The sequence below is a fragment of the Nicotiana sylvestris genome, chromosome 9 (assembly GCF_000393655.2).
Source record: "Nicotiana sylvestris chromosome 9, ASM39365v2, whole genome shotgun sequence".
Lineage (NCBI taxonomy): Eukaryota > Viridiplantae > Streptophyta > Magnoliopsida > Solanales > Solanaceae > Nicotiana > Nicotiana sylvestris.
The window spans coordinates 191520866-191592954 of record NC_091065.1 but is presented as its reverse complement, the minus strand read 5'-3'; the positions used below and the strand labels follow the sequence as shown (position 1 = coordinate 191592954).

The following is a 72089-nucleotide window of genomic DNA, read 5'->3' as shown; positions in this document are numbered from 1 at the left end:
AATCTTATTTGACCCCATATAGTAAAAGATTCATTCTTTTTTGAGACGGAGGAAGTATTAAATTCCAAACTCATAATTTCAAAAGTACGATAAAGACCAATCTTAAAGCTTGAATCTTTCATGTTTAAATGCTTCATCCATCTCTAATAAAATTATAACATCTTCATTATTCATTTAGGTAACACAGTCAGACCTCTCTATAACATCCCCATATAACAGTCATTCACTAAAGAGTCAAGTTTTCTCGGAACCGATTACTATGTTATATTATAATATATAATCTCTATAACAACACTTCACTATAACAATAAAAAACGATCGCAACAAATGGAGTTGTTATAGAGAAGTTTGACGGTAGAATATAAGCATGGGATTGTGACTTACTGTTATTTCAGAATTGTAGGAGAGAAAATGGTCACCCCAAATTGTTGAGGGAAAATCTGCCAAATGACGAGAGCTTGAAGAAAGATCCATTGCTCGATTCATTCTTCTTACTCTCTCTTTTCTTCTCCCTCCAAAAGAGGCATATGATGAGTGTATAACTCTGAGTTGAGAAGTATTGCATCTCCAAATATTCGACTGAAATTTCGCAAAGTGAGAACAGATTAATGGAGAAATTGATTGACTCATCTCTCTCTCTTTCTCTCGCCAAACGAGTTTTCTAGTTCCTTTACTTTAGAGTTTTGTAGCCCAAAAAAAAAAAAAAAGGCAGCCAAGCTTACAATGTTAGAATTTGCCACTACAACATTATGTATATATAGCTACAAATTCTTAGCTATATGTGGCTAATACCTAACAATAGCCACAAAAATTAAAATTTCATAGCTATTTACAAATTCATAAAAAAATTAGCTACAAAATTAAATCGACAAAGCTGATTTAGCATTTTTGCTATAATTGCTAACTGTCGTAGCAATATTACCCAAATAGCTACAAATTTATTGCTACAATAAAATTTCGTAGCTAATCGTATTTTTTTTGCCACGCATTTGAAATTACTGTAGCAATAACAACTTTATAGTCACAAAAATTACTTCTAACAAAATGTTATAGCTAAATAGATATTTTTGCCTCAAGTTATAAAAGCATGTAGCAATAATTGGATTAATAGATATAAAAAATTATTGCTACGACAATATTTTGTAGATAATTATGAGTTTTTGCCACACGTCAGAAATTACTGTAATAATATTAATCTTCTAGTCACAAAATATTACTCGATACAAAATATTGTAGTTGAATAGGTATTTTTGCTTCAATTATAAAAATTTGTGGCAAAAACTAACTTAATAGCTACAAACTTATTATGATACAATAAAATTTTGTAGCTAAATATAAGTATTGCATCTCCAAATATTACTGCGGTTATAACATGTTAGTCACAATAATGATTTGAAATAAATATTAAATTTAAAAGCTATTTTAAAATTCAAATTATATGAAATCGAGAACATCGTTGGCGTATTAGCTACAAGTATTTGTTATGATAGAATGACATAGCCACAAGATTCAGAGAGACAGTAAACTTCTGCAGTTAGTTATAATTTTTGTCATGTGCTTGAAGTTACCATATCAATATTATTTACCATAATAAATTAGTTGTTAAAAAATTTTCATAGTTAAATAAATATTTTGGCTTTGATTAAAAAATCAATATAAGATTTTGTTCAAAAATTAGAGAAGTTTTATGAAAATAAATTTTTAATATAAAAGTTAGATTTTTCCTACAATATAGAACAGTTAGTAAGTGCATTTGGCATCAATGCTTATCAATTAGCTTCTTGACTTATTAAGCTCATACTTTATTTTATGCATGTTTGGTCCTTTATTATTTTAAATAAGAATTTAACATAATTTATTATATTTATGCTCTTATTTTAAAATAAGTACTCATATAGAAAACTTTAACAGTTTGTAGAGATATGTATGTATGTGTGGTACTTAATTATTTTAAATAAGTACTTAAAGTAATTTCATATATCTAAGCGCTTATTTTTGAAATAAGTACTAATGTTCATATTAGTCTTTCAAAAACTAAGTTTTTCTAATAATATAAACTTAAGATTATAACATGGTTAATATTTAAGTCCATAACAAAATAACAATATTGCAATTCTTACAAAATAAGTATTGCTTTTAGGTTTGAATTATATTTATAAAGAACAATTGAATATATCTAATTAATGTATGAATAACTAATTATATAGAATTTATACAACTATAAGCTTGTATCCATTACATTGTATATATGATCAAGATGATAAAAAACAAAAGTCATATAAATTTGGTCCTTTAATTATCTAATAATTTATTAATTATCAGAAAACTCATTATCTATCAAAACAATTGAGAATTTAACATGGTTTGCATACTAGATTAGGTTTCACCTCTTTTGTGGCTATAAAATTTTATTTCAAAAAATAAGAATTTAATATGTTTGATATTAAAAGTATACGATTCAACTAACTAAAATATTATAATTGTATATTAAATAAATTATTACTTGTAAGTTTTAACATGATTTAACTAACTATGTGATCTACTTAATTAAATTTAAATGTTTGATTATCTCACATTTAAACAAATATGTTCATGTATGTAATTATATTGATAATTAATTATATTCAATATAAATAATCATAAAAAGCTATTCATGTTGATCCAATACAATTTTAATGACTTAATAGTTACAATAAACCTAAAGAAACATTAAAAATTAATAATTTAATAAAATTCAAATATGAGCATATGAAAAAAAATTATATCATATGACAATTTTTTCAGTATGACTTCACTTTAAGTTTATCGATATCTCTAGCCCTAGAATTTGAATTTTTAATACCCTATATATACAAAAATATTTGTTCTTTGAATCACTAAATGTTAAATTAGTTGATTATTATTATAAAATATTGCATATATTGTCTTAAAATTTTCAAGTAGTTCATTTTTCGACACCATACTTGGCTTAACTTCAATGCAAACTACTCAAATTGCATTCCAATTCAAATTCGAATATCATACCAGTTTGTTAGTAATAGTGATTTTTTTAAAACGCCACATAATGTAAATTTAAAAAAATATTTGAAGATATCCTTATCTTATAATCTATGTATTTGAGTTGAAAAAAAAAAATTGAAATCGATGAGATTAACTTTCAATTTTTTATATTCGACAAAGATGAAACATAAGAATAAATTTGTTGTCATCTTTTATTTCACGTTTTTAGATCTTTCTAACATTGTTTTCAATATTTATTTTCTTTTATCTTATTTTTTATCTCATTATTTCTGTTTTTACAAAAAAATAATTTATTTCACTATAAAAGGATGAGTTTTAATAAAAATTATCTACATATGAAATTTAATTATATATTTAGTCCTTGGTTGAAATTATTTCATATTTTCCTTTTGGCTTTATCTAATCAGCCTGAATATGTACTCACTAGACCATTTAAATTAAAAAATTGAATGATGTGTAGTTTATATATAACCATATCTAATATGTGTATAATTGCGTGTTGTCGGTATATCATCTATCTATATTAGTTATAAAAAGTGAACAATAAATATGGTCGGATATTATGTAAATATTCCATAAGATTTTGATTTTTTGAGTTTGTCCATAATATAACTTCTATTATAATAATTTTAAAACTCTCTACTAATGTTCAAAAATATTTTATCTTGTTATTATCTTTGAATTAAAGAAAGTAAAGAGATTTTTCGAAATAATTTGTTTACATTTTAAAAAAAAATATTTCACGTCATACCAATTTTTTCTTTATATATACTCTTTGTTACTTAAAAATCGCTATAGAAATTATCAATTAAAAACCAATTTATCTCTTGTTAAGTTTGAAAAGAAAAACCTTTCACATAATCTATTGATTCAAAACTAATATTCTTCAATGAAAAAAATATTATACCCTTGCAATATTGGCTTGACTATAGCTAAATGAAGGGGTTTCAGCTTGTACCCTTCAATTCCTTGAATGTGCTAAATCGAAATTAATGATAGCAATTGTATAGCCAAAGTTTTGTTATTTGTTTGATGTCCATTTATGCAAATTGACTCTTCAAACAAATATTATTCAAGAAAAAAAGCTTTCTTAAGTGGTGGTGCCTGGCCCCGAAGAAGATATCACTACCCACGTTAAGGGATACTTAAGTGTTTGCACTTATCCCTTTACGTTGGGTCCGTTGGACCCGGTGACCATCCAATTCTGCAAAAGGTACGAGGTGTGCCTTGGTTAGATCCACCCCTCATTCTGGAGGATAGTCATTCTCCTCCTATTCTTCGTGAGCAAGATTGACGGATGTTGTTGACCATTTGATATGCCTGTACAGTCCCTGATTCTTCCGGGGAAAGGGAGGGACTGATTAAGCTTGCGTGCTGGGTTTCTAAAGCCCCGTTCTCGAGCATCGATGAAGATCGAGACCAAGGTTGTCTAGACCGATTTGTTCGCGTGAGGAACTCGGAGCTGATCCCAGCTAAGGACATGCTGTTCCCCGAGGAGTGCAACACAAAACGTAAGTAAAGTTTCATTTTTCCAAGAATTTTATTTCTACTCTCTTTTCACCTTTCTAATCGATGCTCAGTGTCAATGTAGTTGTTGCTCAGGTTCCAGATGCAATTCTTCGACTCATGGAATGAGTTAAGGACATTGTTTCACAGAAACATATTCCAGGCCCGTTTGGCGCAAACTTTCGAAGGGCTGGTGAGAGGCCCGTTCTCACGGTGAGATTACTTTCTTGAGTGAGCAACACTTGGGTCCCCTTTATGCTGTTAAGTTCTTACTTTTTTTCCTTGCAGTCTTTCCAAGGTGTTGCTATGAGCCTCCATCCGGTGATGAGGACATACCCGCCGAGTCCCCAGCTCCGAGGAAGGGTTATGAGAAGAAAAGGAGGAGGGCCCCGAGTTTCTCAAGTTCGAAAAAGAAGAGAACAAAAAGAAGCCTGCTGCGAAAATCTAAGGGTAGTACCGGTGCTCGGGCACCCTCTTCGGACTCACTCCTTTCGCTGAGGGATGAGTCAGAAGAAGAATAATAACCTCCAAACTAGTAGCCTGTGTGAGGTCAGGGTTCGAGGTACGAGGGACCTCCGAGTTAGAGAGAGGTGGGGTCGATCTGCCTCGAGCCAGGGAGGTCAACGAGCAGATCGTAGCCGAGATAATACGGAGGCCAGGGTTGGGGCCTCTCGTGATGAGGGTGGAGCCTCGAAGGATGTACTCGGTGTGATAGACATCACCGAGTCACCTTTATTCACTGAGTCAATTATCAACGAGGCTCAAGCAGCGAAACCTCTCCCTAGCGAGGGGCCCCATGGGGTGGCAGACCCATTTCACAATTTTTTTGATGGTATAGACTCTACGAGGAATTAAAACACCACGAGACCGAGACCCGGGAGCTCATCGAGAAGAGGGATACATACAATCTTCTCAGTGAACAATATGAGGGGGAGGTCAAGAAACTCCAAGCTAAGTTGGAAGTGGCTCGGAAGGTGCCTGCTGACCTGGTCGTATAGTTAAGAATAGTCTTTGAGGATAGTGACGATGAGTCTGATACGATGGCTAATTGCCCAAATACGCAGGTCCAATAGAAGCTTGACCAGATCGGACAATTTCAAGCAGAGGTAGACGTGGTTAAAGCTGAGGCAGAAGAACGGAAAAAGAACATGGACCACCTGGCCTCAGAAAAAAAGACTACCCGAGCACAACTGGCTTCGTTGAGGTTCAGCTTCGAGGTTTAAAGGAGAAGTCCTTGGCACAGTCGGGGAGCTCCAGTCCCAGCTGAACTCCACCACCTCTGATCAGGAAAATCTATCCAAGGATCTCGAAACGGTCTAGTTAGAGGCCAAAGTTATTTAAGCTGATGCCGAGGAAATGGTGGTTGTTTATAAGGCCGATGTCGAGGCAGCTCGGGTCCGGGCAAAGGACATCATTGAGCACGCTAAGTGGTAGTCTCGAATAGGTTCCCTCGAGGAAATTCACGCTCGGGGATTCAACTTGTCAACTGATATCGAGAGCGCCAAAGAGCTCAAAGTTGAGGCCAAAAACTAGCCTATCCGGAAGACGACGAGGAGTCCAAAGATTTGGGCGAGTCCAAGGGCGGCGAAGATCTCGAAGGTGATGATGTTTCTCCCAATGAAGACTGGGCCACTTAGGTCTTTAAGTGTTTTCGTTTTATGTAATTTTGTTGAGGCCGTCTGGCCTTTGTAAAAAAAGGTTTTTGAGCTATTTGGCCCTTGTAAAAAGAAATTTTTGATTATGAATATAAGGCTTTTCCCTTCAACAGCTTTCGAATTTTCGATTTGCCCTATTTCCTTTTATTTTCAAAGATCTAAATGCATTAGCATGAAATAGATGGGGTTTGTTCAGGGACTCGAAGAAACTTTCCTTCAACTTTGTTTTGTTTTGAGGCATTGTGGGGGTTCGGCGTTACCAATAGTTTTTCCCCAAAGTACTTAGACTTTTTTAAGTCATAGTTTGCCGAGGGTAGCCTTTAGAACCGATTTAAAAATTTAAAGGCCTTGTTGTCTTTATGGTTCCTCGAATGTCTCCGAGCCATTTTAATTTGGCCGTGGCCCTATTAGTTCGAGTGTCAACCCGAATTATCCGGGCATGCCTAGGATAACAATCCCTGAGTGGGGATGGCCAGGCCTTTAAGATTCGGGTATTGCTTGATAGGTCTTTTGCCATCGAGCTCCGATAGCTTGGACAATCCGAGTTTGTTTTTGGACGGTAGTCCCCGAGTAGGAGTGGTTGTTCGAACTCGGATTAAGGTGGCCCTTGGGCTTGATACCTTTAGGGGATATGGTGTAGGAATTTCCTTGAGAAATGCAAGAAAATCTTTAAAAGGACAAAATATTTATCTGCAAGGGAAAGAATTCTTTTTATTCTTGTGTAAAATAGTTGTACATGCTTACATGCTTTGTGATAGGGCTCAAAAAATCTACATGGGTTCGTTTGACCTTTTGGCCCTTACAATAAATTTTACCTATAGAGACGCTTCCTTCACAAAGTTTCTTTCCTTGCTATAGTTGATATCCGAGGGTAATACCCCTCAGTATTCGAGGATTATCATAGAGAGAAGCCTCGGATACTATTGACGCGATCCTTAACATTGATTCATTACAGGCCTTTTATTCTAAGTTAGCACGATCCACTGTTGCTTCGTTAAAAACCTTGCCGGAAAATCTATTTGGGACAAAAATGGTTCAAGGGAAAAATAGTGCAACGCATGCTTTCAGACCTATAAATTTGTATCGCCCCTTGTTGGTTACCTGCAAATGTTAGTTCAAAAATAAGTAAAAAGGAAATGAATGGGGTCGTACCTTAGCAATAGTATCGCTTCAAGTGAGTTATGTTCCAGCGAGATTGGGGTGGCCCCGATACTATACTTTGACCGTTATTAGAGCTTCGGCACTGTAAACCAGTGAGAATGGGGTGGCCCCAGTACTGGACTTTGAGGTCGTGTAGTATGCCCATAGGACTTCGGGTAGGATTTCCTTCCATTTTCCTTTGGCGTCGGTTAAACTCTTTTTCAGGTTTTAGAGTATGGTTTTGTTAGTCGATTCTGCTTGTCCGTTCCCACTAGGGTGATAAGGCATCGACAAGATCCTTTTGATCTTATGGTCTTCGAGAAATTTGGTCATTTTGCTGTCGATAAATTGTTTCACGTTGTCACAAACGATTTCGGATAGCATTCTGAACCGACATATGATGTGGTCCCAAATGAAGTCGATGACTTCCTTCTCTTAAGCCTGGGCTTCAACCCACTTGGAAAAATGATCAGTCATAAACAATATAAATTGAGCCATACCGAGTGCCCATGGAAGAGGGCCAACGATGTCCATTCCCCATTTTATGAATGGCCATGGTGACAAGACTAAATGCAACAACTCCTTGGGTTGGTGAATCATCGGATCATGTCTTTGGCATTCATCATATTTTCGTACGAACTCCTTGGCATCTTTTTCCATATCGATCCAGTAATAGCCAACTCTGATTACCTTTTGAACCAATGATTTGGTGCCTGAATGATTTCCGTAGGTGCCCTCATGGACTTCACTCAGAATGTACTCGGTATCCCCTGGTCCCAAACATATTGCTAGTGGGCTATCAAACATTCTTCTGAACAATGTTCCATCTTCGGACAAGCTGAATCGGGTTGCCTTTGTGCGCAAGGTCCTCGATTCTTTTGGATCTGAGGGCAGTTTCCCAGTCTTCAAATACTCTACATATTTGTTTCTCCAATCCCAAATCAAGCTTGTAGAGTTTATTTCGGCGTGATCTTCTTCAACTACCGACCTCATGAGTTGTACGATTGTCCCTGAGTTGAGCTCGTCGTCTTCGACCTATATTTATATTTATATTTATGTTATTATAAAAGCATGAATGTAAGAACACTAAATATTGAACGACAAAAATCCTCAAAATATTACTCGACTTTTACACCCTTTGAAAGCTACATTAATTTTAAAAGGAATCATCCCTAAAGGATGAAATCGTAATATTAGTGATCGTGTAATACTAATTTTACTTGGACAATAACATTGAATAAAGAATCTGCATGTCCTAATTCTGATTTATTAGAAGAAAATGCACTAGAAGAGATAGCAGCCAAATCGGTTAAAACTATGTCCCACAGAGCAGTTAAATTAAAGTGACACAAAATTAAATGAAGATACACCGAGATATTGTTCACAAAGAAATAGTAGGCAAGATATGACAAAGTTGCACATCTCTATGCTACAAAAACAAATACTATCTAATTTAGCTAAATTGATCATCTTTGTAGGTTTAATCCGTGTTGAATCATTTTAAATTCAAGTACTATATACTACAATAATATTGATTTTTACTACTTAAAATATTATTGAACTTTATCCATGTAAATTACTTTACAATGGTTCTTTCTACTTGTATAGAAATATTTTAATATATTTAATTTATTGCTCATATAACTGTTTGATTGAGGTACAAACTAGCCCCTAAATAGACTAGTATATTAATCTATACTAATTAAATAGACTAGTTAATAGACACGGCTACCTGCAGGAGTTTGGCAGCTATTTAGGTACTAGTATACATATAAATTAAGTACACGTGCAACACGCATGTACATATAGATTAGGAAATTTTAATATCTATATCTATTTATACTATATTAAAAACACGAAGGCCCTTAGTAAAATGTCGTTTATCTTTTTTACCCCTTAAAAGTAGATTTCTCTTTGGACAAAATTGTAATTAATTTATTTTCCTAATATTTGTTATGTTAAAATCAACAAAAGTTTTGGTTATAAAAGTCTTCCTTATTTGAATTATGTAAAAACTCCTAATATTAAGGAATTTAGAACTGAGTAAGACTTTATTTAAATAATTATTTTCCTTATTTACTTCATGATTAATTTGTTTTCGTTAGGTTGATTTCGTTAGGTGTCTATAGTTATTTTTGATTTATTTTATGTTTAGTTTATATAAAGGTTGTAGCTTACATAAATCTGAAGAATTTAGAACTGAAGAATTTATGTATTTGTAAACGCACGACCTAATATCAAATTCAAGAAAAATTTCAAAAAGATAATCGATGATTGCATTATATTCTTTATATAATATTAAAATTTTTATAATTATTGATATGTGTACATGCGTAAAGCACGTAACTTAATTCTTTTTCGTATTTACACTTTTCTATCTATCTATCTATCTATCTATCTATCTATCTATCTATAACGACCCGACTTGTCGTTTCAAGAACTAGCGTCTCGTTCAACGGCTTAAGATCCCGAGGAGCTTCGTAATACGCATTATGACCCGCATGTATGGTCAAGTTTGGTTTTTCGTAAGATTCGAAATTAAAATTTAAAGAAAATAAAAATCTTATTTTTGAAGCAAATGGAAAGAATTGACCGAAGAGTTGACTTTTGAGCAAATGACCCCAAATTAGAATTTTAATGACGTCAATAGCTTCGTATGGTAATTTCGGACATAGACGTGTTCTAATTATATTATTTTATATGTGGAAGAGGTCTATTACCATTATGAATACCAATTGGATATGATAGCAAGTGTACGAGTATGATAGCAAGTGTACGAGGCGTACTGTAAGATATATGGGGTCTAAGGAAAGTTCTAAGTCTAAGCCAAGTTGGAAAATTATATAATAGACTAAAGTTGCAAATGAGTACGCGCAAGAGCTCCCTTTGGATGAGAATATCTACATGGATATAATGAGTTGTGTGATGAAAAACCTATCAAATTAAATATCTTTGAGTCTAGTTTCCAGAACATCAAACCGTTTGTCATTTGGAGGTGCATACAGAAAGTTATGACCATTTTACCTAAGTTGCAACCGCGGCAATTTTACCTGACCATTTGGAGGTGTAACCGCGGCAATTCAAGAGTTTTCTGCCTGTGAACGCGGAGGAACGCGGCAGGAGCGCGGTGGAGCACGTAAAATCCCTAAAATACCCCTAGGCAGTGTAAAAACCGACGGGGTCCGAGATTTCCTCCATTTTTGGTCATTCAAGCACGGATTTGGGCGATTCCAAAGGGGTTTTCCACGATTTTGACTTGGGTAAGTATTCTATATCCAAAAGTGATTACATTTTATGTCTATATCAATATTCATTGTTTATTTCGGATTTGGATGAAAGAAATTGTGGTTTTTATAAACCTTTTCAAAAATGAAAATCTAGGATTTGAAGCTCCATATGACATCGGAATTCAATAATTTTTATATGGTTGAACTCGTATCGGAATGGATTGTTGGATTTTATGAGTTTCGTCGGATTCTGATACGTGGGCCCCACGGGCAAATTTTGAGCTGAATTTCGGATTTTAATCCGGAAAGTTTGTAAATTCATATAGAATTAGTTCCTACGATTCGTGTTGAGTATTTTGAATTTTTTATGACTAGATTTGAGGATTTCGGGCACGAATTCGCGAGGCAAAAGCTTATCGGAAATTTTGAATTGGTTGCAAAGCGAGGTAAATGTTTGATCTAACCTTAGCTTGAGGGATTAGGAGTTGTGTCCTATTTGTTATATGTTATTTGTTGAGTACGACGTATAGACATGGTGACGAGTATCTATACGTTGGTGTCAAGCATGCCCGTGAGTCTTATACTTTGATTAATGTGACTCTGTTTCATATTGTATATGCTCTATATGATAATTTCTATTGAGGAATATGACTTGTGGAAGTATTATTATTAATTGAACATGGTAGAGCGTTGGCTCAAGTTGAGAATTTAGTTATGAAGTAAACGTGAGAAAGAGAAGAGAATCATTATATCATCTCCCTAGCTGGGATATTGTTGCTTTTGATGTTATCTCCCTTGCCGGGATGTTGATGTTATGTTTTGATATTTTACCCTTGTCGGGATTTGATTGTTGCACTATTGTTCCCTTGCCGAGATTTTATTGAGATTTCATTTATTTTCTTGCCCTTATTTCTTGTGATTGTTGCTTGGAGAGGAAGAGTGTTAAAGCACGAAGGGTGATGTCGTGTATGATTTCGTGAAGAAGAGTATAAAGCACGAAGAGTGATGCCGTGTATGATTTTGTGAGGAAGAGTGTAAAGCACGAAGGGTGATGTTGGTGCCGCACGATGTACCAGTCCGTGCATGTTGTATTGATTCTTATGGTGAGGACGAGAGTAAAAGTACGAAGGGTGATGCCGTGCATTTGTCCTTGATTTTCCCTGATTTTTGCTGATAATTGAGTTATGTTGTCCTTTACGTTTATTTACTGATTTTCTGTTGTTACTTGATTTTATTTCGAGGCTATAGATTCCCTTACCCTATTTGTCTTGTGATTGTTGTTTGGGTGAGGAAGAGCGTAAAACACGAAGAGTGATGTCGTTAATTGCTTTGGTGAGAGACTGTCAAAGCACGAAGGGTGATGTCGTGTATTGTTTTGGTGAGAGAGAGTAAAATCATGAAGGGTGATGTCGTGCACTTTCTACTGTTGTGTTTATTTGTTGTTATCAATTCAAGTGTTTGTACTGTTTGAATTCCTTTATTGTTGTGATCCTTCCTGTTAGAACCTATAGTGTTTGCAATATCTCACCGAATTTATATATATATATATATATATACATTCCAATACTTCAAACTTCAATAATTGTTACATCCTTAATTCAATTAGTTTCTCAATTATATCCTCTTAAACCATTTGAGGTTGTACTTTACTTAAAAAGGAATTTCTACTATGTTTTGATTTATTGATTTCTCGTATTAAAGGTAATGATTCATTCGATATTGTACTTTAATTGAAAAGGGTATTTTCTTTATCAAATGATTTCTAAAAATAACTTCATCATTTCTTGTTGATTTCCTAATTGAGTTGGAAGTTGTACTCTACTTTATGTTAAGTGAATGAGGCTCCTTGAACGTTCTTAATTGTATTGGATTATGGAACCTATGAACTGAGTAACATGAGAATATTGTTGTGCAATGTGAGACAGAAATTGGTGGGCACAAGGTGCCGGGGAAAATATTATGATTTTATTTAATGGCACGTGAGTTGTCCGTGCGGTTGTGATATAAATATGGGCACGCTGTGCCGTGAAAATATGAAAGTGGGTTGAGGCCTATATTATTTATGATTATGAAATGAGGCATCACATGGTGGCCTTTACTCGAAAGAATTATATTAGAAAGATGCCTATTTGAAAGAATTTTATTTGAAGGACTTGGTTAATTGATTGCACTTGTATTTATTATTTGTTGAGAAATATTTATGGTGTTCTTATTGCCTGTTTTTTTTATATCACTGGTTGATCATTGTTGCCATCATTGTTATCTGTTTTCTATTATTTTTGTACGCTATATTGCACAGGTTTATTTGGTAGTCTGGTCCTAGCCTCGTCACTAATTCACCGAGGTTAGGCTAGGCACTTACCAGCACATGGGGTCGGTTGTGCTGATACGGCACTTTGCACTCTTTTGTGCAGATCCCAGTGCTGTAGATTTCGGACCGCACTGAGATTGTTGTTTCTTGTTCATCAGGCGACCCGAGGTAGTCCTGCAGGCGTCCGCAGGCCTTGGCGTCTCCTTCTATCTAATATTCCTATTTATTTCATGTATTTCCAGAGACAGCGATGTATTTATTTTGTATAACTACTCTTAGAAAGGCTTATGACTTGTACTACCGGTTTTGGGAATTGTAATTTGTTCAGAGTAATTTAATTTAAAGTTCGTAAATACCCATATTATTACAGTATATGTTAGGCTTACCTAGTTTAGAGACTAGGTGTCATCACGACTTCTTTGGAGGGATTTTTGGGTCGTGACAAGTTGGTATCAAAGCTCTATGTTCATAGGTGCTACAATTCATAAGCAAGTTTAGTAGAGTCTTGCGGATCGGTACGGAGACGTTTGTACTTATCTTCGAGACACTACAGAACTATTAGGATAACCCCACTTCTTTCATTCTTTATCATGCGGTGTTTATTCAACTTGAAGCATATAACTTATGTTGTTTTACATCCACTCGTGTATGAAATTGCGCACTCGGTAATAACTATGCGCCAACGATTAATGGTACCACATAGGGGTTATAAGGGAGCCAGGATTGCTGAATCATTATTACCACGTATTGCCAAGATTGAAGATGCGGAATATTGAGAGATCACCTATAGGGGTGCAATGGGCCCTGGCGTCTGGTTGACTTATATGAGCTGTGAAGGTTAATATTACGGATTATCGGATGTTGTGACCTATGTCTTCATGCCAAGTGAGGGGAGTCCACTATCAACGATCAAATTGCGGGGTCATGTGTTATACCAATTTTGGCCTGAGATGTATTTATGTAGTATTGAAAGGTTTTCCAAAACTTTGATATGATAAAAGAGTGAGATTTGAATGGGATGATGATGAGACTTGAGATATTCATGTGTCCTTAATAATTTTACATTTCAGTACCGGCAGGGTCATGGAAACATATTAAGTATACTCGTAGTGCTTAAGTTAATCACAACACTCACATGGGGCAGTCATCTCTTAATGTACCAGTGGCATGGAATTTTCTGCAATGGTTATTTAAGTTATCCAGTACAGACTCAGTATGAGCAGTTGAACTGCAGATGGGTTGTTATGAATATGGTGATACTAGGAACATCCTGACAAATTGTCCTAGACTTGGGAGAAATCTATTCCATTAGAGCACACGTGCCACGTACTCCATTACAGTTACTACTGTACTTACACTACCAATTAGGGGTGGAGGAAAAGCGGGTAGATGGCGCCTAAGAGGTGGAGGTCCGACCCATTGATATATTTGCTATGGTATAGCTGAGGTTGCTACACCAGATAGTATCGTTACAAGTACGTTCTCGAGTTATTATAAAGTAACAATTTCCTTAACTTGATTCGGTTCTGAGTATCGAGGTAAGTCCTCCTAATATGCTCTAATCATGAGTGAGCTTTGTAACCGTAAACTTACTTATGTGAATACTTCTGTTGGGATATTATATAGAGATAGCTACGTCTATCATCATTAGTCACTAAAAATAGTTGTGCTGTGGGTTTTGATGTGATTTCAGGAAAATTGATTTAAATTGTGAATGTAATTCCCTATCGGTGTGAGTGTTCATTATATATTGTGATTTTGTTTGACGGAATTTATTTAGAAGAAAAAGAAAGGAAATGAAAATTTTCAGTTGCCACGATGTTCAAATACTTGTGATTCAGAGTTGAGGACGAGATCCTCGTATTTTTATATGATCTGAGATATTTAAACCAGCTACAAGTTGCGGTAGATGTTATATAAGGACGAGGTCCTTGTGGTGAAATTTTATGTGTTTAAATTCTCCCTTTGTGAAATTAAAATTTGTAATATAGTACTTATAGGGAGACATGCCTATGAGGCTTATTTGAAAATTTTTGTATGAATATCTCTATGCATAATTTGCCAAATTGTATTGTAATTATTGAGTTTTAGCCTACGAGGTGAGTGCCCAGGTGGCATTAATTGTCAATCTTTCATTTGGGTAAGTAATTATGAGGTTTTCATACCTTGTTGTGAGTAAAGTGGAGGCTCGAAACGAGACTTTGTACATGAGGTTAATTAGCGATGTTGTAATCGATTATGAACATCTATTAAGATCAGAAAAGTGGTTATAGTCAGACATATGATGCATTTCATGTCGAGATATCATTATGATAATACTGTGCTTGTAATGCAGAGATTAATGTTATTGATATATATATATATATATATATATATATATATATATATATATATATATATATATATATATATTCTGGTGCCTTGTTGGGATGTGGATGTGTTGATAGGAGTTGTTTTGGTGTTACTCTGACAGGGGAAACTCTGCCAAAATTTCTGAAAAAATTGAGAGTTAGAAAATATTTGGGACGTTGAGATGTGCGAAGAAAGAGATAAGTTACATTGTGTATGTGAGGATGAATGACCCTAAGTGGGGGAGAATGTAACATCCTGGGGAAATTTGAAGTATCTAAGCGCTATTAAAAGTTGATGTGTGTTGACACGAGACTAATACCGTGTGTTGATGTGAAAAATTGGACCATTTTGAAAACTTTTGGAGAGTAAGAAATTTGGTCTTAAAGTTACAAATATGGATAAAGGAAATAATCTCAATTGAGATGGTGTTGTCGGGCTTTTGTTGAATGCGGTAACATGAGATCAACCGAGAGTATACGTGTAAAAGTAAAATCATAAATTTGGCAACCTCGAAATAATTCTTAGTACGTTCGAGGACGAACATTTGTTTAAGAGGTGGAGAATGTAATGACCCGACCTGTCGTTTCAAGAATTAGCGTCTCGTTCAACAGCTTAAGACCTCGAGGAGCTTCGTAATACGTATTATGACCCGCATATATGATCAAGTTTGTTTTTTCGTAAGATTCGGAGTTAAAATTTAAAGAAAATCAAAATCTTATTTTTGAAGCAAATGGAAAGAGTTGACTTTTGAGCAAAAGACCCCAAATTAGAATTTTAATGACGTTAATAGCTTTGTATGGAGATTTCGGACTTAGACGTATTCTAATTATATTATTTTATGTTTGGAAGAGGTCTATTACCATTATGAATACCAATTGGATATGATAGCAAGTGTACGAGGCATACTATAAGATATATGGGGTCTAAGGAAAGTTCTAAATCTAAGCCAAGTTGGAAAATTACATAATAGACTAAAGTTGCAAATGAGTACGCGCAAGACCTCATTTTGGATGAGAATATATACATGGATATAATGAGTTGTGTGATGAACAACCTATCAAATTAAAGATCTTTGAGTCCAGTTTCCAGAACATCAAACTATTTGTCATTTGGAGGTGTATAAAGAAAGTTATGACCATTTTACCGGATATGTGTCATAAGCGCGCCCAGGCGCATGGTCGCGCTGCAACTGCCACAATTCAAGAATTTTCTCCCTGTGAGCGCGGTGGAACGCAGAAGGAGCGCGGTGGAGCACATAAAATCCCTAAAATACCCCTGGGCAGTGTCAAAACCGCAGGGGTCCGAGATTTCCTCCATTTTTGGTCATTCAAGCACGGATTTGGGCGATTCCAAAGGGGTTTTCCACGATTTCGACTTGGGTAAATATTCTATATCCGAAAGTGATTACATTTCATGAATCTATATCAATATTCATCGTTTATTTCGGATTTGGATGAAAGAAACTGTGGTTTTTGTAAACCTTTTCAAAAATGAAAATTTAGGATTTGAAGGTCCATTTGACATCGGAATTCGATAATTTTTGTATGGTTGAACTCATATCGGAATGGGTTGTCGGATTTTATGACTTTCGTTGTATTCAGATACGTGGGCCGCACGGGCAATTTTTGAGCTAAATTTTGAATTTTAATTTGGAAAATTTGTAAATTCATATAGAATTAGTTCCTACGATTCGTGTTGAGTATTTTGAATTGTTTATGACTAGATTTGAGGATTTCGGGCACGAATTCGCGAGGCAAAGGCTTATTGGAAATTTTGAATTGGTTGCAAAGCGAGGTAAGTGTTTGGTCTAACCTTAGCTTGAGGGATTAGGAATTGTGTCTTATTTGTTATGTGTTATTGGTTGAGTACGACATATAGGCATGGTGACGAGTATCTATACGTCGGTGTCAAGCATGCTCGTGAGTCTTATACTTTGATTAATGTGACTCCGTTTCATATTGTATATGCTCTATATAATAATTTTTATTGAGGAATATGACTTGTGGAAGTATTATTGTTAATTGAACATGGTTGAGCGTTGGCTCAAGTTGAGATTTGAATTGTTGAACATTGTAGAGCATTGGCTCCAGTTCAGAATTTAGTTGTGAAGTAAAAGTGAGAAAGAGAAGAGAATCATTGTATCATCTCCCTTTCTGGGATATTGTTGTTTTTGATGTTATCTCCCTTGCATGGATGTTGATGTTATTATTTTGATATTGTTTCCCTTGCTAGGATTTGATTGTTGCACTATTGTTCCCTTACTGGGATTTTACTGAGATTTCATTTATTTCCTTGACCTTATTTCTTTTGATTGTTGCTTGGGTGAGGAAGAGTGTTAAAGCACGAAGGGTGATGCCGTGTATGATTTTGTGAGGAAGAGTCTAAAGCATGAAGGGTGATACCGTGTCGCACGATGTACCATTCCGTGCCTATTGTATTGATTCTTATGGTGAGGAAGAGAGTAAAAGCACGAAGGGTGATGCCGTGCATTTGTCCTTGATTTTCCCTGATTCTTGCTGATAATTGAGTTATGTTGTCCTTTACGTTTATTTACTAATTTTCTGTTGTTACTTGATTTTATTTCGAGGTTATAGATTTTCTTACCCTATTTGCCTTGTGATTGTTGTTTGGGTGAGGAAGAGCGTAAAGCACGAAGGGTGATGCCATGCATTGCTTTGGTGAGAGAGTGTTAAAGCACGAAGGGCGATGTCGTGTGTTGTTTTGGTGAGAGAGAGTAAAAGCACGAAGGGTGATGCCGTGCACTTTCTACTGCTGTGTTTATTTGTTGTTATCAATTCAAGTGTTTAAACTGTTTGAATTCCTTTATTGTTGTGATCCTTCGTGGTAGAACCTACAGTGTTTGCAATATCTCAACGTATTTATACACACACACACACACACACACACACACACACACATATATATATATATATATATATATATATATATTCCATACTTCAAACTTCAATAATTGTTACATCCTTAATTCAATTAGTTTCACAATTATATCCCCTTAAACCGTTTGAGGTTGTACTTTACTTAAAAAGGAACTTCTACTATGTTTTGATTTATTGGTTTCTCGTATTAAAGGTAATGATTCATTCGATATGATTCATCTTTTCTTGTTGATTTACTAATTGGGTTGGAAGTTGTACTCTACTTTATGTTAAGTGAATGAGGCTCCTTGAACGTTCTTAATTGTATTGGGTTATGGAACCTATGAACTGAGTAACATGAGAATATTATTGTGCAATGTGAGACAGAAATTGGTGGGCACAAGGTGCCGGGGAAAATATTATGGTTTTATTTAATGGAACGTGAGTTGTCCGTGCGGTTGTTATATAAATATGGGCACGATATGCCGTGAAAATATGAAAGTGGGTTGAGGCCTAGATTATTTATGATTATGAAATGAGGCTTCAGAAGGTGACCTTTACTCGAAAGAATTATGTTCGAAAGATGCTTATTTGAATGAATTTATTTGAAGGACTTGATTAATTGATTGCACTTGTATTTATTATTTATTGAGAAATATTTATGGTGTTCTTGTTGCCTATTTTTTTTATATCACTGGTTGATCATTGTTACCATCATTGTTATCTGTTTCCTATTATTTTTGGACGCTATATTGCATAGATTTATTTGGTAGTCTGGTCCTAGCCTCGTCACTACTTCGCTGAGGTTAGGCTAGAAACTTACCAGCACATGGGATCGGTTGTGCTGGTACTACATTCTGCACTCTTTTGTGCAGATCCTAGTGCTGTAGATTTCGGACCGCAGTGAGATTGTTGTTTCTTGTTCATCAGGCGACCCGAGGTAGTCCTGCAGGTGCCCGTAGGCCTTGGTGTTTCCTTCTATCTACTATTCCTTTTCTTTCATGTATTTTCAGAGATAGTGATGTATTTATTTTGTATAACTACTCCTAGAAATGATTATGACTTGTACTACCGGTTTTTGGAATTGTAATTTGTTCAGAGTAATTTAATTTAAAGTTAGTAAATACCCATATTATTACAGTAAATGTTAGGCTTACCTAGTTTAAAAACTAGGTGCCATCACGACTTCTTTGGAGGAATTTTTGGCCTGAAGCCTTTAGCGAAATATCGTTCGCTGTTTTTACCCTCTAAAGATAGATTTCAATAGCTCTGCATTTGATCATTTTATCAATGTAATATTTATTTTTAAATTTAAATGAATGTTGAATTATGTATCTGTTGGTCACTTGCTAAATACACATAATTTATACTTATTGATTGGTTGATCGGAAAGCTCAGGCAGGAGTAGGACATTCCACACAATTCTTTCTGATCCGCTAGCTGGTGGTCCTCTCCTTAGAGTCAAGTGGCTTTCAGCTCCTCTCAAATCCCATTTTTTCATCGACAAGTAAGCAGTGATTTGAACCAAAGCACAAGCTTTGAAATAGAAAGAAAGATAGAAGGAAAGCAAGAAAGAACTATCTGACTTCGCTATCTTTCTATGAGTTCCTAGGAAAGAGATCCTACTCCCAAAGAAAGGAAGATTAAGAATTGTCATTAAGAGAGGTGACGGTGACCCTCTTTTGATTTTTCAAGCTATGAATGTGATACATTTTTTATTAAGAGGCGCAAAAAATGCGTGCAACGCACGTACACTAAAGCTAGTAGCTTAAAAAGACTGTGACGTGGTCCAAGTGGTAGATAAATATAAGATCTAATATTAAATATTATATGTAATGATAAGTGAGGCCGAATAACAATTGGCATGTGATGGGAATGTATTCTTGATAAATAGAGGCCAATCCCATGTTCCCTAGCTTTTAGAAAACCTTTGCCACTTGAATACATAGTAGCGATAGACGTCCCATCAGTCCAATTCTTCGGGTTGTACATGTGTCAATGGAGTTGAACGGTATGCTTCCTTAGACTCTAACTCAAGATTGATTGTGGTTGGTGTTTTAGTCTTTACTAGGGCTGCTAATTAATAATCTTGCATACAAAATATCCCGCGTTCAAGTAGGATCCGAGAAATGCCGCACAAAGAATCCCGAGTTTTGTAGCTAATTGTCATGGTCCGCCACATCATCATGTCGCGTAGGTGCCACTTGGCATATATATACACATATATATTGAAAGCGTACATATGAAATAGACTAACACATGTGGGAGGATTCTAGAGGAATATGGAGATTTCTCATGAAAGACCTTAGAACCCTATGGAATTGCTAGGAAAGTACTTAGAAGATTCTAGCTATGTAGAAAATTCTATAGAATAGACTTACTTATAAATAATAAGGTCTTGTATAATACTCCTTCCATTTTAATTTATGAGAACCCATTTGATTGGGCACGAAGTTTAAGAGAAGAGAAGACTTTTGAACTTGTAGTGTAAAATAAGGTACCTATATTTATGTGGCTATAAATCTTGCATAAAGATAAATTGTTTCCAAATAGGGAAAGAAGTCATTCTTTTGGGTATGGACTAAAAATAAAATAGGTTCACATAAATTGAAACGGAGGGAGTAATTAATATTTACTCACCATCCCCTAGGAGACTAGTATATTATGGGGGCTATTTATTTGTAACTCATCAAGCAAGACAATTCAAGTTCTCTCTAATATAAAGCTTCTTTTAATAATTCTCGTGTGTTCTTTCTAACATTCCCTTAGCGATCTTGAGTGTAGTAAGGCTGAATTGGCATAGCAAGAACGTAAGCTAGTTGTGCAAGATCGTGAGCGAGTTTCCAAGAGCCATACATGTACTTAGTTAACAACTAAGGACGTGACAATGTGGTATCAGAGCAAAGGTTGCAACTAAGGGAATGACGAACGACGGAGAAATTAATGCTGCTAACACCCAAGCCAATATCATCTTGGATGTTGTTGGCAAGAACGGACGTAACAAAAAAAGGAATGCCACTAATAAGAGCCAAGAGGTACCTCCCGAGGTTATGCCAAACGAAAGGCTTACATCCCAAGAACCATCTGCCACTGAGGCGAGCGAGGATGATGTGGAGGTCCTGTCGGAGGACATCTCGCTCGGTAAAGAATGGGTAATGAAGGTGAACGCAAGGATGGACACCGTCGAGATCTTTGGCCAACGCTCGGGGAAGGTAGAAGGCACCCTAAGTGCTCCTAAGGGATACACTCTTAAGTAGATTGAGAGTATCCGATGTCGCGCCCCTTTTTCTCGCAAAATCGGGTTTCAATATTGATAACCATTTTAATGAAGGGTTTTAAAAGAGAGAGTCGTCACCTAATGGATTAAGGTGCGTTAGAGCACCTATTTGCAGATAACTTCGGATTAACTAGTTGCATCATCAAAGATCGGGTAAGGGCTCAAATTACATTGAGGAGAAGGAGTTAGGCACTCTTCGAGGTCCACAACGATGGGTCTCGGCCGAACTTGAATTATATGAATTAGTCTAAGTGGAATGACAAATAAAGGATTGATTTTAAACAAAGGTGGGGTATCCTAAGGTTTTTAGCCTAAAGGATCACCCCGTGCAACGTAAATAATACTTTGTAACTTCCTCAAGGTGGGGTATTACTCATATTAGGAAATCTCTACCTCTTGAATACATGGCAGCGGTAGACGTACCATCAATCCAGTTCTTCGGGTTGTACATGTGTCAATGGAGTTGAACGGTACACTTTTTTAGACTCTAACTTGAGATTGATTGTGGATGGCGTTCAAGCAGGATCCGAGATATGCTGCACGAAGCATCCCGATTTTTGTAGCTTATTGTCATGGCCCGCGACATTATCATGCCACTTGGCATATATATTTCCATATGGAAAGGTTACATATGAAATAGACTAACACATGTGGGAAGGTTCTAGAGAAATATGGAGATTTCTCATGAAAGACCTTAGAACCCTATGTAATTGCTAGGAAAGTCCTTAGAAGATTCTAGCTATTTAGAAAATTCTAGAGAAGGGATTTACTTGTAAATAATAAGGGTCTTGTATAATAATTATTATTTACTCACTAGCCATTAGGAGACTAGTATATAAAGGTGTCTATTCATTTGTAATCCATCAAGCAAAATAATTCAAGTTCTCACTAATAAAAAGCTTCTTTTAGCAATTCTCTTGTGTTATTTCTAACGTTCCCTTAGCTATATTGAGTGTAGTAAGGCTGACTTGGCATAACAAGAACGTGAGCAAGTTGTGTAAGATCGTGAGCAAGTTGCCACGTGCCACATGTGTACTTAGTTAACGACTAAGGATGTTACAACGTGGTTGTGCCAAACGAAGGGCTTACATCCCAAGAACTATGTGCCACTAAGGCGAGCGAGGATGAAGTGGAGGTCCTGCCGGAAGACGTCTCTCTCGGTGAAGATTGAGTGATAAAGGTGAACGTAGGGATGGACGCCGTCGAGATCTTTGGACAAAGCTTGGGAAAGGTAGAAGGCACCCTAAGTGCTCCTAAGAAACACACTTTTGAGGAGATTGAGAGTACCTGAAATGACTCGGAGAGACGTGCATAGACTAAAATGTAATTATATAATTTTAAAGCTTCACTTTGTTTCACTATTTTGTCCAGTAGTATATATTCAGCAGTATGTATATAATGTATTGTAGAATGTATTCAAATATTTTTTTAATTAATATAATTTATGTATTCAGATGCACATATGTATTCAAATGTATCTGCAGTATGTATTCATATGTTTTTGTACTATAGATGACCTGTTATACTTCATATATTCAATTTATTTTATGTATTTAACTGTATTCAATGTAATTATAAAATTTCAATATATAGATATATTTGTAAAGATACCACTAAAAACTATTTTAGTAAAGATACCACTAAAAAAAGAAAGGATGGATTGAATATATGAAGATTGCTCTGTTTTTGGGGTGTTTTTCGGTTGAGAATCTTTTCTATAACTGGAAATACAAATTTTGTGTGTTATAATTGAGTTTGTTGAATTATATTAGGAGTCTATCACGTTAATTGATTCACTTACCATTTTTAAACAGCTGAAGACTTTTTTTTCGCAAATTCTGTTACTGTATTCACGAATACAGCTCGCAAATACATATGAATATAGTCTATATGTTAGCTATAATATCCCTTTTTTCCGCCGACTTTTTCTATTGTATTCATGAATAAATTAACTTAAATACATCGAATACACTCTACAACAAATTTAAACATAGCTATATGAAGTAATTTAGTAAATGGTAGATATAGCAAGCTAATAATCACTAAAAGATAGTGGTTGCTGAAAATTTCTCATATTTTTTTCTTAATAACCGAGAAATTCGAAGGCATGGTTCAAAACTTGATGAATAATGGGCTCGCCCCTTCTGCTCTTCTTGCCACTTAAATACCCTGCCCCTCTGCTCTTCTGCTCTACTTGCAATATCAGCAGGGAAGGAATATGGAAACTCTTGGCCATTTGCAGTACTTAAACCACACTCCACTATTTAAAAAGCTTTCAAAGTCAGATTGTGGTCTGCAAAAGAGATGTACATGTAAATTCAAAATATGAAAGTTAAAGAGAGAAATGAAACTCAAGTACTAGCTATACTGCAAATTCATGGACATAGGACCACTTTACCTATCAATTGCATGAGTGACCTCAGGGAACACAATGACTTTAACCTCCACTCCTTTCTCCTTCAACGCCCGTGCATACTGCGCGTAATAAGAGTGAAAGCATACACTTTCTTAAGCCATAAATTGTATGGAAATAAGTAACCAAAACTTAAAAAGCCATCAGTTATTGTGCTGCAACTAACAGTACTGTAATGGTTCCATTAGACCACATCAGCTTAACTGCCTCATAAACAACAAAGTAACCCGCTTTCATTTCATAGATTTACATGGTTTGCTGATTCACGTTGCAGATTGGGCATCGGCGGATATGAAATTTTTGGTTCACAGATAGAGCCAGCAACTTGATCCACAAAGATACAACAACAACAGTAACTCAGTATAATCCCACAAGTGGGGTTTGGGGAAGGTAGTATGTAAGCAGCCTTACCCCTACCCTGGAAGGGCAGAGAGACTGTTTACGATAGACCCTCGGCTAAAGAAGGTGAAAGAGGCCCTGATAGCAAGTAATAGCAAGACAAATAATTAGAAAACTAAATCGAAGATAGCAACAGAGAATATGAAAGAGGTACCGATAGCAAGTAATCAATCCACAAAGATATGATCATATAATGAAATAGATCATGTATTGACAGATGTTCGTAATTACAAACTTGCCCACACACTTATCATGTTAAAACGAAACGTGATGTGCAACCAATAAAAGGTGGAATTAAGAAAGATGATATAGAATCTTGATGGACTTCCATAACTGCAAACTTGCCCATACCATTGATTGCATTTAAGAATGAAACCTTATGTTCAACGGATAAAACAAGCAACCACAAAGATGGTAAGAAATCTTACTTGCAACCCAGTAGACATAGGTACTCGGAGGTCCTTAGCACCTAACAACACAAGTGTAGGAGTTTTGACCTACAAAATTGGTAAACACATAGATGTTGGAAATGCATTCAGAACAAAACCTTTCTAGAGAATTGATAGAAACACAAATTGTTTAACATGGAAGATCGCCTAGTCCCGATTTAACAGAGCATACCTTGGAGACGTGTGAAATTGGTGATTTTCTGTAAAAAGCATCAAGGTGTTCAACTGAAGTAGCCTCTGTAAAAATTCATTTTCCCTCATCTCCAAATGCCTCGGCATAGCACCAATCGGGTATATCAGATGTACCAACCATCAAAGCAAGGTTGCAAACAGGGTTCCTTGCAACTGCTGCTGCAAACTTATCTGGTGCCTGCAGAAATGTCAAGAAATACTCATTTTGGGATCTTTACACAAATAGCCAGCCGGATTCACAGTTTACTTCTCCTAGCGGGTATAAGTAGATTGTACACGTGGCTATACATGTATACAATACATCTGCCGGCTATTTTTAGTTTAAGCGGTTGGGTGGACGGCTAATTAGGTTAATTCTTCTTTTAAAAGAAAAAGATAAGCTTGTCCAACTTCCCTTTATGAAGAGCAACATGTTTTTGTTGGACAAATTTGACAAGGACCATAAGTTAAGAAAAATGGATACATTTAGAAACGATAATGACAGTGATATCTTAAGAAATTGATAGACCTGGCCAATCAAGTGAGTTGTCAAAAATCCACCGTGGGAACCGCCGAGCATAGCTATTTTAGATGGATTTGCAAGTCCCTTTTCAATGACATGATCTATAGCAGCAAGCACATCACTAACATCCTGAAGATTAGGGAAAAAAGAGGAAGAAAGTCTTAGGTTCCAAATCCTTAATAGAATTATTATGAAAAGAGGAGCAATTCTATTTCATGAAACCTTTAAGTTAAGAGAATGAAAAGACGGTAAAAAAGTACCTGTGATCCAATTTTACCGGGAAGAGATTGTACTGCTTCCTCACCAAACCCCAAGGAGCCTCTGAGAGGAGTGACAAAAAATATGAACTTCTCTGCTTGAAATGCCTTAAGCAAGAGACCAGCAATTACTGCTCCATTGCTACCCTCGGAAGTTAAATGATGAGGGTGAAAAGAAGAGAGAAGAGGGGAATAGAGAGAGAGAGAAGCAATCCACAAGAAAAAAGAGCTTTACTAATAATTCTATATAGTTTCAGTACGATGAGCAATTGAAATATACTATGCTTAAACCAGAAATTAACGACGGAAAGGTTACAAAGCAATTGAAGTGTTATTTTGCCTTAACAATGCCCCCTCAAAATTTTCTTTAAATGTTTACATGCCCCCCAAAACTGCAAAAGGAGAGCAACCTTCCCTAATGTCAAGTGATGATTTAGGAGCCAACTCAACCCAGATGTTGGGTTCACTTTATTCATCTCGATTCTGATTAATCTAAGAATCTGGCTTGGCATCAGTCTACTACGAACAAAGATAATTTGCTAATACCTAGTGTATTGAAAAACAATCTCCATTTAAAAGAATTCCATGAGTTCTATTTACAATTGTAAATATATTCTTCTAGTAATGTTTTGTTCCCAGAAAGCAGAAACAGAAGCAAATGAGAGGATTCTGTAAGGTCGTTGTAAGTTCATCATTTTCTAGCTAATCTGTGAGCTTTTCAAACAATTTAAATTATGTAAAAGAGAAATAGTTTTTTGGGAAAACATTTCCTAATCACTTGGTATCTCCATAGATTATATATCTCCCATCTGCAGGAAATTTTGACATTTGCACAACTTTTCTATGCGGAAAGGGGTGTGAGTAAGCTGTTTGGTTATGTATTTTATTTGCATGTCACCTTAAAGCTTAAATCTGAAAGAAATAAAATTTGTAGATGTACAAATAAAAGGTTGCAAAGGGATATGATGAAAAGTTTAACGACCTATACTGTTAGTCTAGCATCTCATATACGTTACATTTTGTAGATTTTGCACGTCACCTTACATCTAAAAGAATAAATACACAGATGTCCAAATAAAAAATTACAAAAGGAAGGGATATCTCACGACCTATAATATCCGTCTAGCATCTCATATACGTTACTAGTATTTCACAGCCGGAGTTACCATGAATCCCAGCAACCATTTAAAGTAACAGAGGCATGAAGAAGGAAGTAAGTTCTGTTTCTTACCAGTAATTTACAATCAACAAGCTATAACCAAGTGAGGAAAGGAAAGCTAAGGACTTCGAGAATGTCACGGCCCAAAAATCCCTCCAAAGAAGTCGTGATGGCACCTAGTCTCTAAACTAGGTAAGTCTAACATTTACTGAAATAATATTGGTATTTACTAACTTCAAATTAAATTACTTTGAACAAAATACAATTCCCAAAACCGGTAGTACAAGTCACAAGCCTTTCTAGGAGTAGTTATACAAAATAAATACATCACTGCTCTGAAACAAAGGGAACAAATGGAAATAAGTACAATTGAAGGTGACTTTGAGGACTGCGAACGCTGCAACAGGTTTACCTTGAGTCTCCACCGCAACGAATAGCTACTATCAATCAAATACCTGGATCTGTACACAAAAATGTACAGAAGTGTAGTATTAGCACAACCGACCCCGTGTGCTGGTAAGTGTCTAGCCTAACCTCCGCGAAGTAGTGACGAGGCTAGGACCAGACTATCAAATAAACCTGTGCAAGATAGCGTACAAAATAATAGGAAGCAGATAACAATGATGGCAACAATGATCAACCGGTGATATAAATAGCAGGCAACAAAAACAACACAAATGTTTCTCAACAAATAATAAATACAAGTGTAATCAATTAATCAAGTCCTTCAAATATAAATCTTTCGCCTATAAATCCTTCAAGTAATAATAATCTCTAAGATAATATTCTTTTCAATAAATATATATTTCCTTCAAATAAATAGCTTTCAAATAAGCACCTTCTGAATATAATTCTTTCGAGTAAAGGTCACCTTGTGACGCCTCATTTCATAATCATACATAATATAGGTCTCAGCCCACTTTCAAAATTTCACGGCACCTCGTGCTCATATTTATAACACAACCGCACGGATAACTTACGTGTCATTAAATAAAACCATAATATTTTCCCCGGCACCTTGTGCCCACATATTTCTGTCTCATATTGCACAACAATATACTTATGTTACTCAGTTCATATGGTCCATAACCCAATACAATAAAAAAAATGTTCAAGGACCCTTATTTATTTAATATAAAGTAGAGTACAACTTCCAACCCAATTAGGAAATCAACAAGAAATGATGAAGTTATTTTTAGAAATTATTTGAATAAAGAACTTTTTAATTAAAGTACAATTGTTGAAAATTTAAGTATTGAAAGCTTTATATAAATGCAGCAAGGTATTGAAAATAATATGGCTTACAACACAAGGGATCACAACACAGTAAAGGGATCTAAACAGTTAATACACTTGAAATGTTAATAACAAATAAACACAATAAACAGAAAGTGCACGGCATCACCCTTCATGCTTTTACTCTCGTTCTCACCATGCACGGCATCACCTTTCGTACTTTACACTCTTCTCACCATGCACGGCATCACCCTTCGTGTTTTACACTCTTCCTCACCCAAGCAACATTCACAAAGCAATCCAGGCAAGGAAGTCAATAGTATCAGGTATTAACAGGAAACCAATAAAAGAATATAAGGAAAACCATAATTCAATTATCAACAAGAATCAGGAAATCAAGGACAAATGCACGGCATCACCCTTCGTGCTTTTACTCTCGTCCTTACCATAAGAATCAATATAAACTGCACGGCATCACCCTTCGTGCTTTTACCCTCATCCTCACCATAAAATCAATATAATCGGCACAGAATTGTATATCGTGCGGCACGGCATCACCCTTCGTGCTTTATCACTCTTTCATCACCATATGAATAATGTAAATGTGCACGACATCACTCTTCGTGCTTTATCACTCTTCCTCACCCAAGCAACAATCACAAAGCAATTTGGGCAAGGGAAAATAAAAAATATCACAATAAAACCCCGGCAAGGGAAACAATATCATAAATAATAACGTCCCGGCAAGGGAGAGAATATCAAAGCAACAACATCCCGCAAGGGAGATAATATCATCAACCTCTTCTCTTTTTCACATTTACTTCACAACTCGATTCACAATTTGAGTCAATGCTCTATAATGTTCAACAATTCAATTTTCAACTTGAGCCAATGCTCTATAATATTCAATAATTCTATTCTTAACTAGAGTCAATGCTCTACAATGTTCAACAATTCAATTCTCAACTTGAGCCAATGCTCTACAATGTTCAACAATTCAATTTTCAACTCGAGCCAATGCTCTACAATGTTCAACAATTCAATTCTCAACTCGAGTCAATGCTCTATAATGTTCAACAATTCTATTCTTAACTAGATTCAATTTTCAACTTGAGCCAATGTTCAACAATTCAATTCTCAACTTGAGCCAATGCTCTATAATGTTCAACAATTCTATTCTTAACTAAAACGAATGCTCTGCAATGTTCAACTATTCAATAATACTTCCACAAGTCATATTCCTCAATAGAAATTATCATATAGAGCATGAACAATACAAAACAGAGTCACATTAATCAAAGTATAAGACTCACGGACATGCTTGACACCACCGTATAGATACTCATCACCATGCCTATACATCGTACTCAACAAACAACACATAGCAAATAGGACACAACTCCTAATCTCTCAAGCTAAGGTTAGACCAAACACTTACCTCGCTTTGCAACCAATTCAAAATTCCAACAAGCCTTTGCCTCGCGAATTCATCCGAAGCTTCAAATCTAGTCATAATAATTCAATATACTCAATATAAATCGTACGAATTAATTCCATTGAATTTACACATTTTCCAAATTAAAAATCCGAAATTTAGCTCGAAATTGCTCGTGGGGTCCACATCTCGGAATCCAACGAAACTCATAAAATCCGACAACCCATTCCGATACGAGTTCAACCATACAAAAATTATCGAATTCCGATATCAAATGGACCTTCAAATCCTAAATTTTCATTTTTGGAAAGTTTTACAAAAACTTCAATTTCTTTCATCCAAATCCGAAATAAACGATGAATATTGATATAGATTCATGAAATGTAATCACTTACGGATATAGAACACTTACCCAAGTCGAAATCGTGAAAAACCCCTTTGGAATTGCCCAAATCCGAGCTTGAATGACCAAAAATGGAAGAATTTCGGACCCCTTCGGTTTATACACTGTCCAGGGGTATTATAGCGAGTTTTACTAGCGCGGTCGCGCATCTGGCCGCGCTACGGCCGCGCTCACAGGCAGAAACATTTCGAATATGCGCGGTCGTGCATCTGGCCGCGCACCTGGGTGCGCATATGACACATGTCCGGTAAAATAGTCATAACTTTCTGTATACACCTCCAAATGACGAACGGTTTGATTATCTGGAAACTAGACTCAAAGAGCTTTAATTTGATAGGTTGTTCATCACACAACTCGTTATATCCACGTAGATATGTTCGTCTAAAGTGAGGTCTTGTGCGTACTCATTTGCAAATTTTGTATATTATGTAATTTTCCAACTTGTCTTAGACTTAGATTTTTCCTTAGACCCCATATATCTTATAGTACGCCTTGTACACTTGATATAATATCCAATTGGTATTCATAATGGTAATAGACCTCTTCCACATATAAAATAATATAATTAAAACACATCAACTTTCTTATTTCGTCAAAATGCGCCGAATTGTCATGTGGACTTCCAAATCCAAATTCGGACACACGTCTAAGTCCGAAATCACCATACGAAGCTATTGACATCATTAACATTCCATTTCGGGGTCGTTTACTCAAAAGTCAACTCTCCGGTCAACTCTTTCCATTTGAGCTTCAAAATAAGATTTTTTTTTCTTTAAATTTAACTCCGAATCTTACGAAAACGAAACTCGACCATACATGCGGTTCATGATGCATCATATTACAAAGCTTCTCAAGGTCTTAAGCCGCTGAACAAAAATGCTAATTCCTAGAACGAAAATTCGTGTTGTTACAGAGAAGCTTGACAGTAAAACAGAATGAGGACCCCTGTGAAGGACTACAATCAGCTGATCGCACACATTACGGCTCTGAGACTTGGATGATACAAAGATAGCCTCATACGGTTTGTTGGCACCTAACATTAATAAAACACATTGAAGATTAAAGTAGAAATATAGCAGAGATTAGTAATCTGGAAGGACCCAAGCAACTATTGATCTGCAAATAGTCTGGTATTACATAGATTCAAATGGTTATCAGGTCCAAGATTTTTTTTCCTTCTTTTTGATAAATAAAAGTAATTGTGCTAAAGAAAATCAAAAAGGGAGTTGTAGTCCATATACTGTCATATTTAACATTATTAATTCAGGAAACAAGTATTTGAACAATAGAACTGCTTTTGATCTACAGCACATTACGCAATCAAATTACCAAATTTGAAAAGCACATTAAGAAAGTGTCAAAACTATGTCCTATTTTTAGATCATTATCAAACAAAACAAATTATCAGTTACATGGACGCTGGAATATTAACTAAAACGGTTGCAGGAATAAATCAAAATTAATCAAAGCTTTACGCTGACAGGTTCCTCAAAAGGTGAGCTAGAAGGTATACTAAATCTTTATTTTTTGAGATGCTATGCCAGGAAACTAATATATTCTTGATTTTGAGAGACACTCTCCACAATCGGACTTTGAATTTCTGAATATCAAATCATCACCAGGATCATAAAAATTAAAGTACTCAATCTATTTCAAAGAAACAGCGCAGCATAAGGTTATGGCAAGAAGTTGGTCTCTATATCATACAGAAACCCATCCTAAGTACTTAAAATATCACATGTCCACGTGTAAGCAAGTCTTTAGTGAAGACTACGACGAGTTATATTGTGACGACCTAAAAGGGTCATCACCTGTTTCTAATTGAAATCTGTGTCTCCGAGGCCCTAAAAACCTCATTTAGAGTCACCTCGATTTATGTGGGCAGTCCGGACGCGTAGCCGGAAAGCTTAAATGTGAAATCTTGTGAAAATTGCTAAGTTTTGATCTCGAAATGAATAAATTTAACTTTGGTCAACATTTTAGGTAAACGAACTCGGACCCATGATTTGACGATCCCGTAGGGTCCGTAGGAAAATATGGGACTCGGGCGTATGCCCGGAATCGAATTCCGAGGTCCCCAGCCCGAGTTATGAATTTTTAAGTGAAATTATTCTCTAAAAATGTTTAAAGAAAATAGAAATGAAATTTGATTAGAAAGCAATGGTATCAGGCACGTATTTTGGTTCCGGCGCCCGATAAGAGTCTTATATATGTTTTGAATCACTCCTGTAAAGTTTGGTCAAAAATGGACGTCGTCTGACGTGATCCGGACCCAAATTGGGAAAATTGATGTTTAAAAGGAAATCTGAGAAACTTCATGGATCTTGAGGCTCAATTCGATGTTCATGATGTTATATTGGTGATGTGATCACACGAATATGTTCGTAGGGTGTTTTTGAGGTAGTGTGCATGTTTGGTTTAGAGTTTCGAGGGCTCGGGTGAGTTTCTAGTAGGTTTCGGGATGCCTTAGGCTTTAGAAAATCAGATGTTGCAGGTTCAGGAATTTTAACAGGTCTCTGAACCCTCTTGTGCGGTGCGGTCCGCGAGCAATCACGTGCGGCCGCGGAGGGGCCAGCGCGGCCACGGTCGCCTTGAACGGTCCGCGGTGGGTGTTGTGCGGCCGCGGTCGGCTTGGTGCGGTCCGCACAGGGCAATGATCCGCAGGTCTTCAGGGAGCCTGCGCGGCCGCGGTCCTTCTTGCGCGGTCCGCGGTGGGAACTTCAGAGGGGTATAAATACACGTGAATTTCAGTTATTTTACACTTTTCAAAACCCCAAAACATAAGAGGCGATTTTCCAAACAACTTTTCTTCTCCGAAACGATTGGTAAGTGATTTCTATCTTATTTTCTTCACTTCATAACATCTTTTAACATGATTTCAACTTCAAATCAAAGATTTTCAGGGGGAAATTGGGTGATGTGGGTAGAACCTAGGTTTTTCTAAAATTAGGGATTTGGACCTCAATTTGAGGTCCGATTTCAAAACAAACAATATATTTGAATTTGTGGGGGAATGGGTAATCGGGTTTTGCTCCGAACCTCGGGTTGCGACCACGTGGGTCCAAGGGTGAATTTTGACTTTTGAGTAAAATTTTGAAAAACTCATTTTCATGCATTGGGGTTGATTCATTTAGCATTTATTAATGTGATTAAGTAACTTATGACTAGATTCGAGCGGATTGGTGGTGGAATCAAGAGGTAAAGCTATAATTGAGACTTGAGTGGTGTTCAAGGCATCGAGGTAAGTGTTTGGTTTAACCCTAGCTTGATGGATTAGGAGTTGAGTCATATTTGTTACTTGCTTCTTGTTGAGTACAACGTATAGGCATGGTGACGAGTATCTATATGTTGGTGTCAAGCATGATCGTGGGTCTTAACTTGAAAGTTGTTGTGTTTTTGAATGACACCTTGTATACTTTAATTAATGATCCTCTATGATTAAGTATTTCCATTAATTGAACTGAGTACTAGCAAAGTGAGATTGGTTATAGCTGATTCTCCCTTGCCGGGATGACTATTTCAATATCCTTGTTCCCTTGTCGGGAAGTTATTATATTACTTATGTTCTTGTCGGGATTTCTTGTGATTGTGTGATGAACTGAAATGGGAGCGGGTGGTACGCCTACCACAAGATTGATGAAATGGGAGCAGGTGGTACGCCTACGACAAGATATTATAAAAAGGGAGCGGGTGGTACGCCTACCACAAGATATTATGAAATGGGAGCGGGTGGTACGCCTACCACAAGATATTATGAAATGGGAGCGGGTGGTACACCTACAACAAGATTGATGAAATGGAAGCGGGTGGTACGCCTACCACAAGATATTATGAAGTGGGAGCGGGTGGTACGCCTACCACAAGATTGATGAAATGGGAGAGGGTGGTACGCCTACCACAAGATATAAAGAAATGGGAGCGGGTGGTACACCTACCACGAGATAGAATGAAATGGGAGCGGGTGATACGCCTACCACGAGATATGAGAAATGGGATCGGGTTGCACGCCTGCAACAAGAGGAAACTGAAAGTGAAAGTTGCCTTTATTTTCTTCATTTGTGATAGAAGTTATAGTGCTAGCTTCCTTATTATTCCCTGTTATTTCTTTTAACTGCTATCCCCGAAGCATGTTCCCCTTCCCCAACTTTAACTGCTTATTACTTGTTTACTTTTACGCTATATATTATATAACTGTACAGGTTTATCTGGAGTCTGGTCCTAGCCTCGTCACTACCTCGCCGGGGTTAGGCCAGACACTTACCAGCACATTGGGTCGGTTGTGCTGATACTACGCTCTGTGCTCTTTTGCACAGATCCAGGTTTTGGACAGCAGCAGTAGCGCGGGAGCCAGCCTTCAGTCCAGTGAGACACTAAGGTAGCCTTGCAGGCGTTCGCAGGCCCGGCGTCTCCTCTATCTTTTATTTTCGTCTGTTATCTCATATATTCGAGACAAATAGTTTATATTTTCTTTCAAACGGTTGTATTTAGCACTCTTAGAAGTTCGTGAGTAATGTGACACCAGTTCTTGGGTAGATGCATATGTTGATTCTCGCATTATTATTCAGTTTTCTTTAAATTTAAGTCTTCCGCATATTTATTTAATTCCGTTGCTTTCATGTTATCGCCGATAATTGTTAAAAGAAGTAATTGTTCATGATGTAAGCAGTTAAGGATTGGTTTGCCTAGCTCTTATTAGTAGGCACCATCACGACTCCCGAGGGTGGGAAATCCGGGTCGTGACAAGTTGGTATCAGAGCTCTAGGTTACATAGGTCTCATAACTCACGGACAAGCTCAGTAGAGTCTGAGGGATCGGTACTTAGACGTCTGTATTTATCCCCTAGAGGCTACCGAGTTAGGAAAACTTCACTTTTGTTCTTTCTTGTCGTGCGGATTGTTCCTCAAATGCTAATTGAACTTCTACTCTATTCTTCGCAGATGGCGAGAACACGTGCTTCCTCATCTACTGCTTAGCAGCCCGAGGCCGCTAGAGCAGCTCCCACTAGGGGCAGAGGGTGAGGCCGAGATATAGGCAGAGCTCAGCCCCGAGCAGCGGCACCAGTGGCGAAGCCTCAGGTTGATTTTGAGGAGGAGGTTCGTGCCCCAACGGTTTCAGTGGGCCCAACTCAGGTCCCAGAGGGGTTTATCGCTACCCCAATTCTTCAGGATGCTCTGGTTCGATTGGTGCGCCTTATGGAGAGTGTCACCCGAGCAGGTTTGCTTCCTGTAGCACCAACCACTTCTCAGGCTGGAAGAGGGGCTCAGACTCCTGCTACACGCACTCCGGAGCAGGTAGCTCCCCAGATTCAGGTTTCAGCGGCTCAGCCAGCGGTGACAGTTCAGCCGGGTGTAGTGGCTCAGACCGGCGATGGAGCGGCTATGTTTGCCGATGCTTTGTGGATACTGGACAGATTCACCAAGCTCTTCACTACTACTTTCAGCGGAGCTCCTTCTGAGGATCCCCAGAATTTCCTATACAATTGCCACGAGGTTCTCAGGAACATGGGCATTGTTGAGACAAATGGGGTCGATTTTGCTGCATTTCGCTTATCTAGATCCGCCAAGACTTGGTGGAGGGAGTATTGCTTAGCGAGACCAGCTGGATCGCCATCTTTGACATGGGAGCAGTTTTCAGTGTTGTTTCTAGAGAAGTTTCTCCCCGTGACGCAGAGAGGAGCCTATCAGAGGCAGTTTGAGCGCCTTCAGCAGGGTTCCATGACGGTCACTCAGTATGAGACCAGGTTCATCGATCTAGCTCGACATGCTCTTGTCACACTTCCCACCGAGAGAGAGGGTGAGGAGGTTTATTGATGGTCTTATTCAACCGATTCGTCTTCAGATGGACAAGGAGGCCGGGAGTGAGATTACATTTCAGGAGGCGGCCAATGTGGCCGTAGAGTTGAGATGGTTCTGTCACAGGGAGGTGGTCATGGGTCGGATAAGCGGCCCTATCATTCAGTTAGATTCAGTGGTACCTCGTCTAGAGGTAGAGATTCATATGGTAGAGGCCACCCTCCTAGGCCTTTTCAGTCAACTCTTCAAGTCTCCCATGGTACTTCAGCTATGCGTGGTTCTCAGACGCACTATTCTGATCAGCAGCCTTACACTACACCATCAACACCTATCAGTGCACCGCCGCTTTAGAGTTTCCAGGGTCGTCAGCCCCAGCAACCGAGGGCTTGTTTTACTTGTGGCGACACGAGGCACATTGCTAAGTAGATGGAGGTAGAGGTCCTAGAGGTGGAGGCCAACCAACAGCAGGCCGTCCCAGAGAGGCAGTTCAGGGTGGTGGGGCCCAACCCTGATGTTATACACTTCCAGCCAGGCTCGAGGCTGAGTCTTCAGATGTAGTCCTTACAGGTACTATACTGGTTTGTGATAGAGATGCTTCAATGCTATTTGATCCAGGGTCTACGTATTCATACGTGTCATATTATTTTGCCCCCTACCTGGTCATGCCTAGTGATTCATTGAGTATTCCTGTTTATGTGTCTACATCGGTGGGTGATTCTATTGTGGTCGACCGAGTTCATCGTTCTTGTATTGTAGTGTTTGGGGGTCTTGAGACCTGTGTTGATTTGTTGCTTTTAGACATGGTTGACTTCGATGTTATATTAGGAATGGATTGGTTATCCCCGTACCATGCTATCTTGGATTGTCATGCCAAGACCGTGACCTTAGCCTTACCGGGTTTGCCCCGTTTACAGTGGAGAGGTACTCATGGTCATTCTACCCGAAGTGCTATTTTGTATGTGAAGGCTCGGCGTATGGTCGAGAGAGGGTGTTTGGCATATTTGGCTTATGTTCGTGACTCCAGTGTTGAGGTTCCCTATATTGATTCTGTGCCCGTGGTTCGTGAGTTTCCTGAGGTTTTCCCTTCAGACCTGCCAAGGATGCCACCCGACCGGGACATTGATTTCTGCATTGATCTGGCTCCGGGCACTCGGCCCATTTCTATTCCGCCATATCGTATGGCCCCGCCAGAGTTGAAAGAGTTAAAGGAACAGTTGTAGGATTTGCTTAAGAAGGGTTTCATTAGACCCAACGTTTCGCCTTGGGGTGCACCAATTTTGTTTGTAAAGAAAAAGGATGGTTCGATGAGAATGTGCATTGATTACCGGCAATTGAACAAGGTTACAATTAAGAATAAGTATCCACTGTCGAGGATTGATGATTTGTTCGATCAGCTTTAGGGTTCCAAGGTATTTTCAAAGATTGACTTGAGATCTGGCTACCACCAGTTGAGAATTATGGCATCCAATGTCCCTAAAACAGCTTTCCGCACTCGGTACGGGCATTATGAGTTCTTGGTTATGTCATTCGGGTTGACCAATCCCCCAGCAGTGTTTATAGAGTTGATGAACCGAGTGTTCAGCCCTTATTTGGACTTGTTCATGATAGTCTTTATTGATGATATCCTGATATATTCCCGCAGCCAGGAGGAGCACGAGCAACACCTCAGAGTGGTTCTTCAGACTCTGAAGGATAATCAGTTATATGCTAAGTTCTCGAAGTGTGAGTTCTGGTTGAGTTCAGTGGCATTCCTAGGTCACGTTGTATCAGCAGAGGGTATTCAGGTTGATCCAAAGAAGATTGAGGCAATCAAGAACTGGCCTAGACCAGTATCAGCTACAGAGATTCGGAGTTTCTTGGGATTGGCAGGCTACTATCGTCGGTTCGTCGAAGGGTTCTCATCTGTTGCAGCTCCGATGACCAGGTTGACCCAGAAGGGTGCCCATTTTAGATGGTCGGACGAGTGTGAGGCGAGCTTTCAGAGGCTTAAGACAACCCTGACTACGACGCTAGTGTCAGTTTTGCCCACAGGTTCAGGGCCTTACACCATTTATTGTGATGCATATCGCATTGGACTTGGTGCAGTGTTGATGCATGATGGCAAGGTCATTGCCTATGCTTCGAGGCAGTTGAAGGTTCATGAGAAGAACTATCCAGTGCATGATTTGGAGTTGGCAGCCATTGTTCACGCATTGAAGATTTGGAGGCATTACCTGTATGGCGTGGCATGTGAGGTGTTTACGGATCATAAGAGTCTTCAGCATTTGTTCAAGCAAAAGGAGTTGAATTTGAGGCAAAGGAGGTGGTTGGAGTTGTTAAAAGATTATGACATCACTATCCTATATCACCCGGGAAAGGTCAACGTGGTGGCCGATGCTTTGAGTAGAAAGTCAGCCAGTATGGGCAGTCTTGCTTATATTCCAGTCGGTGAGAGGCCGCTTGCTTTGGATGTTCAAGCTTTGGCCAATCGATTTGTGAGGTTAGATATTTCTGAGCCTAGTCGAGTATTAGCTTGCACGGTCGCTCGTTCTTCGTTATTGGAGCGTATCTGTGATCGGCAGTTTGATGATCCCCATTTGTGTGTCCTTATAGACACGGTGCAGTGTGGGAGTGCCAAGCAGGTTACCTTAGGTGATGATGGAGTTCTGAGATTGCAGGGTCGAGTTTGTGTGCCTAATGTGGATGGGCTTCGAGAGTTGATTTTAGAGAAGGCCCATAGTTCCCGGTACTCTATCCATCCGGGCGTCGCGAAGATGTATCAGGATTGCGGCAGCATTATTGGTGGCGTAGAATGAAGAAGGATATCGTTGCCTATGTGGCTCGGTGTTTGAATTGTCAACAGGTTAAGTATGAGCATCAGAGGCCTGGTGGTTTATTTCAGAGGATTGAGCTTCCCGAGTGGAAGTGGGAGAGAATCACTATGGACTTCGTTACTGGACTTCCGTTGACCCGGAAGAAGCTCGATGCAGTTTGGGTCATTGTTGATAGGCTGACCAAGTCAGTGCATTTCATTCATGTGGCAATCTCCTATTCGTCCGAGAGGTTAGCTGAGATCTATATATGGGAGATTGTTCGTCTTCATGGTGTGCCGATATCTATCATTTCGGACCGAGGTACGCAGTTCACCTCGCGTTTCTGGAGAGCAGTTCAGCGAGGGTTAGGCACCCAGGTTGAGTTGAGTACAACATTTCATCCTCAGAGGGATGGACAGTCCGAGCGGACTATTCAGATATTGGAGGATATGCTTCGAGCTTGTGTTATTGACTTTGGAGGTTCGTGGGATCAGTTCTTGCCTTTAGTAGAGTTTTCCTACAACAACAACTACCAGTCGAGTATCCAGATGGCTCCTTATGAGGCTTTGTATGGTAGGCGGTGTCGATCTCCGGTTGGATGGTTTGAGCAGGGAGAGGCTCGGTTGTTGGGTACAAATTTGGTTCAGGAGGCCTTGGACAAGGTCAGGATCAATCAGGATAGGCTTCGTACAGCTCAGTCCAGGCAGAAGAGCTATGTAGATCGTAAGGTTCGAGACGTGGCTTTTATGGTTGGTGAGCGGGTGTTGCTCCGAGTGTCGCCTATGAAGGGCGTGATGAGATTTGGGAAGAAGGGCAAGCTTAGCCCTAGGTTCATTGGTACATTTGAGATCCTTGATCGAGTGGGAGAGGTGGCTTATAGACTTGCATTACCGCCTAGCTTATCAGCCGTGCATCCAGTGTTTCATGTGTCCATGCTTCAGAAATATCACGGCGATCCATCCCACGTGTTAGATTTTAGCATTGTCCAGTTGGACAAGGATTTGTCGTATGAGGAGAAGCCGGTGGCTATTCTAGACCGACAGGTTCGCCAGCTAAGGTCGAAGAGTTTTCCTTCGGTCCGTGTTCAGTGGAGAGGTCAGCCCCCTGAGGCATCAACATGGGATTACGAGTCCGATATGCGGGACCGGTATCCTCATCTTTTCCCCGACTCAAGTACTTCCTTTTTCTGTCCGTTCAAGGACGAACGATTGATTAGAGGTGGAGAATGTGACGACCCAAAAGGGTCATCACCTGTTTCTAATTGAAACCTGTGTCTCCGAAGCACTGAAAACCTCATTTAGAGTAACCTCGATTTGTGTGTGCAATCCGGGCGCGTAGCTGGAAAGCTTAAATGTGAAATCTTGTGAAAATTGCTAAGTTTTGACCTCAAAATGAATAAATTTGACTTCAGTCAACATTTTAGGTAAACGGACCAGGAACCGTGATTTGACAATCCCGGAGGGTCCGTAGAAAAATATGGGACTCGGGCGTATGCCCGGAATTGAATTCCGAGGTCCCCAGCCCGAGTTATGAATTTTTAAGTGAAATTGTTTTCTGAAAATGTTTAAAGAAAATGGAAATGAAATTTGATTAGAAAGTAATGGTATCGGGCTCGTATTTTGGTTCCGACGTCCGGTACGAGTCTTATATATGATTTGAATCACTCCTGTAAAGTTTGGTAAAAAACGGACGTCATTTGACGTGATCTGGACCCAAATTGGGAAATTGATGTTTAAAAGGAAATCTGAGAAATTTCATAGATCTTGAGGCTCAATTCGATGTTTATGATGTTATATTGGTGATGTGATCACACAAATATGTTCGTAGGGTATTTTTGAGGTAGCGTGCATGCTTGGTTTAGAGTTTCAAGGGCTCGGGTGAGTTTCTAGTAGGTTCCGGGATGCCTTAGGCTTTAGAAGATCAGATGTTGCAGGTTCAGGAATTTTGACAAGTCTCTGAACCCTCTTGCGCGGTCCGCGAGCAATTACGTGCGGCCGCGGAGGGGCCAGCTCGGCCGCGGTCGCCTTGAGCGGTCCGCGGTGGGTGTTGTGCGGCCGCGGTCGGCTTGGTGTGGTCCGCACGGGGCAATGATCCGCAGGTCTTCAGGGAGCCTGCACAGCCGCGGTCCTTCTTGCGGTCCACGGTGGGAACTTCAGAGGGGTATAAATACACGTGAATTTCAGTTATTTTACACTTTTCAAAACCCCAAAACATAAGAGGCGATTTTTCAAACAACTTTTCTTCTCCGAAACGATTGGTAAGTGATTTCTAACTTATTTTCTTCACTTCTTAACATCTTTCAACATGATTTCAACTTCAAATCAAAGATTTTCATGGGGAAATTGGGTGATGTGGGTAGAACCTAGGTTTTTCTAAAATTAGGGATTTGGACCTCAATTTGAGGTCCGATTTCAAAACAAACCATATATTTGAATTTGTGGGGGAATGGGTAATCGGGTCTTGGTCCGAACCTCGGGTTGCGACCACGTGGGCCCGGGGGTGAATTTTGTCTTTTGGGTAAAACTTTGAAAAACGCATTTTCATGCATTGGGGTTGATTCATTTAGCATTTATTAATGTGATTAAGTAACTTATGACTAGATTCGAGCGGATTGGTGGTGGAATCAAGAGGTAAAGCTATAATTGAGACTTGAGTGGTGTTCAAGGCATCGAGGTAAGTGTTTGGTTTAACCCTAGCTTGAGGGATTAGGAGTTGAGTCATATTTGCTACTTGCTTCTTGTTGAGTACAACGTACAGGCATGGTGACGAGTATCTATATGTTGTTGTCAAGCATGACCGTGGGTCTTAACTTGAAAGTTGTTGTGTTTTTGAATGACACCTTGTATACTTTAATTAATGATCCTCTATGATTAAGTATTTCCATTAATTGAACTGAGTACTAGCAAAGTGAGATTGGTTATAGCTGATTCTCCCTTGCCGGGATGACTATTTTGATATCCTTGTTCCCTTGTCGGGAAGTTATTATATTACTTATGTTCCCTTGCCGGGATTACTTGTGATTGTGTGATGAACTGAAATGGGAGCGGGTGGTACGCCTACCATAAGATATTATGAAATGGGAACGAGTGGTATGCCTACCACAAGATAATATGAAATGGGAGCGGGTGGTACGCCTACCACAAGATTGATGAAATGGGAGCGGGTGGTACACCTACCACAAGATATTATGAAATGGGAGCGGGTGGTACACCTACCACAAGATATTATGAAATGGGAGCAGGTGGTACGCCTACCACAAGATATTATGAAGTGGGAGCGGGTGGTACGCCTACCACAAGATTGATGAAATGGGAGCGGGTGGTACGCCTACCACAAGATATTATGAAATGGGAACAGGTGGTAAGCCTACCACAAGATATAATGAAATGGGAGCGGGTGGTACGCCTACCACGAGATAGAATGAAATGGGAGCGGGTGGTACGCCTACCACGAGATATGAGAAATGGGATCGGGTTGCACGCCTGCAACAAGAGGAAACTGAAAGTGAAAGTTGCCTTTATTTTCTTCATTTGTGATAGAAGTTATAGTGCTAGCTTCCTTATTATTCCCTGTTATTTCTTTTAACTGCTATCCCCGAAGCATGTTCCCCTTCCCCAGCTTTAACTGCTTATTACTTGTTTACTTTTCTGCCATATATTATATAACTGTACAGGTTTATCTGGAGTCTGGTCTTAGCCTCGTCACTACCTAGCCGGGGTTAGGTCAGACACTTACCAGCACATGGGGTTGGTTGTGCTGATACTACGCTCTGTGCTCTTTTGCACAGATCCAGGTTTTGGACAACAGCAGTAGCGCGGGAGCTAGCCTTCAGTCCAGTGAGACACTAAGGTAGCCTTGCAGGCGTTCGCAGGTCCGACGTCTCCTCTATCTTTTATTTCCGTCTGTTATCTCATATATTCGAGACAAACAGTTTATATTTTCTTTCAAACGGTTGTATTTAGCACTCTTAGAAGTTCGTGAGTAATGTGACACCAGTTCTTGGGTAGAGGCATATGTTGATTCTCGCATTATTGTTCAGTTTTTTTTTAAATTTAAGTCTTCCGCATATTTATTTAATTCTGTTGCTTTCATGCTATCGCCGATAATTGTTAAAAGAGGTAATTGTTCATGATGTAAGCAGTTAAGGATTGGCTTGCCTAGCTCTCATTAGTAGGCGCCATCACGACTCCTGAGGGTGGGAAATCCGGGTCGTGACATATATTACCTTTAGTAAGGTTCTCAGAGATATCCCTGACAGGAATCCTCATAATACTAAATTGGCGTGAAGACAGCAAAGACGTAACCTGTGAGAATTATTGGGACATTCAATTTCAAAATAGCCTTCCTAACAAGTAAATGCCAAACAGAACAGACTAGATGAAACAATAAGTAAAAGAAAAAAGAAACAACGAAAAAAAGACTGACCTTTTCAAAGCATCTATCTAGACATGGGGCTTGAAACATCTAACCAACTCCATGAGGCCTCTGCGGATGCCTTACGGACAAGGGACCCATACTTGATTGCAGGAACATCAACGGGACTACTACAGACTTTAACCCAAAAAAAATATGATAGACTCTTTGATTAATGGGACTACTATTACAGGAACCAGTATAAATTGAAATATACACTGACTCTTACTAGCTATGATGTTGTCACCATCTAGTGCGACCACATTCCAAGAGAAGCTAGAGTCTCCAAGGCTAATGCGTGATACCTTTCCGCTATCATTTTTGACAAAGACGCATTTCACTACTATAAACTTGTAGATACGGAAAAAGAATTCAAAGAATGTCGTGATGCCATTCACATTGAATAACAAAATATTCGGTTACCTTATCACATTTACTGAAATTATTGCTTTTGTGCTGCCCCAGATAGAAGATAAGATCATAGTATATCCATCAGAAATCCAAGGTCTACTAGGAACACTATAGCAGTAAAGGCCAGGGAAGCAGCCATCTTCAGGACGCATCACAACAGGAACCTGCAGTAGGATAAAGCTCGGAATCAAATATAATAATACTACTTAAAATGGCTAACAATGACCGGCTTCAAAGTGCTGATGCAAGTAATCAGAATCACAAAAAGTGAGTGTACCACATCAATAATTTTAGCATCTGGAGTTGGCTTTCCATTGAATGACCAATCAATCCTATGAAGTGAATCAGTTGCAGAATGTGCCCAAGAATCTACTGAACTTCTAGCGGACAAAAACAGAAGCAATTTTCCATCTAGACTGGAAATTTATTGAAAAGATTAATTAGTTCCATTTTATCAAGCAAAATACCTGCAGCTGTTAAATAACACGAGGAAGCTGCAAGACTCCTTACATGGAACCTACTGATGTTTTAACGATTGTTATCTAAAAGAGAAAATCAAGGGAATAAGGACATGTCTCCACCAATTTCAGAAATTCATCTACATATCTGCTCTTCCTGTTTTTCTACATTATCTTTTTTTTTTTCTTTTTTACCCGTGGTGTTTGGACCAACTTGCGCACACCTCGACTAATTCCACAGGGCATGTGTTACCTCCCACCAGCATTGGTATCGGGCAACTCTGTCTATCAATGCTTGGACATAATGGAAGAAATTACCTAGTGTTTTTGCCTCGACTGGGAGTTGAACCTAAGGCCTCATGGTTCTCATCCCACGCCATTGACCATTAGGCCACGCCCTTGGGTGCTTATTTTTCTCCTTTTTATTTTGGGGAGGGGGGAGGGGTTGGCCAGACCAGTAATTCAAGACAAACCTGAAACGAGGAAAGTAAGCACTACTTATGCTTTGTGTCAGCTTAATTGAAGATACATTGTCAGCTGCATGAGTTCTGAAAGTGAGAAAATGTCAATCGAAATTAGTAAAATAGCATATATCAAATATAAAGGAATTCCCTATAGCTAAGTCCCCTATATACATTCATATAGAAGAAGATGTTAATCCACAACATTTTCTTTTCTAGCAACTAATAAGTAATTACCCAGATTGATGGATGTCTGACTTTGAAAATGGAGCTCTAACAGCATATAAGGCACAAGGCCTGTTATAGCAATATTTTATGCCAACTTTCTAGTATCTGAAGGCCACCCAACAAAAACCAGATATTGTTGCAATCTATCAGTGGATGGAGCCCATACAACTTGTCCGACACTCGGTGACTTCTCGATTCCTTGAACAGGACGTACTTCTCCACTGCACAAAATCATAATTAGAATTGATATCTAAAAACATCAAAACTGAAGGGGAGCTTTGGGGCAACAGAAAAAGTTGTCGCCATGTGACCAAGAGGTCACACGGAAACAGCCTCTTGCAGAAATACAAGGTAAGACTGTACGATAAGATCCAATGTGGTCCGACCTTTCACCTGAACCTGCGCATAGCGGGAGCTAGAGCACCGGCTGCCCTTATATATGTGCAATATAATAAATAAACAGACATGTTGACATTGATGAAGAAAAGACCAGGTTGTCTTTTTCCAGCATAGGTTTCCCCCCACTCCTCTTCCCCGTCCCCTTGACCTTTCCACTTACCACATTCTTTTTCTATAGAATTCTCTTTCTTATAACCAAAAGTAGTAAATGTAGGCTTTGAGGGAGCCGGTTCCTCAACGACATAAGCAATAAGAGTTTCATCGTTGTTCCACGATATTCCCTCAAACCTGCATTATCAAATATTAATGCACATTGAGTATGTGAATCTGGAAGTGAAGTAAGTAAAGTTAAGTGTTCATATAATAACTTACCACCCATCTGAATATACGGAGCCATGGACAGAGGCAGGAACCAAAAACTCCTTTTCCACCAGAGATTGACCCCAAATTTCAAACTTGGTCGGAGAATCATTTTCAGGATTTCGAACTACAAGAAGCTTTGAATCTGAAGGTGATGGGATCATCAGAGAAACATTGGATATCTCAATAGGAAATGCAGCCCATTGAAAGTCCACATCATTTGTACTTTCTTTTGAAATATGACAAGATAATATGTATCTTCTCTTCTTGTTGGCTAGGAGATTCGGTTGGCTTATCGAACATACCCTGGGAACCTTTTTGTGCAGTGAAATGTAACAAAAAAAATAGTTATGATCTAGCAGCAGTTAAAGAATAAAGAAATATATTAAGTGGGAATGCAATAATTTAACTAGAACTACATCAGTTTTTTATCTACCAAACAAAGCGAATGAAGAATTAAAGAAATCATACCACCATCAGATGTGAAAGTCCATGCCTTATCAATGGTGGGGATGCTAGTGAAATCTTGGAGCAAACTAGATTGAGAAGAGTATTCTTCCTCAGTACTTGCATCCAACCCCAGAGGAAATTCTTTCGGGGAGCACATTTTCACATCTTGAAAGTTCACATATTGTCATGAAAAAGATTGGGTAACTGACTATGAAAACAAACAAACAAACAAGTATCTGTTGGATTAATGAAAGTTCAAATGACCAAAAACGGGGCAAGTTTTGAGACCCATCATCGACAGTGGCAGAGCCACAGCCAAGAAAAGGGGTTCAATTGAATTCCCTTCCTTGATAATTTGTACTATGCAAATAGGGTAAAAACAATTTGTTCATTTATACATATACATATATATTTTATTTATATATATATATAAAAACTTTAGAATCCCCTTGACATAAGAGAATGTAGTTCAAAAATTGCCTTAGGTCACATATTCGAATTTTTTGAATATCCACTTAGTTAAAATTCCTGACTCTGCCACCGGACATTGGTGTCTAAAGAAAGTCAAACAAATAACTAAATACCACATGCAGTGAATCTTCTTTTCCCACTATGCATTGGATAAATGCAACTTCCTTTTTCACTCTCTTTTTTTGTATCCTTTTTTGGCTAATATACAACTTGCTTCAAGTTAAACTAAGATCTACAGAAGCAGTTCACAAGAATAAAAACTTGCTCGAAATTTCATTGCTTTAATTTCCTTCTTCGATGGGACATTTAGCAAATACTCGCCATGCATATTACAACAACAACAACAACAACAAACCCAGTATACTCGCTCATGCATATTGAAAAGAAAAAATTCTTAAAAACAAACACCTACAATATGCTAAGGTCATTGAATAGTTGTATTTGATTTCGAAAGACCAACATCAATATATAATAACTACTCTTTAGTTCCAAACAAGTTAAGTTCAGCTATAGCTATATGTATCCTCACTAACAAGCAACAATATACACTTCTTAGTTAATTCATATAAGCAAAATGGTCAATTGTAAATGTCATACTAGAACAAATAAAGTGCTTTTTTTTAATAGAACAGATAAAGTATTTACCTTTTTTTAATAAAACAGATAAAGTTTTTATCTTTTTTACTCCCACTGTCACATAAAATGTAACATCCTTTCTTTTCTAGTTCTGTCCCAAAAGAAAATGACCCAATTATATATTTAGAATTCAATTTAACTTTAAACTTTTCAGTTTACCTTTAATGAGAAAATGTATAGCCACAAGTCTAATTTTTTTTAGATCACAAATTTCAAAACGTTTTATTTCTCTCATTAACTCCATATATCTAAAAATGAATGATAATTTAACTTAAACATCTCAAATTACCCTAAATGAGATTATTCCTAGCCACACACATATTTACGACTTATTTAGATCACAAGTTTCAAAAGTCCTATTTTTAACTTCGTTGCTGGTCAAACATCGCTACATAAATTCAGACTGAGGGAGTAATACTTATCAAAGTATAAATCCGATCTTTGTGCCATATGAAACAAAATATGCACAAATTCAAAGTAACACATTTCTGCAAAATGAAAACTTGCAAAAAAAAATTAATTAGGCTTCAATAAGTGCTATCTGAATGTAATTTACAGTACTATACAAAGTTATAAGCATAAATTTGCAAAATTAGGACAGATAATGAAAGAGAATTTTACGAGTTTAGCCAATTGGGTCTGTAGGAAAGAGACTTGGGCTGCTTGGAAAAGCGATTATTTTACAGAGGAGAAAGGGCGTAGTAGCACTGAGCCGATGAAGTAGGTGAGTTTTGCAGCTAAGGGAAGAAATATATTATTCGTCATAGAATATGATTTTTACTATTCAATCAGATTGGCTCCCTTTTTTAAGTTAAATATTTTCATATTGGTCCCTTTTAATGAGACTCAAGGTACATATATGTTGGCTGAATAGATAGTTAAACACCTAAAGTCATCACTATTTTCATTTAGACACCTTAAGTAGCTTTTGTTCGGATTGAACACCTATAATAAGCCTAAAGTTGACCAATCAGACACATTTTTCTAACAGTTGTGACGTGCATGACTTTTGACTTTTGACTTTATGTTCCTAACTGTAGTTTGCCAATAAATCTACCACAATTAGTAGGTTTTTCTAAGTAAAAATATGAGATGAAAGTATGTATGAACTAAGGGTGTCTAATTGGTGGGCCGGGCCGGGCTAGGTAGGTAAAAGTTAAAACCGTTCGGATTTCGAACCGGGCCGGTTACGGATTAGGGGTTACCGGGCTTAATGAGTTCGGATTCATCCGGATAAAAAATAAATCGTAAGGGTAACGGGTCCAAGGGGGCGGGCCGAGCCGAGTTAGTGTTTTTTTTTTGTATTTTGTATAACTATTGTAATTTATATTAATATAAAGTAAAAATATAAATAATACAATGAAGATGGAAAAAATTTGCACTTATAAATTGCAAGTGCTACATTTATTATAAATTCAAACTTACAAATTGAAATGTTTACATTTAACAAGTAAATTAACGAAAAAAGAGTAAATCAAAGGTTTTGCATTGCCTTAGACTCTAAAACCTTTAAAAAAAATGAAATCCAGCCTTTAAACCGGGGCGGGCCGATTAACCGGTTCTACAGGGATATTGGTTGACCGATAATCGAATGAATTAAAGTGAACGGACCAACCCCTAACCCCAGTAACCCACCCCACCCCACCCCCTAAGTGCCGAGCCGGTCCAGGTTTCAATCGGCCTGGGTCGGGCCGGTCCCGGGTCAACCCGACGCGTTTGACACCTCTAGTATGAGCATATATTTATGTGTTTGGTTACTAATGAGCTTTTGCAGTGAAGCACGTAAGTGTAGTAAGTACTAATTTGTTAGTGGAATTTTAGAATTTATGCTTCTTCCGTCCTAATCCGTAAGGCAAGTGTACTTAGCCGATTTTAGGAACCTACATAAAACTTAACTTCAGACCTGAGGTCAGGTGAAATATACAAATATCTGTTTTTAGAACCTTATTTATAAATTCTTTAAAGTTTAGCTGCCGCATAATCAACTTCAGACTCGACATTCTAAATTTGAAATCGCGCCCAGCCAAAGCCTAACTTCAGAGATCAAGTCTAAAGTTTGAATGTAGTTTTCTGTCTGAATTTAGGGATTTTTTTTTTTTGTTTTTTTTTTTGCATAAATTGTTTTTCAACCAACAACCAATAGAATAGAAGTTCCGTTCTTGTAAAACTACTGTTTGGTTTAAAAAACAGTTTTTTGCAAAAAAATTGGCATCACTTTTTTGGCTGAAACTCTTCTTCAAATTTTGAAGCAAACGTCACCTAAATAGTTCTAATTTAAGAAAAATATCATTTTTTGGATGGACTAAAAAGAAATAAGTGCTAATCAAAATTGGGACTAAAAGAGTAGTATGTATGATGGGAAACGAGGAACTGGATATTTGTGTCAGTGGCGCTAAGCTTGAAGTGTAATATGGTCGTTTTGGTATTCATGTTCATTTACGGGAACGAGAAGCAATGAACATGGGAAATTTATATCCAGGTCTAGAACATTTGCAATCTCATGCAGTTCGCCACACTGTCTCCCAAGTTCACCGAGTTCAGGTTACATATTCCTGTTTTTTCACTTAATTGAAGGTGAACAATGGAGCAACAATAAAGTTGTCTCCATGTGACCTAGGTCACGGGTTCGAGCCGTAGAAGCAGTCACTAATTCTTACATTAAGGTAGGCTGTCTACATTATATCCCTTAGGGTGCAGTCTTTCCCCGAATACTGCATAAATGCGAGAGGCTTTGTGCACCAGGCCGCTCTTTTGTTCGATTCACTTAGATGATAACTATAGACAACCTTCTATAAAAGATGAAATTAGCAATCTAAAACTTGATTAAAATATATTAATCAATTACGTGCTATAATATGTTAGAATATATTAATGATTAAAAAAATGGCATCTCAGTGTATAAAGTATTCCGAATTCACGCAAGGTTCGGGGAAGGACCGCATCCTAAGGGATGTGATGTAGACCGTTTGCCCTAAAGCAAACACTAGTGCTGCTTCTACGGCTCGACCTCGTAACCTATAGTCACATACAAAAACAACTTTACGTTCCAAGGCTCCCTTTCTAGCATACACTAGTAGTGTAAAAGAAATTTTACACGGTCAGTATATATAAGTTAAATCTATACCACCATGGTGAGGCCTCAAAATGCATCCAATGTCGCAACCCTTTTACTCTTCTGCTTAATATGAGGTTGTTCTTCCTCTTGTTTCAATGGCCGGTCCAATGTGTTTTGCTCATTTTCATGGCTAACCAAATCTTGATTATTGGATTCGAAATTTGTCTATTCAGCATGCTCCCCCCTCTCTCTCTCTGTCTTCGCAAATTTAGCAATTCGTTTAGATATATTTATTTTTGTTATAAAATAAAAGCAATGCAGTAAAATGTAAACAAGAAGAGATAGAGAGAATGGAGAAGTGTTTTCTTCTTTCACTTTGGTGTAATTTTTCATTGCAATTACATGGCCTTTTATAGGCATAAAAAGTAAAGATGATGGACATAAAATAAGAAATTTAATCTTTAAGTTATTCACAACATGGGCATCCAATGTAGCATCCAATGTAGTATCCAATGTACAAACTATTCATAACCCTCCCCCTTGGATGTCCATGTAAGATAATGTACCTCATTAAAAACTTACAAAAAAAATATTGGGATGTACATAGTTATTTATAATATGCATTGCTTGCTGCCTCATTAAAAACCTTACCAGGAAAATCCAGTGGGACAAAACCTTGGTTAAGGAAAAGAGTGCAGTGTGTAGTTACTCCCCCTGATGAAAAATCACTTAATGTCTCGAAGACGACGCATTCCAATCTTATATATCAGCTTTTCAAATATTGAGGTTGGTAATGCCTTAGTGAACAGATCAACCAAATTATCACTTGAACGAACTTGTTGTACATCTATTTCACCATTCATCTAAAGATCATGAGTGAAAAAGAATTTCGGTGAAATGTGTTTTGTTCTATCTCCTTTGATATATCCTCCTTTCAATTGAGTTATGCATGCAGCATTGTCTTCATACAATACTGTTGGAATATTCTCTTTCGAAGAAAGACCACATGTTTGGTGAATGTGTTGAGTTATAGATCTTAACCAAACGCATTCTCGACTTGCTTCGTGAATGACTATTATCTCTGCATGATTTGAAGAAGTAGCAACCATAGTTTGTTTTGTCGAACGCCATGATATGGTTGTACCTCCACTTGTAAATAAATAGCCTGTCTGAGATCGACCTTTGTGTGGATCAGACAAATATCCTGCATCTGCATAACCAATCAATGATGGCTTGGATTCATTTGAATAAAATAAACCCATATCAATGGTCCCTTGGAGGTATCTGAATATATGTTTAATACCATTCCAGTGTCTTTGTGTTGGCGAAGTACTAAATCTTGCCAATAAGCTTACTGAGAAAGCTATATCTGGTCGGGAATTATTGGCAAGATACATTAATGCCCCAATTGCACTAAGATATGGTACTTCGGCACCAAGAAGCTCTTCATCATTTTCATGAGGTCGGAATGGATCTTTCTTTATATCAAGTGATCTCACAACCATCGGGGTACTCAATGGATGTGCTTTATCCATATAGAATCGCTTTAAAATCTTTTCGGTGTATGTCGATTGATGGACAAATATTCCATCTTTCATATACTCAATTTGTAGACCAAGACAAAATTTTGTCTTTCCAAGATCTTTCATTTCAAATTCTTTCTTCAAACAGTCTACTATTTTTGGAAGCTCCCCAGGAGTTCCAATGATATTTAAATCATCAACATACACGGCGATTATAACAAATTCAGATCCAGACCTTTTTATAAAGACACAGGGACAAATTGGATCATTCTTGTACCCTTCTTTCAACAGGTATTCACTCAGGCGATTGTACCACATACGTCCTGATTGTTTCAATCCGTATAAAGATTTCTGAAGCTTTATTGAACAAGTTTCTCGAAAATTTTTATATGCTTCTGGCACTTTAAATCCCTCAGGTACTTTCATAAAAATTTCGTTGTCTAATGATCCATACAAATAGGCTGTAACAACATCCATTAGATGCATATCAAGTTTTTCTTGCACTGCCATATTTATGAGATACCTGAAGGTGATAGCATCCACTACAGGAGAATATGTCTCCATATAATCAATTCCAGGCCTTTGGGAAAACCCTTGTGCCACAAGTCGTGCTTTATATCTAACGACTTCATTTTTATCATTTCGTTTTCGCACAAAAACCCATTTATACCCTACTGGCTTTATGCCTTCAGGTGTTCGAACTATGGGTCCGAAGACTTCACGTTTTCCAAGTGAAGTTAACTCTGCCTGGATAGCGTCTTTCCATTTTGGCCAATCATTTCTCTGTCTACATTCATTGACAGATTTTGGTTCAAGATCCTCATCTTGTTGCATTATTTCAACAGCAACATTATAAGCAAAAATGTTATCGATAACAATATTATTTCGGTTCCATCTTTTCCCGGTTGAGACATAACTTATTGATATCTCTTCATTTTCATTATTTTTAGGTACCTGGACCTCCCCTAAGGTCTTATCATTTGTTACGTCTTGGGGCTCTTCTTGAGCCACTACCTCTGTGTTATGTTCACTTTGATCACTTGCTCCTTTTCTTCTTCGAGGATTTTTATCTTTAGAACCGATTGGTCTACCACGTTTCAAGCATGGCTTAGACTCATTTGCTTTAATTAATTGTTCTGTCGGGATATCAACTCGAATTGGAGCATTAGCAGCTGGAATATGTGACTTAGTCACCCTTGGTAGGTTAGTGAATGCATCTGGCAATTGATTTGCAATATTTTGTAAATGAATAATCTTTTGAACCTCTTGTTCACATTGATTTGTTCGAGGATCTAAATGAGACAGTGATAATGCATTCCAATCTATCTTCTTTTTCAGCTGCTTATTTTCTCCCCCTAATGTTGGATATACTGATTCATCAAAATGGCAATCAGAAAATCTTGCCGTAAATAAATCTCCAGTCATCGGCTCTAGATATTTTATAATAGAAGGAGATTCATATCCAACATATATCCCCAACCTTCTTTGAGGACCCATCTTTGTGCGTTGTGGTGGAGCAATTGGAACATATATCGCACAACCAAAGATCCTAAGATGGGAAATATTTGGCTCCTGACCAAAAGCCAATTGCAATGGGGAGACTTTATGATAACTTGTGGGCCTTATCCGCACAAGTGCTGCTGCGTGCAAAATAGCATGACCCCATACTGAAATGGGAAGTTTTGTTCTCATAAGCATTGGTCTAGCAATTAATTGGAGGCGTTTGATCAATGATTCTGCTAGACCATTTTGTGTATGAACATGAGCAACCGAATGCTCAATTGTTATCCCAGTTGAAATACAATGATCATTAAAGGCTTGGGATGTAAATTCACAGGCATTATCAAGACGGATTGTCTTAATTGCATAATCTGGAAATTGTACTCTTAGCTTTATTATTTGAGCCAACAATCTCGCAAATGCCATATTGCGAGTTGATAGTAAGCATACATGTGACCATCTTGTAGATGCATCTACCAAAACCATATAATATTTGAATGGTCCACATGGAGGGTGAATGAGCCCACATATATCACCTTGTATACATTCCAGAAATGTAGGGGATTCCATCCTAACTTTAATAGTTGATGGTCTAATAATTAATTTTCCTTGAGAACACGCAGCACAAGAGAATTCCTTAAATTGAAGAATCTTCTGATTCTTCATTGCATGTCCATGTGAATTCTCAATTATTTTACGCATCATATTAGAACCAGGATGGCCCAACCGGTCATGCCAAATAATAAAATTATCTTGATTAGTAAACTTCTCGTTTACTACGGCATGTGTTTCAATCCTGCTAATACTTGTGTAGTATAAGCCGGAGGAAAGAGCAGGTAACATTTCAAGCACATATTTCTTACCGGACATTATTGTAGTAATATAAAGATATTCAATCTTTTCATCATTTGTAGTCTCAATATGATAGCCATTTTGGCGAATATCTTTGAAACTTAATAAGTTTCTTTGAGATTTACTACAATATAGTGCTTCATCAATAGCCAAATTTGTTCCTCCTGATAGTAATAAATTGGCTCTTCCAGAACCTTCAATTAATTTTGTACTACCGAATATTGTATTAACATTCACTTTTTTCATTACCAAATAAGAGAAATATCTCTTATCTTTTAAAATAGTGTGTGTTATAGCACTATCCAGAAGACATATATCATCTTTATTAATCTTGAGTCCAACTGAAGACTGGGGAATTTTCATATTCTTCATAAAAAAAAACAAATAATACATCATAAGAAATATGAAAGACAAGCAGAAAAAAAACATTAAGAAATACATTATATTTAAGAAAAAAAACATTAAGAAAGCGACCAACTTTGGTCTCTAATCCAAATATTATATTTTAAAATCTGGACAATAGAGACCAAACTTGGTCGCTAAATTCAAGAATTTAATTTTTTTTTTAAAAATAAGCTACCAACATTGGTCGCTATATTTCTAGAAATTATATTTTTTTTAATAGAAATCTGGGAAGGTAGCGACCAAGGTTGGTCGCTATTTCCCAGAAAATTATTTTTTTTAAAGTGAAATGCGACCAAATAGAAACCAAAGCTGGTCGCTTTTCTTGGTATATTTTTGGCAGAAACTGCCTGTTTTGGCATCTACACCACCTGCCAGCTTACCAAACATCCTAAACAGGCATTTTATGCCAGCAACAACAACAACAACAATTAAAAGCAACAATCAATAGAACTAACACATTAAGCTAACAAAACTAAGTTAACGCTTATTACAAGCTCATTCGAACTAAAAAGAACTAACACAATAGAACTAAATTTTTTTGTCTAGTTCAAAGTATATAAAGTACTCAAGGAGTGTTCTTTCAGCATCCTCGTCCGAAAGTTGGATTGCCTCGCCCGATTCATTAGGTGGTTGACTGCGTATGAATTCCCCCACGTCAGCTGCATGTGAAGCGAACCTATATGAAAAATTATATATATTGAATTAGTATTTCAAAATTTATATAAAAGTAAATCAAAATACTTAATGAAAAGTAAAAAACTTACATGTATATAGTCGAGGCTCGACCCTCCTTTCTGAATCAGTCTCTTTCTTCTTCTTTACAATACGAGTTTCATTGAATAGCTCATCTTGCTTCATTGGCATCATAAAGCTGTCTGGTGGCTTTGGTGATTATCCTCGTGGTACTATTACTCGGGATGAACTTGGATACAGAGAATAACTTGGATACAGTACCTGACAGGGTGTGTCTTTGATCAATTGTTGATCTCTATAGCTACAATGATAATGAGAAGGCAACGACATATGTTTTAAAATAGTGATGGTATAGGTAGGATTTAACATTTCCTAAGTAGATAAAAGAGGTTATAGAGGAATTCTCTACTTCACTTTCCAAGAGGAAAAGAAGTTTGGTTGATAGTGACAACGTTGATGAAGACGGAATGTTTTCTGTTGGTCATGGCAGTTCCCGTAAAGCGGGGATTATGATGACAAAGATTATAGGAAGTTTTGTTCTAAACTTTCTTCCAAGTCTGATCCATACAAGCTTAATAAGATATTGGTGATATTTCTTCGGATTCAGACAATGATTTGACCGACAAAAGTATGAAAATGCTCTTAAAAAGAATTAAAGGTAAAATGTTTTTCTTGGTAGAGAAGGATGCTGAAAAGATTTTACTTTTAATTCTTTTTAAGAGCATTTCCATATTTTTGTCGGTCAAATCATTGTCTGAATCCAAAAAAATATCACCAATATCAAATTAAGCTTGTACGGATCAGACTTGAAAGAAAATTTAGAACAAAACTTCCTATAATCTTTGTCATCATAGAGTCTTATGATCCCTATTCTATGGGAACTGCCATGACCAACGGAACACATTCCGTCTTCATCAACCTTGTCACTCTCAATTAAACTTCTTTTCTTCATGGAAAATGAAGTACAGAATTACTCTATAAGCTCTTTTTATCTACTTAGAAAATACTAAATTCCTACCTACACCATCACTATTTGAAACACATGCCATTGCCTTCTCATCATCATTGTCGCTAATGAGAAGAACAATTAAAGGCACACTTTGCCAGGTACTGTGTCTTAGTTATTCTTGGTGGAAGTTCTATTGCATGTCTAATAACGTCATCAACCTCTTCTAATAATCCTCCGGCAATCTAAAATTCCAAAACATAAACTAAAAGTTCAATTCATATCCTAAACCTTCAATTCATATCCACAAAAGTTCAAGTCATATCCTAAAGGTACAACTCATATCGTAAAAAGTTCAAGTCATATCGTAAAATTTCAATTTATATCGTACAAGTTCAATTCACAAGAACAAAACCTAAAAACTAAAAGTTCATCAATTCTTATCCTACGAGTTTAAACATAAACTAAAAGTTCAATTTATATCCTAAAGGTTCAATTCATATCCACAAAAGTTCAAGTCATATCCTAAAATTTCTATTTATATCCTAAAAATTCAACTCATATCCTAAAAGTTTCAATTTATATCCTACAAGTTCAATTCACAAGAACAAAACCTAAAAACTAAAAGTTATATTCATATCCTACGAGTTTAAACATAAACTAAAAGTTCAAGTCATATCCTAAAGGTTCAATACATATGCTAAAGGTTCAATTTATTTCCTAAAAGTTCAACTCATATCCTAAAAGTTTCAATTCATATCCTAAAAAGTTCAAGTCATACATAAAAGCTTCAATTTATATCCTACAAGTTCAATTCACAAGAACAAAACCTAAAAACTAAAAGTTATATTCATATCTTACGAGTTTAAACATAAACTAAAACTTCAAGTCATATCCTAAAGGTTCAATACATATCCTAAAGGTTCAATTTATTTCCTAAAAGTTCAACTCATATCCTAAAAGTTTCAATTCATATCCTAAAAAGTTCAAGTCATACATAAAAGCTTCAATTTATATCCTACAAGTTCAATTCACAAGAACAAAACCTAAAAACTAAAAGTTATATTCATATCTTACGAGTTTAAACATAAACTAAAACTTCAAGTCATATCCTAAAGGTTCAATACATATCCTAAAGGTTCAATTTATTTCCTAAAAGTTCAACTCATATCCTAAAAGTTTCAACTCATATCGTAAAAAGTTCAAGTCATACATAAAAGCTTCAATTTATATCGTACAAGTTCAATTCACAAGAACAAAACCTAAAAACTAAAAGTTCATCAATTCTTATCCTACGAGTTTAAACATAAACTAAAAGTTCAATTTATATCCTAAAGGTTCAATTCATATCCACAAAAGTTCAAGTCATATCCTAAAATTTCTATTTATATCCTAAAAATTCAACTCATATCCTAAAAGTTTCAATTCATATCCTAAAAATTCAATTCACAAGAACAAAACCTAAAAACTAAAAGTTATATTCATATCCTACGAGTTTAAACATAAACTAAAAGTTCAAGTCATATCCTAAAGGTTCAACACATATGCTAAAGGTTCAATTTATTTCCTAAAAGTTCAACTCATATCCTAAAAGTTTCAATTCATATCCTAAAAAGTTCAAGTCATACATAAAAGCTTCAATTTATATCCTACAAGTTCAACTCACAAGAACAAAACCCAAAAACTAAAAGCTTCAAGTTCAATTCACAAGAACAAAACCTAAAAACTAAAAGTTCATCAATTCTTATCCTACGAGTTTAAACATAAACTAAAAGTTCAATTTATATCCTAAAGGTTCAATTCATATCCACAAAAGTTCAAGTCATATCCTAAAATTTCTATTTATATCCCAAAAATTCAGCTCATATCCTAAAAGTTTTAATTCATATCCTACGAGTTCAATTCACAAGAACAAAACCTAAAAACTAAAAGTTATATTCATATCCTACGAGTTTAAACATAAACTAAAAGTTCAAGTCATATCCTAAAGGTTCAACACATATGCTAAAGGTTCAATTTATTTCCTAAAAGTTCAACTCATATCCTAAAAGTTTCAATTCATATCCTAAAAAGTTCAAGTCATACATAAAAGCTTCAATTTATATCCTACAAGTTCAACTCACAAGAACAAAGCCTAAAAACTAAAAGTTATTGTAACGACCCGAACCGTCGTTTCCTATATTTACGTCCCGTATTCCCCGTTAAATGCTTATTCATGTTTCAATATGTGTACTTGGTGAATTTGAGTCAATTCGGATCGAGTTTGGTATGAAATGGGACAATTAGTCTCTTTAAGGAAGAATTAGTTTGGAAAAGTCAACCGGACGTTGACTTGTGAGTTAGAGGGCTCGGAATTGAATTTCGATGATTCGGTTAGTTTCGGGGGATGATTTAACGCCTAGAAGCGCAATCGGAATTAATTTTGGAGGTCCGGTGAAGAAATTAGCTCATTTTGGCGAAGTTAGTATTTTGGCGATTTCCGGTTGATAGGTGAAATTTTGATCCGACGGTAGGAATGGAATTCCGAGAATTTCTGTAGCTTCGTTATGCCATTTTGGATATGTGTGCAAAATTTCAAGTCATTCGGACATATTTTGGTCGAGTTTTGATCGAAAGCGCATTTTGGAAGTTTTAAAGGAACTTAGACTTGAATTCGGTGTAATTCGATAATTTTGGTATTAGTCGAGGTGTTTTGATAATTGGAACAAGTTTGAATAATATTATAAGATGTATTGGTATTTTTGGTTGAGGTCCCGAGGACCTCGGGATGATTTCGGATGGCTAACGGGAACTTTTCAAGTTGGAAATTTCATAATAGACGAAAGTTGTAAATAAGTGCGCACAAGGCCTCACTTTGAACGATAATATATCTCGTTATATAAGTAGTTGTGTGAGCTACAACCTATCAAATTAAAGCCCTTTGAGTCTATTTTTCAATGCAACAAACCGTTCGTCATTGGGAAGTGTATACAGGAAGTTATGACCATTTCACTGGTCAGGTGTCAGAGCGCGCGAAAAACGCGCGAAGTCGCGCATTTCGCGCGTCTGAGGCAGAATGCTCAGCAAAACGCGCGAACAAACGCGCGAACAACGCGCGAACTACGCGACTGAAGGTTTTTAAGTACCCCAAGACCGGCCTAGAGAGTTCCCAACTCATTTTTGGGGTTAAGGCTTGCTCTCTCAAGGGGATTTCGTCCCAAACTTCATCCCTATGATCCTAAGGTAAGATTTTTGGAGTATTTTGAGTTGATTACTACTCCCAAACACTTATATTAACATGGATTGATCTTAAAAAATCCTTAGATTTTCAAGAAATTCCTTCAAGAACTCAAAGAAGGGTTTTGCAAGATTTCTTCCAAAAGGTAAATCCTACACCTTAGACTCACATATATGGATATATTATGGAAATATGAGTATGAGTCAAGTATTACAACTTATTGTATGGTGGTTGGAAGCCATAAATTCCCTATTTAAATACATGAACATGGTAGGGATTTAGAGGTGTTTATTTGATGGAATTTTTGTTGGTTTGGGTGTGAATGGTTGATCACACATGTGATGTTAGGAGTATAAATTGTTAAAGAATAATAGTGTGATGAATTGTTGGTTAATGGTGATAGTTGGAGGAACCAATGCTATAGTTAAGAGGTGTAAATATTTATACCTACAAGATGTTTGATAATATGCCTAAATGGCATAATTTATGGGATCTAGTACTAATATTGGCCATATTGAGTGTTATATGGTAGATTGAAGTTACATAACTGTATGGGATCATTATAGTATCATTAAGGGGCGAATTTCAGATATGTATGGTTAAAACCCCGTCTTTTAGAAATCGAACTTCATCGAGGTTTGTGTGATTTTTGGCAGATTCGTCACACGAGGAGGCCAATTAGAGAGGCAAGGGCATAGCGAGCTAGAGGTGAGTAATAGATGTAAATGCTGTTCTGAGGGTTTGAAACCCCGGACTTTCACATCGTAACGCTATATTGAGGCATGACACGCACTCCATGGCGAGTGCGGGGTCGGATACTATTGGGGATTGTGACTTGGTCCATCCCGTGTGATGTTTATACTATACTGGTGATTGATACACATACTTCATTGAATATTACGGGGCTTGATGCCATGTTTGGGGCCTTGTGCCGATTTGTAAAATCCTTCGAGGATTGATATTACTGCTTAGCATGATTTGCATATCATTTAATTTCAGTCCAAGGTTTTAAATGCTGTTTTGCAAACTCAGCCATAATTCTAAGTGTTGAAAACTTAAATGATATTTTTAAATGTATTCCGGGCTGGGAACTTCTGTTTTGTAAATGCCCAAGGGGCTTATTATATTATTTTCTGGACTGATTATAAAGTGACTTGAAACAGTGGTAACAATGACACTGTGTGATATACTTGAAACAGTGGTAACAATGACACTGTGTGATATACTTGAAATAGTGGTAACAATGACACTGGATGATATACTTGAACAGTGGTAACAATGACACTGTATGATATAAATTGGTCAGGTAACAATGGCTGACCGGTTAGGTAACAATGACTGACCAAGATATTGCGCTTGGGCTGTAGGAGCCCCTCCGGAGTCTGTACACACCCCCAGTGAGAGCCATCGATGATAAATAAATATGGATGGCTCGGGCTGCACGCCGCAGTAGGTACTAGAATGTACCATCATATGCATTGCATTGCATTCATGTATTTGCCTTTATACTGTTGTTTAGTTGTTCAGTTCCATATGTTGCTGTATATTTAGATTTTAGCTTACTTTGTGTATTTAATGGATTTTCTATCTTCGGACTGTAGTTATTTTTATTACTCACTGGGTCGGAGTACTCACATTACTCTCTGCACCATGTGTGCAGATACAGGCAGAGCTGAGTTCGCTCATGAGCGCTGATTCTTTCCAGGCCAGGCGGTGACTAGGAGTAACGAGGTAGCTGTTGACGTCCGCAGCCTCGTTTTCTCCCTTATCTTTGTTATTTATGATAATTTCAGACTTTGTAAAATATTAGTAAACTCGGTAGTAGCTCATGACTTGTGACACCCTGATTTCGGGCTGAGTTGGGATGGTTTTCCTTGTTCTATCACGTTTATTTCGCATTTAAGATTATATTGCCCATGATTTAGACTTATTCCTGCTAAGTTATTATAAAGAGATGTACTGTTTTATTGATTGGCTGGCCTTGTCCTCACGAGAGGCGCCATCACGACCGGGTTGGGATTTTGGGTCGTGACAAGTTGGTATCAGAGCCTAGTTTAATTGGTCTCGCGAGTCATGAGCCGGTTTAGTAGAGTCTCGCGGATCGGTACGGAGACGTCTGTATTTATCCTCGAGAGGCTGCACAACCTTTAGGAAAAACTTCATATTCTTGAATTCTTATCGTGCGTCCTTGATTCAGCTTGAAAAAGTAACTTTTACAATTCCTTCCACGTATTCGTATACGCGAACGAATGCTCAGTATTAGATGTGCCTTGATGGCTTGTAATTCCCCGATCAAAGGGCGAGACGTGGTCATTTTGAGTTTGATGTTAGGCCAGTCTGGAGGACTTGAGGCCGGATCTTTGCCAATGGCTTTAGCACCGAGGTGCTTATTGTGTGAGCAAGTATTTTGAACTTATATGTTCGGTATTGCCTCTATTAGTGGGAATCATGGCTGGATAGCTATGTGAGGAGTATGATAGTACTGCGATATGTATCTATATGACTTGGAAGTGACGAGGAAGGTCTACTGGATGAGAGATGAACTATTGAGTGTATGATTTCCATTGTGATAGGATGTGTAGTCCCAAGTTATGGGTGCGTGAAGAATCTTTTTATGTCTCCTATTTGGAGTGAAGTAAATTTCATGTTACAGTATGAGTTTAGACTCAGGAAGATTAAGTGATTGTGTAATGTGTATGGCAGTGGAAGGTATACAAAAAATATTAACTAAAGGTAAAGCTAGTGGGTAATTGGCTTATGAGGGGAATCTATTTGTCATACTAGTTAGATAAGTCTGGGAGCTGAGATCGCTTCTGTAAATGTATTATGATGAAATAGTTGAGTCAAGGAGACCACCTTGAAGGTCGAAAACATTTAAAGAAAGAATATGTTCTTACTCGGTTGAATAGCCCAATAATGGGGGATTGAAAGGTATTTTCTATGTGTTATGATTCAAATAGGTGCAACGCATGTCCATGTATCAATTTTGATAGTATAATACATGTAGTATTGAGATTTATGTAATTGATATGCATTGTGATGCTTTGTCAAGTTGTGGATGTGTTGTTAGGATGGTTTTGGTGATTCTCTGGCAGGTGGATAGGCCCAATTACAAAGGAGACTCTGCCGAAAATTTTGAAAAATTTGGGACTTAGTAAAAAATTTGGTCGCCTAGAGAGTGGGCTTAACTGTTGTGTGAGTAAATGCAAAAAATTGCAGAAGAGTTAAAATTCCAGATGATTTGTGCTCCCACGAGCTTATGAAGGAGTGAGTTTAATCTCACTATGGTATTACATCAGCAATAGAATACATGCGTTGTGATTTATTGAGTGCGTTTTGATCTATGGCTTTGAGCCAAGTTGGGGAGTTTGCTATTAAATAGGTCGATTACACGATTATATGCTATATTGGTTCGAGTTTCGATGTTTACGGTAAGTTGGTATTGTCTTCAACGTCACCTAAGATCGGTGTTTTGTAAAAAGGGTTTTGCGTCCTGGTTAATGATTCTTGATCGCTCTTCAGCATTAGTGCGACCGATGATTTGGAGGTACACTCCAGATATTGTTGTGGTAGGTTGTGGGAGTGTGTCCCACGGGAAGATTATATAAGTGTGGCATATGATCACTTGATTGATTAAAGATGTAAACCAAGTATGAAGTTTGTGATGGTGTCGTTAAATTAAAGATTCATGCCTGGAGGGCACTTGGCATATTGGGTTGTGAACTGGGGAGGATTACTCCGATTGTGATGGTTGTTCTTGTGTTTTATGAAGAAAATGGAAGTTATTATGGACCTTTGAAAGGTTATCAGACTAATTCAGTGTGATCAGAATCAGCTTGAAGTCGGTGAGTGAATTTCATATGAATAATGGCTCTATATCAGGCCAGATGTGTTCATTTTTGTAATGCGGTCCTCATGTAGGAGTAGTTAGGTTGATGTTTCCAGTCAGATATTTCGCGCAGTGATGCATTGCGTTGTGTGAGTTGTGAGACGACTTGAGAAATTTCTATGTGTTGAGAATCCGCGTAGGAATGACGTTATATGAGCATCTTGGCTCTTGAAATTCAGATTGTACATCGCACCTCAGTTGTGCTTGAGTTTTGTAGCTTATAACGCTATATGTCCCTCAGAGATATTATTATGCACTTAGCATGCTTATGAGCGATACTCGGTATTTTGTTGTAATGAGCAAATTTGGCTCGATGTGCATCTCCTTATGTGAGATCTATGTGTGGATCAGGTGGCACGCCACCATGGGTATGTTATCTGGATCGGGTTGCACACCGCAACAGTATGATTTTGAGTATAGTTTTCTATATGCTATTTTGTATGCCTTGCTTCCTGTTTTCTAAGGAAAGTCCATAGTAGTGCGTGGGATTGGTAATTCCTTCCCGAGTTTGCTTTCCTTTTGTACCGCATTCGAATTGGTAGCCTATTGGTATATTGAGGCATCATATGCGACTTTTGATTTTGTTTATTGACTGAGCAGTTCGTAATGGGTGAGACGAGATCATTGAATTCGAGATCAGTGCAATCTGAGTATATGAAGTAAATTGAGGGGCTAAGACCATTATTTGGTTCAGAATGAGGTGATAGTTCTTGCCAGAAGTGTAGACCCAATGAATATTTGATTCGGCGGTGTTATGAATTTATACAGACCTCATCCGTCATGTCGGTATTGTAAAAAAAAAAATTGAACAAGACCTATGTATGTCCTGCAGAGCATGGGATGTGTAATAATTTTTCTTCTAGATGGGATCAATAGAAGTTCTTGACTAATTGAGTATGTAAACGTTCATGGTTCGGAAAGGAGGAGAAGTCCTCATGTTACCTTAGGATGATATGGTATATACGACATGTTGTGAAGGATTGAGATTTGCATGTGTAAGGTTATAGTTCAGTTCTGAATGGAAATTCATAACATTCTTAGGCAGTACGGGCAACTTTAGGTGATTAGCGGAACGAGCTTCAGATGATTAGGGTGAATGATCTTCAGATGATTAAGGAAATTGTATTTCTAATCATAGTGATTTGTAGAGGTTATATGTTTAAGAAAAAGGCCAATGTAGTGGCCGATGCGTTGAGCTGAAAGACAGTCAGTATGGGGAGTTTGGCTTACATCCCAGTTGGGGAGAGGCCTCTTGCAGTTGATGTTCAGACCTTGGCCAATCAGTTGGTGCAGTTAGATATTTCTGAGCCTAGCCGGGTATTGGCTAGTGTGGTTTCTCGATCTTCCTTATATGATCGCATCAGAGAGCACCAGTATGATGATCCGCATTTGCTTGTCCTTAAGGACAGAGTTCAGCATGATAATGCCAAAGATGTGACTATAGGTGATGATGGCGTATTGAGGATGTAGGGCCGTATTTGTGTGCTCGATGTTGATGGGCTTAGAGATTTGATTCTTGAGGAGGCCCAAAGTTCGCGGTATTCCATCCATCAGGGTGTTGCGAAGATGTATCAGGAGTTGAGACATCATTACTGTTGGAGGAGAATGAGGAAAGACATTGTGGGATATGTGGCTCGGTGTCTCAACTGTCAGCCGGTGAAATATGAGCATCAGAGACCGGGCGGTTTGCTTCAGCAGATGATTATTCCTGAGTGGAAATGGGAGAGAGTTATTATGGATTTCGTGAGTGGCCTTCCTCGGACTTTGAAGAATTTTGATTCGATTTGGGTCGTTGTGGATAGGCTAACCAAGTCAGCTCATTTCATTCCGGTGTGTACCACATATTCTGCAGAGCGGCTGGCTAGGATCTTTATTTAGGAGATTGTGCGGTTGCATGGTGTTCCAGTTACTATTATTTAGGATAGAGGTACTCAGTTCACTTCTCAGTTTTGGAGGACTTTTCAGCACGAGTTGGGCACTTAGGTGGAGTTGAGTTCAGTATTTCATCCTCAGACGGACGGACAGTCTGAGCATACTATTCAGATATTGGAGGATATTTTGCGTGCCTGCGTGATTGATTTTGGAGGTTCTTGGGTTGAATTTTTACCACTTGCAGAGTTTGCCTACAATAACAACTATCAGTCCAGTATTCAGATGGCACCGTATGAGGCCTTATATGGGAGGCGGTGTAGAACTCCAGTGGGTTGGTTTGAGCCCGGTGAGGCCAGGTTGTTGGGGACAGAATTGGTCCAGGATGCCTTAGAAAAGGTGAAGGTAATTCAGGAAAGACTTCGCACAGCTCAGTCACGTCAGAAGAGTTATGCGGACCGGAAGGTCCGAGATGTGTCATTCATGGCGGGTGAGAAGGTTTTGCTGAAGGTTTCACCCATGAAGGGTGTTATGAGATTTGGAAAAAAGGAAAGCTAAGTCCGCGATTTGTTGGACCTTTTGAAATACTTAGGAAGGTTGGAGAGGTGGCCTATATGCTTGCCTTGCCACCTAGTTTGTTGGGTGTTCACCTGGTATTCCATGTTTCTATGCTCTAAAAGTATGTTGGGGACCCATCTCATATATTGGATTTCAGTACAGTACCGTTAGATGAAAATTTGACTTATAATGTGGAGCCAATGGCTATTTTGAGTCGACAGGTTCAAAAATTGAGATCAAAAGATATAACATCAGTGAAAGTACAGTGGAGAGGTCGTCCCGTGGAGGAGGCTACTTGGGAGACCGAGTAGGAGATGCGGAGCAGGTACCCATACCTATTTGAAACTCCAGGTATGTTTCTTAACTCGCTCGAGGATGAGCGTTTGTTTTAGTTGGGGAGAATGTAACGACCCGAACCATCGTTTCTTATATTTATGTCCCGTATTCCCCGTTAAATGCTTATTCATGTTTCAATATGTGTACTTGGTGAATTTGAGTCAATTCGGATCGAGTTTGGTATGAAATGGGACAATTAGTCTCTTTAAGGAAGAATTAGTTTGGAAAAGTTAACCGGACGTTGACTTGTGAGTTAGAGGGCGCGGAATTGAATTCCGATGATTCGGTTAGTTTCGGGGGATGATTTAAGGCCTAGAAGCGCAATCGGAATTAATTTTGGAGGTTCGGTGAAGAAATTAGCTCATTTTGGTGAAGTTAGTATTTTGGCGATTTCCAGTTGATAGGTGAAATTTTGATCCGACGGTCGGAATGGAATTCCGAGAATTTCTGTAGCTTCGTTATGCCATTTTGGATATGTGTGCAAAATTTCAAGTCATTCGGACATATTTTGGTCGAGTTTTGATCGAAAGCGCGTTTTGGAAGTTTTAAAGGAACTTAGACTTGAATTCGGTGTAATTCGATAATTTTGGTATTAGTCGAGGTGTTTTGATAATTGGAACAAGTTTGAATAATATTATAAGATGTATTGGTATTTTTGGTTGAGGTCCCGAGGACCTCGGGATGATTTCGGATGGCTAACGGGAACTTTTCAAGTTGGAAATTTCATAATAGACGAAAGTTGTAAATAAGTGCGCACAAGGCCTCACTTTGAACGATAATATCTCTCGTTATATCTCTCAAGAAGTTTATACCTACAAGATGTTTGATAATATGCCTAAATGGCATAATTTATAGGATCTAGTACTAATATTGGCCATATTGAGTGTTATATGGTAGATTGAAGTTACATAACTGTATGGGATCATTATAGTATCATTAAGGGGCGAATTTCAGATATGTATGGTTAAAACCCCGTCTTTTAGAAATCGAACTTCATTGAGGTTTGTGTGATTTTTGGCAGATTCGTCACACGAGGAGGCCAATTAGAGAGGCAAGGGCATAGCGAGCTAGAGGTGAGTAATAGATGTAAATGCTGTTATGAGGGTTTGAAACCCTGGACTTTCACATCGTAACGCTATATTGAGGCGTGACACGCACTCCATGGCGAGTGCGGGGTCGGATACTACTGGGGATTGTGACTTGGTCCACCCCGTGTGATGTTTATACTATACTGGTGATTGATACACATACTTCATTGATATTACTGGGCTTGATGCCATGTTTGGGGCCTTGTGCCGATTTGTAAAATCCTTCGAGGATTGATATTACTGCTTAGCATGATTTGCATATCATTTAATTTCAGTCCAAGGTTTTAAATGCTGTTTTGCAAACTCAGCCATAATTCTAAGTGTTGAAAACTTAAATGATATTTTTAAATGTATTCCGGGCTGGGAACTTCTGTTTTGTAAATGCCCAAGGGGCTTATTATATTATTTTCTGGACTGATTATAAAGTGACTTAAAACAGTGGTAACAATGACACTGTGTGATATACTTGAAACAGTGGTAACAATGACACTGTGTGATATACTTGAAATAGTGGTAACAATGACACTGGATGATATACTTGAACAGTGGTAACAATGGCACTGTATGATATAAATTGGTCAGGTAACAATGGCTGACCGGTCAGGTAACAATGACTGACCAAGATATTGCGCTTGGGCTGTAGGAGCCCCTCCGGAGTCTGTACACACCCCCAGTGAGCGCCGTCGACGATAAATAAATATGGATGGCTCGGGCTGCACGCCGCAGTGGGTACTGGAATGTACCATCATATGCATTGCATTGCATTCATGTATTTGTATTTATACTGTTGTTTAGTTGTTCAGTTCCATATGTTGCTGTATATTTAGATTTTAGCTTACTTTGTGTATTTACTGGATTTTCTATCTTCGAACTGTAGTTATTTTTATTACTCACTGGGTCGGAGTACTCACATTACTCCCTGCACCATGTGTGCAGATACAGGCAGAGCTGAGTTCGCTCCTGAGCGCTGATTCTTTCCAGGCCAGGCGGTGACTAGGAGTAACGAGGTAGCTGTTGACGTCCGCAGCCCCATTTTCTCCCTTATCTTTGTTATTTATGATAATTTCAGACTTTGTAAAATATTAGTAAACTCGGTAGTAGCTCATGACTTGTGACACCCCGATTTCGGGCTGAGTTGGGATGGTTTTCTTTGTTCTATCACGTTTATTTCGCATTTAAGATTATATTGCCCACGATTTAGACTTACTCCTGCTAAGTTATTATAAAGAGATGTACTGTTTTGTTGATTGGCTGGCCTTGTCCTCACGAGAGGCGCCATCACGACCGGGTTGGGATTTTGGGTCGTGACAGTTTCAACTCATATCGTAAAAAGTTCAAGTCATACATAAAAGCTTCAATTTATATCGTACAAGTTCAATTCACAAGAACAAAACCTAAAAACTAAAAGTTCATCAATTCTTATCCTACGAGTTTAAACATAAACTAAAAGTTCAATTTATATCCTAAAGGTTCAATTCATATCCACAAAAGTTCAAGTCATATCCTAAAATTTCTATTTATATCCTAAAAATTCAACTCATATCCTAAAAGTTTCAATTTATATCCTACAAGTTCAATTCACAAGAACAAAACCTAAAAACTAAAAGTTATATTCATATCCTACGAGTTTAAACATAAACTAAAAGTTCAAGTCATATCCTAAAGGTTCAATACATATGCTAAAGGTTCAATTTATTTCCTAAAAGTTCAACTCATATCCTAAAAGTTTCAATTCATATCCTAAAAAGTTCAAGTCATACATAAAAGCTTCAATTTATATCCTACAAGTTCAATTCACAAGAACAAAACCTAAAAACTAAAAGTTATATTCATATCTTACGAGTTTAAACATAAACTAAAACTTCAAGTCATATCCTAAAGGTTCAATACATATCCTAAAGGTTCAATTTATTTCCTAAAAGTTCAACTCATATCCTAAAAGTTTCAACTCATATCGTAAAAAGTTCAAGTCATACATAAAAGCTTCAATTTATATCGTACAAGTTCAATTCACAAGAACAAAACCTAAAAACTAAAAGTTCATTTTGAGTAAAAGACCTCGGAATTGGGATCCGAAGGTTCCAGCAGGTTCGTATGATGATTTCATACTTGGGCGTATGCCCGGATCGGGTTTTGGATAACCCGGGAGCGTTTTGGCGCCTATTGTGGAAGATAGCATTTTAGAAGAAATTGCATCAGTTTGGCTTAAAATGCATTTCAGTGTTATTGATGTCCGTTTGGAATTCCGAGACTGGGAGTAGCTCCGTATGGTGATTCTGGATTTGGGAGCGCGATCGGAAGTGAATTCGGAGGTCCGTAGGTCATTTTGGAGCCGTTTGGCTAAATATAGAAATTTGAAGGTTTTTGAGAAAATTCGACCGGAAGTGGAAATTTTGATATCGGGGTCGGAATGCGATTCCGAAAGTTGGGGCAAGTCCGTAATGTCGAATGTGACTTGTGTGCAAAATTTGAAGTCATTCCTGAATGATTTTGGTAAGGTTTGAGACACTTAGTCTCTTTTAAGGAAGCTTAAGTTGGAAAAATCAACCGGATATTGACTTATGTGTTAGAGCGCTCGAAATGCAAATTTTATGGTTCGGATAGCTTTGTTAGATGATTTGGGACTTAGGAGTGTGTCCGGAATATTTTTGTGATGACCGGTGTTGAATTACGCTTGAATTGGCAAAGTTAGTATTTTGGCGAATTCCGGTTGATAAGTGAGATTTTGATCCGAGGGTCAGAATGGAATTTCGAGAGTTTCTGTAGCTTTGTTATGTCATTTTGGACTTGTCTGCAAAATTTGATGTCATTCGGACGTGGTTTGGTTGGGTTTTTGATCAAAAATGGAATTTGGAAGTTCGTGAGATTCATAGGCTTGAATCCGATGATAATTTGATGTTTTGATGTTATTTTGGGTGCTTCGAAGGTTGGGACAAGTTTGAATGATATTGTGGGACATGTTGATATAATTGGTTAAGGTCCCGAGGGCCTCGGGTGGATTTCGGAAGGTTAACGGAATGAAATTCGGACCAAAAAGAAAAGAAAAAGCTGCAGAAATTTCTGCTGCAATTTTCTGTAGAAGGTCTTTGGACTGCAATCGTGGAGCGTACTTCGGAGTCCTATATCTTTTTATATATAAGGAATTTTGAGATGGTTCAAAAACAAAAGTTGTATCCCCTCATGTCTAGTTTCTAAAAAGATAAAGAAATCATAATTTGGACATCTGTAGAGAATGTTACGGTCGATTGAATATGACTGGTGGAGCTTGTTCTCCAGAATTTTCTGATTTCGGGGAGCCTACTTTAGAAGCTCATATCTCGGGATATATAAAGAGTTATATGGTGTACAACCTATCAAATTAAAGATCTTGGAGTCTAGTTTCTAAATCATCAAACCGTTTGTCATTTAGATATTTATACAAGACGTTATGGGTGTTTAAACAGAAGGTGTCCGACAAGGAACAATTTTAATAGGATGTACAACTTGTATAGCACAAGTGCAAGGTACAACTCGACGAAGCACATGCAGATTCTTTTATACACGGATTTAGCTCACTTTTCTTCATTTCTTCAAAGTATGGACGATTTTTGGGGAGCTTCAAGAGGGGATTTTCATCATCAATGTGAAGGTAAGTTATCCCCACCTATTTTGAGTTAAGTACATCAATTATGTATGGATTTGGGCATGAAAATTGTAGAAAAATTGAGGATTTAGGCCTAGGGATTTGAAAATAAGTTTTGATGATTTGAGGGGTCAAATGAACTCTAATTTTGGTAAATTTTATATGTACGGACTCGTGGCGAGACGAGGAATCCGGTGATGTGGCTTTCGTAATTTTTCGAGAAGTGGGCCCGGAGCTCGGGTTTTGCAAATTTCGTGATTTTCAATTTTTTTTCGAGTCTTTTCGGTTGGGTTATATCCCCATAACCTATTCTAATATATTCCTTGTGGTTTTGGCAAGATTCGACGCGCGAGGAGGTCGATTCGAAAGGAAAGGGTATCGCGGAGTAGACTTTTGGCCGTCTTGAGGTGAGTAATGGATGTAAATGTTGTTCTGAGGGTTTGAAACCTCGGACTTTCACATCGTAACGCTATATTGAGGCGTGACACGCACTCCATGGCGAGTGAGGGGTCGGATACTATTGGGAATTGTGACTTGGTCCATCCCGTGTGAATTTTATACTATACTGGTGATTGATACACATACTTCATTGATATTACTGGGCTTGATGCCATGTTTGGGGCCTTGTGCCGATTTGTAAAATCCCTCGAGGATTGATATTACTACTTAGCATGATTTGCATATCATTTAATTTCAGTCCAAAGTTTTAAATGTTGTTTTGCAAACTCAGCCATAATTCTAAGTGTTGAAAATTTAAATGATATTTTTAAATGTATTCTGGGCTGGGAACTTCTGTTTTGTAAATGCCCAAGGGGCTTATTATATTATTTTCTGGACTGATTATAAAGTGACTTGAAACAGTGGTAACAATGACACTGTGTGATATACTTGAAACAGTGGTAACAATGACACTATGTGATATACTTGAAACAGTGGTAACAATGACACTGTGTGATATACTTGAAATAGTTGTAACAATGACACTAGATGATATACTTGAACAGTTGTAACAATGACACTATATGATATAAATTGGTCAGGTAACAATGGCTGACCGGTCAGGTAACAATGACTGACCAAGATATTGTGCTTGGACTGTAGGAGCCCCTCCGGAGTCTGTACACACCCCTAGTGAGCGCCGTCGACGATAAATAAATATGGATGGCTCGGGCTGCACGCCGCAGTGGGTACTGGAATGTACCATCATATGCATTGCATTGCATTCATGTATTTCTATTTATACTGTTGTTTAGCTGCTCAGTTCCATATGTTGCTGTATATTTGGATTTTAGCTTACTTTGTGTATTTACTGGATTTTCTTATCTTCGGACTGTAGTTACTTTTATTACTCACTGGGTCGGAGTACTCACTTTACTCCCTGCACCTTGTGTGCAGATCCAGGGCAGTCTCAGGCTCAGTAGATCCAGTTGATCAGCAGATCCAGCTTCTGGGAGTATCGAGGTAGCTGCACGGCGTTCGCAGCCATTGATCTTCTCCCTCCTATCCTATCTCTTTATTTCCGCATTATCAGACTTTGGATATACCATGTATTAGGATGATATTCTGTATTCTAGAGGCTCAGATTCGTGACACCGGGTCCTAGTGAGATTATATTGTGTATTTTGTTAAAATCTTCAGTACTTTAATCTTGCTTAATTGATATTTCTTTCCGCTATTTTTGATAGATTGGGTTAAGTATTGAATAATGGTCGGGCTTGCCTAGTAGTGTGATGGGCTCCATCATGATCGAGATTTGGGTCGTGACACCTAAAGGTTCAATTTATTTCCCAAAAGTTCAACTCATATCCTAAAAGTTTCAATTCATATCTTAAAAAGTTCAAGTTATACATAAAAG

At 37.7% G+C, this 72089-nt stretch overlaps 2 protein-coding genes and 1 long non-coding RNA gene across 5 annotated transcripts in view; all 3 read right to left on the bottom strand.

Annotated features, from left to right (window-relative positions):
- Positions 1-630, bottom strand: part of LOC104248559 (germacrene C synthase-like) — a 4497-nt gene extending 3867 nt beyond the window's left edge. Inside the window, 1 exon segment of the mRNA NM_001302613.1 lies at positions 385-630. Within this exon segment, the coding sequence (NP_001289542.1) occupies positions 385-630 (246 nt within the window).
- A 22704-nt stretch (positions 631-23334) lies between these two features.
- Positions 23335-26870, bottom strand: LOC138868146 (uncharacterized). Of its 3 annotated transcripts, XR_011402313.1 has the most exons (7): positions 26809-26870; positions 25581-25641; positions 25327-25449; positions 24799-24996; positions 24606-24674; positions 23764-23840; positions 23335-23658 (listed from the first exon to the last, which is right to left on the bottom strand). It is a non-coding gene; the product is annotated as an uncharacterized lncRNA (long non-coding RNA). The 3 variants fall into 3 exon arrangements; XR_011402314.1 differs by lacking the exon at positions 26809-26870 and having other exon boundaries at positions 23764-24255; positions 25581-26173; XR_011402312.1 differs by lacking the exon at positions 26809-26870 and having other exon boundaries at positions 25581-26173.
- A 3682-nt stretch (positions 26871-30552) lies between these two features.
- LOC104240370 (acylamino-acid-releasing enzyme 1-like) lies at positions 30553-45714 on the bottom strand. Its single transcript, XM_070158451.1, has 11 exons — positions 45596-45714; positions 45137-45438; positions 44925-45052; positions 44493-44586; positions 44375-44455; positions 44150-44224; positions 43496-43634; positions 43231-43382; positions 43037-43119; positions 42820-42945; positions 30553-30843 (listed from the first exon to the last, which is right to left on the bottom strand). The coding sequence occupies exons 1-10, from the start codon at positions 45695-45697 to the stop codon at positions 42833-42835; spliced, it is 1269 nt and encodes a 422-aa protein (XP_070014552.1). The 5' UTR covers positions 45698-45714; the 3' UTR covers positions 30553-30843; positions 42820-42832.
- Between the last annotated feature and the right edge of the window lie 26375 nt (positions 45715-72089).

Excerpts from the sequence above, each read along its gene's own strand:
- LOC104240370 (XM_070158451.1), bottom strand. The coding sequence starts at position 45,697 with ATGCAAGTACTGAGGAAGAATACTCTTCTCAATCTAGTTTGCTCCAAG. Across the intron at positions 45,439-45,595 it reads GACTTTCACATCTGATGGTG|GTTCCCAGGGTATGTTCGAT; the intron begins GTATGATTTCTT and ends CTGCACAAAAAG. Across the intron at positions 43,383-43,495 it reads ATGCTAAAATTATTGATGTG|GTTCCTGTTGTGATGCGTCC; the intron begins GTACACTCACTT and ends ATCCTACTGCAG.